This window comes from Nicotiana tabacum, chromosome 12, assembly GCF_000715075.1.
Source record: "Nicotiana tabacum cultivar K326 chromosome 12, ASM71507v2, whole genome shotgun sequence".
Lineage (NCBI taxonomy): Eukaryota > Viridiplantae > Streptophyta > Magnoliopsida > Solanales > Solanaceae > Nicotiana > Nicotiana tabacum.
This window is the reverse complement of record NC_134091.1, coordinates 29,528,321-29,600,409: the sequence shown is the minus strand read 5'-3', so window position 1 is coordinate 29,600,409 and position 72,089 is coordinate 29,528,321. Positions and strand designations below refer to the sequence as shown.

Here is a 72,089-nt window from a genome sequence, read left to right as displayed (position 1 = left end):
AATCCTTCGAATATCTGAGTTATTCTCGGATCTAGTGAAAAAGTGTAGACAAGAATCTTAATGAAAAGGTAATGTTTGTATACTAGCAAGGAGATCGGATTCTGTTTCTCAAGTCAAAGTGTATTTTTACAAATGGATATCGCATGTCCTCTATAACTATATCTTTTTCTATCTATAGGGAATATGTTCCTAGAAACCCTAATAGTACAAATGCGTACAATATCCACTGGAATATTCTCCATTAAGTCCTATCTTAACACTAGCCGTTATAACTCTGTTAAACATGCTCGACTTCGTCCTCGATGACGTCTCCTTGACTTCAGTATGGCTGACTCGTCGATCATGGTCTTTGCTGATAATCAGATTACTTCGGCGTGGTGTCCCAAGAATGCTTTACTGATATCATTTTGACTAAAGATGGATTTTGGCTCATACAAACTCAATTCTTAAGGGGTAATAAGACGAACGACAAAATAGAATATAGATAGATAGATAGATTTATATGACAGATATGATTTTTTTAAGGTATTAAAGGTGGAATTTGAACAAAAACAATTCAATGGCTTCTTGAATCTCTGAAATGACAACTATTTCGGACCAATCCTTTTTTTCTTTTTGGATAGAGTGGCAAATAAATAGGACTAGAGGGAATAACACTTTCCAAAAATAGCTTTTTCTCATTTGCTGAATTACACACGAACTCAAGATTCTCCTCGTGAATTTGAATCATTTGCTGAACTTAAAAGAAATACTCCCTCCGGTCCACAATAGTTGATTTTTTATCTTTTTTGTGGTACAAAATATTTGATTTTTTCAAATTTTAAGAATGAATTAATTACTTTTTTCCTACATTGTCCTTTGAGTAAATAGTGTTGGAGTATGTGTTAGGAGTGTTTATGTGAATAGATAGTAAAGGTTAATATGATTAATTTCATTACTAATTAATGTTAAAAGGTAAATTTCTTAATCTATATGAAAACAGCCAAAAAAATTACTTATTATGAACCGGAGAAGTACCTTTGGGAAGTAAATTAACAAGTATTCTGAAATTCCCACACTTTTAGTCATGATTTCATGATCGTCAGCTGTGCTTGTGGCATACTTCAGCTTGGCGACTCTTACACGCTAAAAATATGTGTAATTGTACCAAACCAGTTTTGACGAGTAAGCCAAGTGATAAACAAATTGTTGAATCCTTTAAAGTTTGCTTTCTTTTACTTTTAATTTCAAGAAGAAGTGTTGATTCAAACATATGCATATTAATATCTTACATGCTTCTGCTTCTGCCAAACTACAAGAAGAGGTCAATAGTCTCTCTATATCACCATGTAATCAATCATTCATCACTATATCATTTAGCACGAAAAATGTGATTTTTTTCTATGCCTATATGGGGCAGTGCTTGCTGTTATTGCTTCTTTTTTATCTTTCCCTGAGCCAAGAGTCTAACGAAAACAAGCTCTCTAACCTCACAAGGTAGGGATAAGATCTACGTTCATTCTACCATCCACAATCCCACCTTATGAAATTACACTGGGTTTGTTATTCTTGTTGTTGTTATTGACTATATGTGGCAGTGGAAGCGTAGTATTTACAAGAAAAAAGCATTTTCATTTTTGAAAAGAAGGTTAACTTCACTAGTTATCAAGTATAGGATCAAAGACATTAAGTGCGTTTTTTCCTTAATCAATACTTGGAGTGCAGCTTAAAAATATTGAAGATTCTTGTTGTTTTAATGAAGTATAGTTAAAGCTTACTAATAGGAAGATAAAATTCTTCAACAGGTGGTGATGGATAATGGTATTCTCCAAGTGACATTGTTAGTACCAGATGGCATTGTAACCGGAATCAAATACAATGGCGTTGACAATTTGCTTGAGATTCTAAATGATGATGAAACAAACAGAGGGTAAATCCATCTGCCATTTCTTTAGTCAAATGCTCCTGATTTCTTTCTCTTTAAGAAAAACATATATAAGTTCTCTTTTTCATCATGAAAATGGATTAACAAAGTTTCTATTGAAAAAGGAATTGAATGTAACACTTGGTAAATGTTTCGTCTAGATACTGGGATGTTGTCTGGAGTTCAGGTGGGACTAAAGGAACTACAGGAATATTTGAAAGGTAATATATACCCTACCCCAAGCCACTGACCTTAGGGTTCTCAAAAAGTACTTTAAACAAAAACTGTTCGTAAAACCAAAATTGTTTTGAGCAATAAGATTGTTTCACCAATACACTGTAGGCTCATATGCACAACCTATAAGGTCATATTGGAAAGAGATGATCAAATAGAGCTTTCCTTCTCAAGGGCATGGGATGTGTCACTTCAGGACAAGCTTATTCCCCTGAAAATAGACAAAAGGTTTTGTTTTGCTTTTTCCTTCCCTTTGTTAAATATTTATAGGCAAAGGTCCAAATATGCCCTTGTACTATATGAAATTGAGCACATTTGCCCTTCCTTAATACTTTAGCTCAAATATACTCTTACCGTCACATAGTTAGTCCATATATGCCCTTAGAGTTACACAGTTGGCTTATATATGCCCTTTTCGAAACGGAATTTACTCAAACTAATTAGCTCTTTCGTTAATTGTATTAAAGTGTATTACAAACACTATTTTCTTTTTATTAGTATTTGTTTTTCTTCACCTTTCTCTTTTCTTTCTTCTTTTTTCTTTTCTTTTTTTTTCCTTTTTCTTTCTCCCTTATCCGTTTCCTCCACTACCGATGTTTTCTCCATTTTCGTCACCAATTTCACTTGACAAAACTCATGAATTTCAATTACTAAGAAAATTCTCCCATAAGATAATCAAGTTCCAATTTCACTAGCCCTCTAAATAAACGAAATTAAATTGTTCCAAAAATTATGGTTTAAACTTTAAAATAATAAAAGTATCTCAACCTTTGACAATATTCAAAAGACCAAAATATTTAAATTGTTTCTAGAAAGATAATTTAATGATTAAAAGCCTATAGTTCAAGTTGTAGTGTTATAAATTTGAGTTGTTAGTATTTTTTCATCTTTTTTCAGCTGGACATTTTCTATTTTTTTATTAACTATGTAAATTAGGGGTGTACATGGAACGGGTTGGTTCAGTTTTTATCAAAACCAAACCAAACCAATTATATCAGTTTGGATTGTTCGATTTTGTTGGATTTTTTGGGTTTTTTGTTACATAAATATTATTTCAATCTTACTTTGTTAAATTTTTTAGAACTAAATATATGTTCAGTAAAAATTAAAAAATTGACAAACATATGATCTATAAAATTATTCTTATGGGAGAATTTTCTTAGTAATTGGAATTCATGAGTTTTGTCAAGTGAAATTGGTGACGAAAATGGAGAAGACATCAGTAATGGAGGAAATCGGATAAGGGAGAAAGAAAAAGGAAAAATAAAAGAGAAGAAAAGAAAAAAAGAAGAAAGAAAAGAGAAAGGTAAAGAAAAAAAAGTACTAATAAAAAGGAAATAGTGATTGTAATACACTTTAATACAATTAACGAAATAGCTAATTAGTTTGGGCGGATTCCGTTTGGAAAAGGGCATATATGGGCCAATTGTGTAACTCTAAGGGCATATATGGACCAACTATGTGACGGTAAGGGCATATTTGAGCTAAAGTATTAACGAAGGGCAAATGTGCTCAATTTCGTATAGTACAAGGGACTATACTTGATGACTAACCAGAAGTATGATGTTCAGGTTTATAATGCTTAAAGGCTCCTCGGGTTTCTATTCTTATGCAATTTATGAACATTTAGAGGGATGGCCTGGTTTCAACCTTGATGAGACTAGGATCGCATTCAAGCTCAGAAAAGACAAGTAATACTCACTTTATCTTCATCCAATCTGTTAGTTTTTTCTTACTGGCATATCTTTTTAAGTTCTCATATTTACATAATGAAACGTATAATATTTGTGATTAAATGTTTGTATATATCAAAGACACGATGTCATCTCTTATGTATGAAGGATGTTTTATTGTCTAATTAATCTTGAACATCGACCAAGTTTCATTACATGGCAATGGCAGATAACAGGCAGAGATACATGCCCTTACCTGATGACAGGTTACCAGATAGAGGACAACCACTTGCTTATCCTGAAGCAGTCCTGCTTGTCAATCCCGTGGAGCCTGAGTTCAAAGGCGAGGTACCTACTTTCTTCTACCATTTGCTGATGTATAATATAATTAAGTACTCCCCATTAAATGTGTGTTCTTTCTAACAGCTTAAAATTTTATATATGATAGTTACACACATCTCTCCATCTCTATTTATCCATTTACATAATGTGTCAGTAATGTTACTTCTGTTAACTGGTTGCTGAAGAGGCAATACTGTTCTATTTATCAAATTCTTCTTGTGGTTCATTATTAGGGTCTTAGTGAGTACTTTTTTGGGTAATTCTTGATTGATTAATGCTACCAGGTCGATGACAAGTATCAATACTCATGTGAGGACAAAGATCTCAAAGTTCATGGATGGATTTGTATGGATCCACCACTGGGGTTCTGGATAATTATTCCTAGTGACGAATTTCGATCTGGGGGACCCCTTAAACAAAACCTCACTTCTCATGTTGGTCCAACTGCTCTTTCTGTGAGTAATCACTCCTCTTCAATTGTTTCTTTGGACCTGAGACACTAAATAAGCAAACATAACCAAGCATTTCAATTTGGACCAGACTCTAGTCACAAAACACAGCTTGGTTTTCTCTTCTTTTCACGATTATCTCCTATGATGTATTCTGCAGGTGTTTCTCAGTGCCCACTATGCAGGAGAGGATTTGGTTCCAAAGTTTGGAGACGGGGAGCCATGGAAGAAAGTCTTTGGACCAGTTTTTATATATCTTAATTATGTCAATGAAGGGGAGGATCCCCTTACTCTCTGGGAGGATGCCAAAGAACAGGTATAATTAAGGAAAGAGTTTAAGTTCTTTGCGCTGATAATGTTAGAAATATCAAGTCATATAGAAGGCAATTACACGTAACTCTATTTAACAAGCACTCATTGGTAACTCATAATAAATGGTAAATATAACAGGCTAAATTACATAATTGTGTAAAAATTTCTCACTAGCCTGCCTAAAGCATTGAATGCAAAAAACAGATGCTGATAGAAGTTGAAAGCTGGCCTTACAGTTTTCCAGCAAGTGAGGATTTTCCATCATCATCTCAACGTGGTAATATTAGTGGAAGATTGTTAGTCCAAGACAGGTATTACTTGCTTATTTTTTACTATTACCACTTTTTTCTTTTTTCTTTTGGAGGTAGGTGGTGGACTTGGAAGAACAATTATTCTACGGTCATTGGCTCTACTTATATTATTTTTTCAAGCTTAGGTACTTCAAAGATTATAAGATATCTGCTTCTGGTGCATACGTTGGCTTGGCTCCACCAGGAGAAGCCGGTTCATGGCAAAGAGAATGCAAGGTGATTCAAGGGAACATAAAAGCTCAATCACTCGAAAACTACTTATGTTTTTTCATTTTAAGAATTTGAATACTTGTTGATGTTGATCAGGATTATCAATTCTGGACAAAAGCAGATGAGGAAGGCTATTATGTAATCAGTGATATACGAGCAGGCGACTATAACTTGTATGCATTTGTCCCTGGATTCATTGGAGATTACAAAAGTGACATTAAAGTCACAATTACCTCGGGTACTAAATTCTCTATTTGGCTAATACACCATTATTTTCAAGCTTTTCAAGATCGTTACGAGCTAAAAATAACATGTTATAAATCAGGTTGCAGCATTGAGATAGATGATCTTGTCTTTGAACCCCCAAGAAATGGACCTACACTTTGGGAAATTGGCATTCCTGATCGTTCTGCTCGAGAGTTTTATATTCCTGATCCTGATCCAAAATATATCAACAAACTCTTTGTTAATCATCCTGATAAGTTAAGCTTTCTCCTTCTTCATCGATAGTTTAATTTTTATCTTTTTATTTTGCTGCTCATTATCATCATCTTCCTCAGGTTTAGACAGTACGGGCTATGGGAGAGATACACTGGCTTGTATCCAAATGGTGATATAGTTTTTACAGTTGGAGAGAGTGACTATAAAAAAGATTGGTTCTTTGCTCAAGTCACTAGGTAAAGAAAGTACTAAATCAGTACTATATTTGCATCTGGATTTATTTGTAGACTTTAGGGAAGATCTTATAATTGATATCTTCATTAAATTTGAATGTGAGTTTTCTTCCTTTTTTCGGACTTTTGGGTATGTTAGGAAAAGGGATGAGAAGACATATATAGGAACAACATGGCAAATAAAGTTCAAACTTGACAGTGTTAAACAAAAGGAAATCTATACACTAAGAGTGGCACTTGCATCTGCAGCTCAAGCTGAATTACAGGTATAGCACAGTTTTTCCATCATTTTTAGATATTTTCGAGTCAACGATAAAGGAAATCATAAAATGTAACTTGCAGGTTCGCGTTAATGATTCAAGCACGAATACTCCTCTATTCTCAAGTGGAGTGATAGGGAAGGATAACGCGATAGCAAGGCATGGAATTCATGGTCTCCATTGGCTGTTCAATGTGAATTTGCAGGGTAATATACTTGTTGAAGGGGAAAATACCATATATTTGACCCAAGCAAATTCAACTAGTCCTTTTCAAGGGATCATGTATGATTATATCCGTTTAGAAGGACCTCCTTACCATGACTAAGGCAAATTGTTCGAGAAATCTTTGTATTTTTTTTTTTGTACAACTCTTTTGATAGAGTTTAAGTTATATACAAACAAATTCTCTATGCATGCATTGTCGTCTCAAATGCTGGCAAATAGTATTTTATTGCACTTTGAATGGAATAAACCATAGTCTATCCTTCTCTTTTTTAAAATTTTGTGACACAGTTCTGATAGAATTTAATGTTCCACCAAACTATATAGAGAACCAGATTCTCTATTAGTTTTCATAGAACACACGTACACTGCAGTAGGTAAATGACACAAAAAATTCCCCCTTTTTGATGATGACAAACTTATAATTGAAGTTTTCCCTAAGAGTCAGAATTGAAGTTTCCTGTATTCCCATCGAATCTGTTCCCTAGCGCCAGAATGGTAGTTTCCTGTATTCCCCCTGAATCTGTTCCCCAGCTTGTTCCCCCTCAATTATTTTTCGCCCTTTTGGCATCATAAAAAGATCAGTAGCAAGCAAGAAGCAAAAAGAAGTCTAACTTGATTAACTCATGCCACATGTGTACGCACAATCATGACTAAAAATAGAGCAAAAGAGCAAGACATACACAGTAAAAGGATGAAACTTACATTAATTTTTGGAAATTAAGCAGGGAGCAATTCCATTGTTACCAAAACATCCACAAAATAAAAACAACAAAAGGTACCAGTCATAAACATCATTAAGAATAAAAACAGAGGACGAACACTAGGAACTTGACACTGGGAATAGGACGGCTATTAAGGAGCACTTGAAGGGGGAGCATTGGAGGCATAGAAAGAGGGAAAGGGTTTTAAGAAGGATGTCCATACGAGCATTTGCAGACCCTTGCTCGGTTAGCAACCTTTCCTTCAGATCCTCAATCTGTTTCCTGAGAGCAGCATTTTCCTTTGTCAGGCGGGCAACCTCTGTAGTTTGGGAACTACTGGAACCAGCTGCCTCCTGGGTCTGACTAAGTTGACCTTCGAGAATGGCATTTCGAGCCTTCTGTTTCCTTATTTCTTCAGTGGCACTGTTTTGAGCATTGATCAACTGAAAAATGGTCTAATTGTTGCCTACCCCTCCACTCATATCAATGCACTCACACTCTTCAAGGGTGGTTTTGGAGAAATATTGCTTGTGAGTTCCTACTTTAGCCAGTCCCAATGGAACCTTGAAGAATTCAAACACTTTAGTGAGGAGAAACCCGTAAGGCAACCCATGATTACCTTCCTTGAACTATGCTACTTTCTTCATGTGTTCTATCATAAGACCAGGCAGGTTCATGGTGGTGTAGCTATCCAGTGATTCCATGAAAACCAAGTCTACTCGTGATGTAATGGAGCGTCTTTCAGCACGTGGGAGCAGAACTTTGTTCACCATTTCGGACATCAGTTGGTACACTGGAGGGAGGGCCTTCTTGTGTACCCGTTCCCCCTTGTTGTACTGCCTTATCCTTCACAATGGCGTTTCTGAAATTTGTAGAGCAGACCCCCTCAATGGATGACATCCCATCAGTGGGCACGCCCAAAATGGCTCCCAGTACACTAGTGTCCATCACAAAATCAACACTGTTCACTGTCAGACAAATGTTATCGTCCTTAACTGTGAAGAAGTCAGCATAAAAGCTACGCACTTCTACCTCATATACCTTGGGATTGTTAGTTGTGAACAGATGTGTCCATTGTTGGAATTCACATATCTCCACCAATTGGCACATTCCTGACATATCCAGAATATCGAGGGCAAATGTACGGCCCCCACAGTACATTTTGGATTCTCAGTTTTTCCCTTCCAGCATCCTGGGTTGCATCAACCTTGGCCCTTTTGGAGGTACCGAGTTCTTCACTAGCACTAGCCTTCCTTTTCACTGATTTTCTTGTACTTTTTCTTTTCTCACCAGATTTCTCAGACACTTGTTCAACCAACTCTTCACCAAATTTCTCAGCTACTTTCTCATAAGATTTTTCACCCTCAACCTTGCTCAAGTCAATTTCACTCACAGATGACTCTCTGTTGGACTTTGGAACGGTAAGTTTCTTTGAGGACTTACGAACCAAGGAACCAGGTTCATCTTCTACCTCATCATCAACAACAACGACTAGTGCAGGAGGCACTACCTTCTCATTTACAACCTTTCTATCTTTCACCAATATCCTCTTCTTCTTTTCCTTTTTGCTTTTCCTTAAAACTGACTCAAATTCTTCCTTTTTCTGCAACCTAGTGATAAGTCTCTTAGAAGTTGACTCTTGGGGAGTTGCCTGACTACTCCTAGACTTGATGAAGCTCGCAAGAGCCACATTGTCATAGGTATCTTCACTCCCTTCATTTTCCTCCTCAGACAGAGATCGCATCTCGGGAGGAACAATGGCCAATAGCTCAGCATAGAAATGAGGAGAGGGAGCGGGATCAGTACTGACCTGGGGTTCTTCAGAAAAATAGGGAGTTTCATCCCAAGTAGGAGCATAGTTCTCCTATGTGGAGGGATCAAGTCCCTCAGGAAGTTCCCCAGTAGTACTATCTGCTGCCAGATTTTTGACAGGCACCAGTTCCTTTCCCTCTGCCAGTAGACTATCACCTTCCCCCTTAGACCCATTTGTTTCAGACATGCCTTCATACTCATCAACTACACAGCCCTCAATAGCAATTGACAACATATTCTCTATGGCCTCTTGTTCTTGTAAACCCAAAGTAAACTCAGAAGACATAAGAAGAGCATTACCTATAGACTCGGCGACATTCAAATCAAAACATGGGGTAGTCTTTGCCGATTCATCACTGTTACAACCCACTCCTTGCATCTCATAATATTTTTCCACTGGTCGACTAGAAATTTCCTGATTGTCTTTTTTCGCCACTGTATCTGCTTCTACCATTTTTTTCGACGAGACAGAAGCAGAAGTTGCTGCCACAAATTTCTTAGGAGTCGAGGTTTTGCGACTCCTATGAGAGCCAATGCTCGACTAAGTTGGAGAGGAACTAGTATATGATTGTGACTCTAGCTTAGGGTTTGGACTAGATGGTGTAGGGATTATAGGTTCTAGCACTGGGGTTTCAATGGGTGATAACACTGTGGGGATGATGCTTGGAACAGTCTGAGTCTCCATATTTTCAGACATGATGGAGGATAGTGAGAGTATTATGGAAGAAGAGAGTGTTCGATTTGAAGGAAAAAGAGAATTTTTGGCTTTGATGTGAACAGTTATGATAGTGACCGTGAGAGAGGTTATTTAAGAAGGGTGAGGGATCGGTTAGGAACGGGTATCAAGTTGGGTAGACGGGTCATTTCATAACGGGTAGGACGCTTGAGTTCCAAAAAGAGAGAGAAATGAAGGATTGATATTTTAATGACATGGCACCATTTCAGTCGTTAAAAAGATGTGGATGAGAGTACATAGAAACTACTAACCTGTGTCAAAGGAACCAGGTTCCCTGACTGAAATGCGATATCATTGGCTACTTGTTTGCTCTGTAATCGTCATGTGTGTCTACCTGCAATGGTATAGAGATGAAAACTTTGCCAGAAAACACTTTCTAACTATTTTACCTGTACATTTCTTTCATAGCCAATCATCGAGGGACCAGGTCCCTAGCTAGATTTCATCAACCCTAGTGCCAAACGATTCTTTTCAAAGTGCTCTATGCTCAGAGCTTTGGTGAAGATATCTGCAATTTGATCTTTTGTGCTGCAAGACTTCATGCAAATAAGCCCTTTCTCAACATTGTCTCTGAGGAAGTGATGTCACACATCAATATGCTTTGTTCTCTTATGTTAAATTGGATTTTTTCCATGTTGAGAGCACTAGTGTTGTCACATAGTAAGGGCACACAATCAGAAAACACACCAAAGTCTTCTAGATGTTGCTTGATCCACAGTAATTGAGCATAGCAAGAGGCAGCTACCACATACTCAGCTTCAGCAGTTGAAAGGGCCACTGAGTTTTATTTTCTTGTGCCCTATGAGATTAGACACGAGCCCAGAAAATGTGCCATACCAGAAGTGCTTTTCCTATCTACCAGATAACCAGCATAGTCAACATCAGCATACCCTATTAAGTCAAAGTTATCTCATGAGAGATAGTAGAGAACCAAGTCCTTCGTTCCTTTGAGACACCTCAGAATTCTCTTTGCAGCCTTCAGATGAGACTCCTTTGGATTGGATGGAGACCTGACACAAAGTCCCACACTGAAGACAATGTCTGGTCTACTTGTTGTGAGATTCAGAAGTGACCCAATAATGCCTCTATGCATAGTCTCGTTTACAGGAGAATCAGGTTCATCCATATCCAGGCAAGTGGCAGTGGCAATAGGTGTATCAATAATCTTTGAACTCTCAATCTCAAATCTCTTCGGAAGCTCTTTGATGTACTTTTGCTGACTTATCATTGTACCCCTAGGAGTTTGCTTGACTTGTAGATCCAAGAAGAAATTCAATTCCCCCATCATGCTCATTTCAAACTCACTTCCCATGAGTCTTGCAAATTCCTCACACAAAGAGTCATTTGCTGCTCCGAAGATAATGTCATCAACATAGACTTGCACTATGAGCAGGTTCCTCCTCTATTTCTTCAAAAATAGAGTGTTGTCAATTTTTCCTCTTGTAAAGCCATTTTCTAGAAGAAACTTGGAAAGCCTTTCATACCATGCGCGAGGAGCCTGCTTCAGTCCATATAATGCCTTGTCAAGTTTAAACACGTGCTCAGGATGCTCATGGCACTCGAAACCAGGCGGTTGCTTGACGAAAACTTCTTATTTCAGAAAGCCATTCAGAAATGCACTTTTGACATCCATTTTAAATAATTTGAATTCCATATGAGATGCAAAGGCAATAAGGATTCTGATGGCCTTCATTCGAGCAACTGGAGCAAAAATTTCATCATAATCAATTCCTTCTTCTTGATTGTACCCATGAACTACTAACATTGTCTTATTTCTTGTGGTGTTTCCAAACTCATCAAGTTTGTTTCTAAATACCCACCTGGTTCCTATGACAGTTCTGTCAGCAAGTCGAGGAACCAGGTGCCATACACTGTTCCTCTCAAATTGATGAAGCTCATCTTGCATAATCGTAATTCAGTCAGCATCTTTCAATTCTTCTTTGATTTTTTTTGGGCTCAATTTGAGAGAGAAATGCAGAGAAGGCAAGTGAGTTTCTAGACTTTGATCTAGTTTGAATTCCTGAGTCAATGGGGTGATCACATTTTGAAGAGGGTGTGAGCTTTTGTGCTTCCAATTGGACACCTGAATCTCATTATGAAATGTTCTAGATTCTTCTGCATATGATCCATATGTCCTGCTCCTCACCTCAGCAATTGGAGTTCCATGTACAACATCCACAACTTTGTTTTCTACTTCAATTATTGTGATTGAGGGACCAGGTTCCTCTATGTCAGCTGGAGATTCAGCTGTGCCATTGTCATTTGATTCCTTGACCTGACTCATCATATCAGCCTTTCCATTTGCACATGCATCACACACCTTGTGATCTTTGAAGCTTGACTTAGACAATCCATGAACCATGTCCTTCCTGACCAAATTGTTCAGCAATGTAAAACTTGCATGGCCCAACCTTCTATACCATAGTTTAGCGTCATCATCCACAACACTCACACATGTGAGATCCCCATTATGTAGTGACTCAAAATCAGCGACATAGATGTTCTTGTATCTTTTTGCCATCAGGATCACATCGCCAGTCATAAGATTTGTGACTGTGCAGATTTTTTATACAAATTCCACCTTGTTGCCTTTGTCGCAAATCTGAGAGACACTCAGCAAGCTGTACTTCAGGCCATTCACGTAATACACATTTTCGATTGAGTGAGTGGGAGACTTTCCAATTCTTCCTACTCCAAGAATGTATCCCTTTTTGCCATTTCCAAAGGATACACTCCCTCCTTGTAGGGCTTTGAGTGAAATAAAATCATTAGTGCTTCCAATCATATGCTTTGAGCAGTCAATATCCATGTACCATCTTTGGATGCTTTCTTTCACTGCTCTTTGCACAAGAGAATCAAAGATTAGACTTAGGAACCCAAACAAGTTTGGGTCCCTTGTAATGAGGAAATGGGTGAATCAGGGTTCTTTTTGTCCAAGTAGGAAATACACGTTTGTTATATGAGGGAGCATGCTTTTTAACAGTAATTACCTTTTTAGCAAAAACTTTATTTTTCTGTTGAGACTGAAACTTAGCCTTATAGGTTTCCTTAAAGTGCCCAGTGTTACCACAGTGAGTGCAAAGCCAGCTGTCAGGTACAGTAACGTACTTGCTATGAGGGTTGTAGGGAGTTTTTTCCCTTTGAAACTTGATTCCCTGCCTGTTTCCCCCATTGTTCGTGTACATGGCAGTGATAGCTTCAGAGGACCAGGTCCACTTGAGTGATTTTTCAAGATCACTCTTGACTTTACCTAGTTCTTCCTGAATTTGTTTATTTTTCTCGAGTTCAATACACAAGCTAGATTTCACTGATTTTATCTCATCTTTAAGCCTAATATGTGTATCATCAGCAACTTCCTTTCCTTTTTGAAGAATCTCATACCTACCTTCTCCTTTTAGTTCCTCGATTGTATCCTTCAGATCTACAACTACTACTAATAGGTCATCTCTCTCATGCTCTATGTTAACAACCTTTTCAGTTAGAGCTTCTTTCTCTTTTTTAACACACTCAATAGTCTCTTTTAGATCAACCACAACAACCACTAGATCATCTCTCTCATGTTCTATATCTCCTAGTTCTACAGTTAATGCATTTTTATCACTTATAAGACTTTGATAAGTATAAATTAAAACATTTGCCAAAGACATGAGTTTTTTAGGAGAATAAGACTTCAAATTTCCTTGAACATCTAGAAAGTTTACCTCACCATCATCGTCGTCATCTTCATCATTATCAAACTGTGCCATTAAGGCAAAGATACAGTCATACTCAGCTGCTTCACTTTCTAGTGCCATCATGGAGTTGTCACCTTGATCATCTGGAAGAGTCTTCCCATGCAGCAAGAGCTTGTTTCACAACATTGTCAGTGGTATTTTTCCTCTTAAAACATTTGTTAGGAACCGAGTTCCTCTTAACTGCTTTGTCTGTGTTGTGTTTGTATTAATCTTGCTTGAGGACAGGACAATCCTTGATGAAATGTCCTGGCTTACCACACTTATGACATAGGTCATAACCTTTTGGCTTGCTGGAGCTACTCCCTTTTGGAATGCCCATTTTCTGGAATCTTTTTGTCAGGTAAGCCATATCAGCATCCTCGCCACCTGAATCATTGTTCTCCGTTAGGTTCTTCTTCATTTTGGGCTCTCTTCTCTCATTGTCCTTCTTCTTCTTCATTTCATAAGTTTTTAGATTACCAATGAGTTCATCAATGGTCAACTTCTGCAAATCCTTTTCCTCTGTGATGGCGTTTACCTTGCTTTCCCAGGAACCAGGTAATACACTAAGTATTTTCCTGACAAGTTTGTTCCTGGGAATGATTTCTCCCAGTGAGTGAAGCTCATTGATGATAGAGGTGAAGCGAGTGCGCATGTACTGAATGGACTCATCGTCCTTCATTTTGAAGAGCTCATACTCATTTGTCAACGTGTCGATCTTCGACTGCTTGACTTGAGTTGTCCCTTCGTGTGCTATTTGAAGAGCTTTCCAGATCTCCTTAGCACTCTAACAAGCTGAGATGCGGTTGTATTCATCTAGTCCGACACCATATACAAGAATCTATTTTGCCCTGAAATTCTTCTCAATAGCCTTTCTGTCAGCATTATTGTACTATTTTCTCGTTTTTGGGACTATAGATGTTCCCTCATCAACAGTTTTCACGGGAACAAAAGATCCGTCACAGATTACATCCCATAACTCTGAGTCCTCAGCCATGATGAAATCATGCATTCTTGTTTTCCACCAACCATAGTATTGGTCGTTAAATCTAGGTGGTCTATAGGTAGATTGACCTTCTTCAAAGTTTGGTGGAGCAGCCATGGGGATCCTTTCTAGGTGTTAGCCTGATAGAAAGAATATGCTTTGTTACCAATTGATAGAATTTAAGGGTCCACCAAACTATATAGAGAACCAGGTTCTCAATTAGTTCCCACAGAACACACGCACACTGCAGTAGGTAAATGACACAAAATATTTTATATGAAAAACTCCCAGCTCACGGGATTAAAAACCACGACCTACCCTTGTAGGATTTCTACTTCACTACTGAGTAAACTTTAGATTACAACCTATTGTAACCTAGAAATTAACCTCTTAATCCCTCACTAAAAACTCTATTACAAAGACTTACAACTCGACTAACTCTAGCCAAGACACAAACACAAGGGTTTATGATTTACAAAGGTTTCCTACGCAATGCTTCTAACTAAGCTAAGTAGGAACTACAAGTAAAGAACTTTAACAAAGGTGTAACACAACTAGGGACATGTAATGACTCAATACATGAAACTGGTCCTTCGTTATGTTGTTCTTTGTTCTTGATGCCCTTGAGAATCACTTGCAAGATTGGCACAGACTTGAGAGAAAATGCTTGATCGATTCTTGAATGTGCAAGTATTTTGTTTTACCTTTGCTTGATATAAATAACTCATTTGTGACATCACTTGAATGATGTAAGCAAGTTAGGTAAAGGGCATTTCCCATAAAGTTGAATGTTGCACTATTTTTGTACCGTTGCATGTGCAGGCAGCAACTTTACAGATATGGGGAGTTGACTTGTACAGTCACCAAGGGAACTGGTGGCCATATGTTCCCTCTGTTGTTCCTTTGACTCTGAAGAGTTGAATCACGTCCCCGAACTGAGACTTGTTGTTCTTTAAGTGCTTGAGGATGTGTAACAGGTTCCTTATCTGGTTCTTATCATTAAGTTTGTTAGATCATCAAAACATAACAAGAATACATATAACCTATCAAGTTCGAAGTCAAATTTCTTCAAGGATTTTTTTTTTTGGATGAAAAATATTTAAAATAGTGTGACTTCATATACTTCAGTTTACTTTCATTACCCATCCTAAATTATATATACTATTAGTAATTAACTTTCAAGGGATATAAAATTTACATGCACCCAATGTTTATACCAACTTATTAAATACATATCACATGTATTCACAAATATTCATATAAGTAAACTATAGCTAATTGGTACACATTTTCACCTTATTTTATAATTTAACCACGGTAAATTAGCATGGCATGGCGTAAACAAATTCAAATTTGTTGAAACAAAAGAGGCATGGCTGGATATTGACCAGGTCAGGCCACTAGAAGAAGAGGGTCCTCGGGTTAGCTTAGCAGACCAAACCAAATTAAGCTCGTCCAGACTTTCTTTTTTATTTTATTTTCTTCTACAGTATAATAACAACATACCTATCTTTTTTTTTCTATGGTATTTTTTAAATAAGGAAAAGGGTTATTTTATTTTTCGTTCTCATGGTCAAAAATCTAGAATAAAAACTGTGTGCTCTCATTAACAAACTCAGTTAGAGTACTCAATTATGACAGTTAACAAACAAATCATTATGAATAAAATAAATTTAATATTATTTACTGTTAAGTTTGTATTATTTTTTATATGAATAATTATCGAATATATCTTGATTACTTATGAAAATTTAATATTTAATTCTATTATAACCCAACAAAAACTAAAAAAAGATGATAGTTCAAACAAAACCCTACAGAAATTTAGTCAAAAAATGTAGGAAACTAACATATGAAATATTAATATAGAAAATTTATCAACTTAAGTATTTGTTATATGAATAATTACCAAAATATCTTATTAGTTATGAAAATTAAATATTTAATTCTCTGTTAGCCCCAAAAATATCTGGAAAAAAAAAGATCATAGTTCAAACAAAACCCTTCCGAATTTTAGGTAAAAATGTAAGAAAATATGAATAGTTATTAAATATATCATGATTAGTTATGAAAACTAATTATTTAATTCTCTTATAACCAAAAACTAGTTGGAAAAAGATGATAGTTCAAACAAAACCCTACCGAATTTTAGGTAAAAATGTAAGAAAATATGAATAGTTATTAAATATATCATGATTAGTTATGAAAACTAATTATTTAATTCTCTTATAACCAAAAACTAGTTGGAAAAAGATGATAGTTCAAACAAAACCCTACCGAATTGTAGTAAAAAATGTAAAAAACTAACATATAAAATAATAATATAGAAAATGTATCAACCTAAGTAATAATATAGAAAATTTATCGATTAAATATTAATATAAAAAATAGCGCAATATATTTAAAGAAAAATACTTTAAATAATATTTTAATACTTTAATTAATATTATTCAATTTATAGACATCGTCATGGAGCTCCCCCTTGTGCATCCCGGACCTGCATCTCGAGAGCTACTGTTGCTCCAGGGAAACTATAGGTCTTAACACATCTGGGATGGGCAGTGCCTGTCCCAGAACTTCCACCCCAGACATATAGACAATATGTGGGAGTTCATTAGGGACCACCCACTGCATCCCCGCACAGCTAGATGCCTTCAGCGGATGAGTTTTTACGGCATTATGGAGATCGCCCGGTTGCAGTTCGATTGGGCCCTGATCACGGCTATGATAGAGCGATGGCGACCGGAGACGCACACGTTTCATCTACACATCGGTGAGGCTACTATCACGCTAAAGGACGTGGAGGTTCTTTACGGGTTGCCTATTGATGGTATACATGTAGCTTACCTGTATGCTCTTAGGGACTATACGGGAGAGGACTATCTTCATATATTGTAGAGGCTCGCCGGTTTCCAGTCTGCGGAGCCGACTACTTTGAGTGGTGCCAGTCGATTGCAGCTGACGCCCGTTAGGCAGCATCTGGTGGCGCTGCACGCGGAGATTACCGATGACTCACCGCCAGAGGCTATCGACCGATAGACGAGGTTGTTGCTGCTGATGATGTTTGGTGGTATTCTGTTCCCGAACACTTCGTGAAACCTAGTCAGCTTGCAATTTCTACATCATCTGGAGTGGCTAAATGATTTACCTGGTTACAACTGGGGTGGAGCTGTTATAGCTTACCTTTATAGGCAGTTGTGTCGGTCGTCCATGGGCACCGTACGAGATATTGTCGGTTTTATACCGCTGCTGCAGGTGAAAATATAGTCAATTCTTTTTATGATTATCACAGAGATAGTAAAAAATGACTTGCATTTTACGTCCACAATCTATATTAGGTTTGGACCTGGGAGGAGTTCCTACAGTTCCAGCCACCTCTGCCACCGCTAGCTCCAGATGCACCACCTCTACCGTTTCTTCCACTAGCTAGGAGGTGGGTAGATTGGCGAGGCCACGCCCGCGAGGTCGAGGCTCGACATCATCTCCCTTATTACAGGGATTTGTTGGATTTACTTGAAGGAGCTCAGGTACATATATACGTAAGTTTACTTGGCCTGGCTTGATATGTCTTCCATTTATTCACGATTCTTATGTTTAATAAATAGTTAATATGGAGGCCATACAACGACATGCTCATAGTTGGATTGCCAGATTATTGCTCCTGCAGCCGAGCTAAGTGGATGTCTTCAGTCCCTCTTATATGTCTCAATATAGTCGAGCATCATGTCACCGAGCGAGTCCTTCGATAATTTGGTCGACGCCAGCTTGTACCTATTCAGCCCATTGGCAGTCCACACATTACCAGTGGGATGATCGCTGCAAGGTCGACCAGACATACTTGGCTTGGCTAGAGGCCCAGATAGAGGATTGGGACCAGAGGTATGGCCTTATTCTGTCATACCCTCCACCTGACTGTTTGGACGGGGAGCATGAGTACATGGGTTGGTATCGCAGTGTTACCCGACTTCTCATCGGGAATCCCGTTCAACGCGCTGGTGGTCGGTACGTTCCATATGCCGGGAGGCATGAGGCGCTGGTATGTCATTTGTTATACTTACTTATAGTGTTACATTACTTTAACTTCCTTCATTAATTATTATTTTATATGTTATGCTAGTTATTGGCTTACACTAGTTCTACTAGTTGGGACTGCAAATGCTACATCATACAGGTGAGGGAGCGGCAGTTGTGTACAAGCTTGGCCATCGGGTTACTGATCTTGCTGCTGACACATTAAGATGTGCCCAAGAGGATGTACGCTTAGGATATGAGGCTGCTTATGTGACGCCCGAGGAGTACCATCATGGGCCACAAGTGGCCTTTGAACGTAGTAGACGTGGCAGGCGTGGCCAGAGAGGAATGAGCCCTCTGGAAATTGGCTTCTTGGTCTTCCTGCCTAATCAAGTCCATTCGCCTCCTGAATTTACACTGTTGATGATCTGTTGCAGCCATCCACACTAAATCATGTAAGCTCTTGTTCGTATGAGCCATCTGGAAATTGGCCTTCAAGTGCCTAACATAGTAACGGTGGTAGGCATACGATTCCTGCCATTCACACAAATTCTGTACATAACTTAAAATACCACCATGCCGATCAGATATTACACAAATACCTGAACGTTGTCTGACAACATGCTCCTTCAAGTGATTCAAAAATAATGTCTAAGTCTCTTGGATTTCATTGGCACAAATAGCAAATGCGAGGGAAAATATGCTTCCATTAGCATCTACTGCAACGGCGATCAACAACTTAATATCATACTTTCCCGTCTATGGATATCACCGGCCGACAATGCACAAAACCATCAATGGTTGGTTTAAATGCCCAGAACATATATTTGAATATGACTTCTTGTATTCCCGGACTCCGCTCAAGCTTCCATTCAACAACAGTCCTGGGGTTAAAGTGTTGTAACGCAGCCATGTATCTTGATATAGCGACAAAGTATCTATCCCAGTTACCATAAACAATCTCAAACGCACGTTTACGCCCGAGAAATGCCTTTCTTTTGGTAATGGTATATCTATATACCTGGTGGACAGATTTTATACACTCTTTAATCTTGTACCTTATGAACGATTCAATGTGTGGAATCAAGACAAGATAAATCAAGTCAACATTCAAGTTAAAATAATTCCCATTAAATGTGTTTGTATCACAAGTGTGGGTGCCAATGTATTTCTCCACAATCCACATATTTGTTTTCAATTTTCTCGCACGCAGCATGCATGTACAACCTTGAAACCATCTACGACAAATAACCTTGTATACTTCCGGAGATGACTCATGAACCTCGATCTCATGATACTCTTTTATGTTGTACATTCGCACCTCCCTGCTAAGGCGCGCTTTAACAGCAAAAAGCATATTCTTTGACAGAACCATTGGTCTAGATTCATCCCATATTGCTGTCTGAATGTTATCAAGATCCCTTGTGAGGGCATCCACATCCGGCATACTGGGCAACTGATCAAGGTAGGGAATCGCCCTTTAATGAAAGGGCACATGGGACTCGTACACTCTGGGTCTAACGGGAGGTGGAGTCTACATATATGGAGCATGCTCATTGGTGGCATCATGCTCCCTTGGCAAATCAGGTTGCTTATTCTCATTCTCATTCTCATCATCATCACCCTCGTCAGGGAAGGATGTGTCATCTCCAGACTAATCACCATTGTTGTCATAATCACTATCATCTTTCTGACTCTGTGCATCTGCCAGATCATGATTAAATATATCGTCTTCGTGCAATTGGGTAAGGACAGGACCTTCAAGCTGCTCGTTTTCACTACACAATCAATAAAATAATGAGTTTCTGAAATTCATCCCAACATTATATATAAACTTTATCTCTTAACTTACAAATCATAATCTATTGATATCCCATGATGCACATTATCGAGTTGTTGATGACTCCCGGATGGACCACCATGATCCAGAATACCAAAATCGGGTATATTCCAACTGTCTGTTGGTTCATAACTTGTAAAATTCATATTTGGTCGGTACCCCCTTTGGAATATATGAATATTAATACAAATATTATACATAAAAAAATAGTAATACAAAGGAAAAATGAAATTTACCACTCGGCGAGTGGATTATGTAAACTTGGAGAGAAATTATGTCCTCGCTCCTCATTCGCCCGTGAAGATAAGTTTAGATCTGACCAAACTCTTTCAAACGGAACCTGTTCGAATAAAACTGCTCCAAAAACACCACCTGATGATTGAAGGTTATCCCTATTTTGCGGAACCTCAAAATTGCGAACGTCTTCAGACTTGACGTACATTTCCAATATTTTTATCACAAGAAGTTCCCAGTGTTCATCCGGAGTCCTCAAAAAATCTGTCAGAGTTTTATCGTCTTCGATGTTAAACTCAGCATAACAAGCAACCCCCTACGGAGTAACAAAATATGGATATCTTTTGGTTACTTTAATATTAACCGAACGTTTCCTCACACTCATTTTCTTTACATAACAACGAAATCAATCTATCGTACTCTATTGTAAGTGGCAACTTAACAATACACTGTGGAGAATAACTATAGCGTACTGAGTTATTCTCCACGACAACCTCACCCCCTCCAATATAATGCAACCCTAATTTTTTGCTTTTCGGATATTATGACAATGCAAAAAAAGTTAAGTAAATAAATATTTTGAAATGAGTAAAAAAAAATAAAAAGGATGCAGAATACTGATCTATCCTGAATGGGTTTTTAACGAAACAATGAAACTCCTTAAATAAGCAAAAAATCAATGTGGGGTAGCGCATTCATTATACGTGTTATATATGTAGCGCTATAAATGCATGCGCTATACCCACCAATTAAGTAAAATTCAAATATATAAATTATTGGTGGACAAACGTGTCGTTAAGATATAGCGCATTCAACCCATGCGTTATATATAAATTGAACATCAGTTAATTTTTTTTATCTATTTTTATGGTTTGACTCCAAAAAAGTCACACTTTGATTTCGGACTCATATTGCGGGATATGAGCCCGCGATCTGAAAACTCGAGGGAAAAAGAAAAATAAAAAAATATTTTTCAGGAAAATATTTATTAAATTTAATAATGAAATACTCCATATCTCTCTGCCCTATACCGTTCAGATTTCATGTTTCTTTTGTTTTTGTTTTTCTCGTGTTGCTGCTTTCGAGGAGTGTTGGGACAAGAGAGAATTGTTGATATTCTTACTCTTTGGTTCCTGTCTTCAAAGAGAACGGTACTGGCTGCGCCGAGAATGCTGTCAAAGTGACAAAAGTTGATGGGACAAAAGTTATTCGCTTTTCATTCAAATCTAGATAATATTTGGTTGAAGACTTGAAGTTAAGAAGATGAGCAATTAAAAGCTGGACATTAGACATTAATTTTATTTAGATAATAAAAAAAATTAGAATATTGCGAGTAAAAATCATATTAGTTGAAGTATTCCATAAATAAAAATTTCAGTCACAAATTCTTTACTTCATATTGAAATTAAAATAATGAATATAATTGTAAAACAACACTAATTTACAAAAAATATTTTAATATTTGTAAAACTATTTGCAAATAATGTATGTCTAAGCGCTTTAAAATGGATATATCTTTTTTCTCAAAGATGGTAAATTACTACTAACGTTGGGAAAATATTTGCCATTGCGAAGCTAATATGCAAGTTTGACTGAACTCAGTAATTTTGGTTTAAATTTTATATTTATCTAAAAAAATCCATTAAAAATATATAAATTATTGATTTAGAATTCATTAACTTAAAAAGATTAGAATCATAGCCCATTAGATTTAAATTCCGACTATGTCTCAATGTTTGAAGTTTGAAAAACTGAAATTGCAAATTATGTTTTTAAGTTTTTACCTAAAGTGATTGTTTAAGCAGTGCTCGCAAAAAAATTTAACTTTTTATGTTCAAGATTTTCAGACCAGTCTTTCAAACTCCTTTACCTCAGTATTTACGTAATATTTGGATGAAGTTGAAATTTGAAGCTCACGTTAAAAAAGTGCATTTGGAAGGCCCTGGATTAGGACTTTCCTTTCCTTCCATCAACGCTAGAGCTGTCAATATGGGTCGGACCGGATTAGTCCAGTCTAGCCAACGTAAACTTTAGTAATTGACGGGCTGGGTTGGATTAGTCAACCATTTTAATGGGCCTTATAATGATTAGTCCACCCTAGCCTTATGTGGGTCGTGAGCCCCCACGGGTCGGCCCATCATTTTTAAAATATAATTTTATATTTTTTCTTTAAGTTGTGACCTAAAAAATAATAATTATTTAAAAGTTAAAAAATATCTTATTAGAAAATTTTGCAAAACTTAACATCTTTTTATACTGTTCCAATATATCACAATAAATACTAAAAAGGTAAAAGACAAAACTATATTTCATTCACAAAACGTCAAAATTCAAAATAAACTATTCAAGAGAACACCCATGACGCTTATGGGATATCCAGCACATCATCTTCATCAAACACATTTGAATTCGCTTGTGACAAAGTTGTCTTAATGTCACAACCCAATTTCACTTATAGGTCGTGATGGCGTCGGACACCGCTGTCAGACAAGCCAACAATAAATACTAAATAAATTCTCATTTTAATATTTTTGAAGTCATAGTTGTTCCCCTCAATTACATAGCACAAGATGACATTTACCAAATACGTACTAATATCTTTAAAATTTTCCAATACAGTGCAACCCATAATCATCTCAAAATCCGGTGTCACAAGTACATGAGTATTTACTAGGGATTTAAAATAAAATACAGCATCTGTCTAGAATATAAATTAGACAGGAAAATATAATAACTCTGAAGGAGACTCTGTTAGCTGCGGATCGTAATGTAGAATGCAGCTCACCTATGTCCCCACAATTATTAACCACACCTATATATATATATATATATATATATATATATATATATATATATATATATATATATATATATATATATATGTGTGTGTGTGTGTGTGTGTGTGTGTGTGTGTGTGTGTGTGTGTGTGTGTGTGTGTGTGTGTGTGTGTGTGTGTGTGTAAGTGCAGTATGAGTATGAAAACAACGTGTACCCAGTAAGTATCAAGCCTAATCTCGAAAAGGTAGAGACGAGATGGCCGACTATGACACTCACTATGGGTCAATAATATTAAATAATCATGAAAGTAGAAATATTTATATCAACGTGATTCACATAATTAACAATAATTTTATTGAACCAGCAGAAGTAATTAAATTCCTTCAATTCCATTAATTCTCAATATATCAATCAAATTCTTTCAAATGAAACAATTTCTAATCTATTAATTAAATCCTTCAATTTCAATAAAAAAAATTCCATTTTTATCAAATAACCTTACATGCTGCAATTCAATTGTCAATAAATTTTCAATTTATCAAATAGCTTTACAAGCTGCAATTCAATTTCAATATATTTCCAATTTATCAAATAGCTTTATAAGTTGTAATAAACTGTCCAAGTATCGTGTAATTATTATTATTATTATTAAGCACGATTTCTGCCGAGGTCGTACGGCCCGATCCAGAGTTTTGTGTACACTACCGAGGGACGTGCGGCACGATCCATAGATGCATCTATCCTGTCGAGGCGTTCGGCCCGCTCCACAAGAAAGGATGACATTTTCTTATGTACCTCCGGAAGGAGAGTATATTCATTATAAGATAAATTCGGGAGGATGAACAATTTCTTTAAATAATTAATTAATTTAAACAGAAAATTAAGCATATGAGATTTTCATCTTTATTATATTTCCTAACAATTCACATATTATATATCAAATAATTCAATTAAATAAAGAATACAATTTACACAAGTAATTCATGCTTTGTGTCATAAACTACCCGGACTTTAGCATTAATAGTAGCTACGCACGGACTCTCGTCACCTCGTGCGTATGTAGCCCCCACAATTAGCAACCATTATTAATTTAATCACCTATGGGGTAATTTCCCCCTCACAAGATTAGACAAGAGACTTACCTCGCTCCGAAGTTCCATAGCCGACTCCCAAGCCTTTCAAATAACTCGACCGATGCCCAATGCTCCAAAACTCACTTTCGCTTTATTAACATTCACAAGCTTTTAATCCTCCCCCGATATCATAACATTAAGTAAGATGCTCATACGCCACCAACAAATTGATATCTACAATTACAATCCCAATTACAATAAATATATGATTCAAACATATTTATTAATATCCATTTATGGCTCTCAAGTTGGCTACAAGCCTCCAGCTCAAATCATCTAATAGGTTCACTTACTAGCACATTCAACTCCACTCTTATCATTCAATACCCATTTGAAGTCCTCAATGATACTACATTAATTCTCTAACACCGTCAAATTACTATTCATCGTCTTCCTTAACCAACATTTCCAAAACATTCAATTTGGTGATTACTTAGTTGAATACTTCAAACTAAGCTAGAAAATGATTCTATAGATTCATTGCATCCTTTAATTTCATTTCTAAGAACACTATTTATCTTTCCCTCATTTTCTCAAGAACATTATTCATGCCATGAACTAGAGTTTATGAAATCAATTATCCAACCATAACAACTTGAAACAAATATTAGAATTACTCTCACCGACTCATAAGAAATGAGCTTGAAACATTAGTATTACCTTCTTGAAGCTTTTCCTTGAAATTCTAATATTTGAAAATTTTGGTGTTCTTGAACAACTTGCAAGATTTCTAGAGATTTCAAATATTGAAGGATGTTAATACTAGTGTTAATAGGATGTTATTAACTTAAAGTATCCAAAAAAAACTCACATTGTATTCTTAAGTAGCCCCAAGGTCGAATCCACCATGAAAGAACCAATCTCTAGCTCAAGAAAATCCCCAAAAATGGCTGCTGCCCGTGACTGCCTTATAAAGGCACAGGTGCTTCAGTGAGTTGTACCTTGCGCTGTGCAGGTTGTACCTCGTATTACAAGTTTTGCCCTGCTGGACACCTTTTACTAAAACGTCCATAAGTCCTTGTAGAAATATCCAAATGACGAACGGTTGAAAGCGTGAGAAACTAGACTCAAAGATCTTTCATTTGATAGGTTGTCCACCACCCCTTACATATATAGGCATGCTCGTCCAAAGTTAGGTTTTTGTGTGTACTCATTTGGAACTTTAGTCTATCATGTAATTTTTAACTTGATTAAGACTTAGGGCTCTCCTTAGACCCTACATCACTTATAATATGACTCGTTCACTTATTAACATACGAACCTACTGGAACCTTCAAATCCCGATTCCGGGGTCGTTTTCTCAAAATGTTGACTGAAGTCAAACTTGCCCTTTTAAAGCTAACTTAAGGAACCAAGTATTCCGATTTCAACCCAAACACTTCTAAATCCCGAACCAACCATCCTCGCAAGTCATAAAATATTAAAAACACATTCAGGGAGTTTTATTTAGGGGAACGGGGTTCTAAAAGTCGAAACGACCGGTTGGGTCGTTACACTTAACATCTTCACTTTCATCTACATCTACAATTCATATTCAATATTAATTAGTGGATTATTAAGAATAATTAAATTTTAAAAACTAATAATATTTAAATTCACATAAAAAAAATATTACCAGTATGAGTTTGGGAAAAGTCGTGCAGTCAATTTCGAGTAGTAACAAGTGTTTGGACATTTTCATGATGGATGCAACTTCTGTACTTTGTACGAGCACCCCCACCAATGTGAAATGTTGATTCCGATGCTACAATGATAATAGGAATACTATGTACATCATGCGCCATCACTAAAAAATAAGGATATTTTCTAGAATGGTCCTTCCAATACATGACAACATCCATCTCTTGAAACTTTTCAAGACCAAACTTTGGTTCCTCTAAGTAAAGATCCAATTCTGGCTTTCCATCACTACATGCAGTATACTTTTTATATTTTATATATTTTAAATAAATATTTTTATTAGGCCCACGGGCCGGACCAGCCCAGTCTCAGTCAAGCCTCATGAGCCACGGAATTACTCGGGTCGGGCTTAAAAGCCTCATTTTAAAATGGGCTCCAAAAATTCTAGCCCAACCCTACTGAATCACGGACTGGGCTGGCCCAACGGGCCAAGCCCATATTGACGGCTCTAATCAACGCTCCTCAAATTTTTATGATTTCGTGCTGAATTGTTTTTTTAATTCTCACCATCACAGGGGTTTAGGCTGACCCCAACATGCATATTAGAATCAAAAAAGGAAATATATGGAGGCGGGGGACATAAAACCTTACCTCTCCTTCTACAACAAGTAAGTTAGATATTCCTAACCGTAAAGTTAGCAAAAAATTACATGATGTAAGGTCATTCCCATATTGATCATCAAATAAATAAGTTGATCCTAGTGTCGGATTGACTAGGAATAAACAATTGAGCTTCCAAAAAAAGAGGGAGCACAACTCCCTATTACCGATGTGTAGAAATATAGCTTCAGGAAGTTCCATTCTTGTGCTTTTTCCTAATTCTAAAATTTGGAATTTGATTTTGATCCATTATGGAGCATCCTCTAGCCTTCTTAGGGAGGTCTTTCCATTCATCAAACAAGACAGTAGTACCATCAAATAAGTTGCTCACAGTTTTTGCTAGAACATCTGCCACAGTGTTTGCACCTCTAAAGCATTGTTGAATTTTGAAATGATGGGTTTGTAGACCTTGTTTAATCTACTCCACCCATTAAGCTAATTCCCATGGAATAACATTCCCGTCAGTTAGCATATTTACAACAAGCAATGAGTCCATTTCCAAAATAATATTACTGTGAGCTTGTTGATTGCACCAATTAACTGCAAATAAGGATGCTTGCACCTCAACTTGATTGTTAGTGTAGAAATGGAGTTTTTTAGCGAAAGCCATAATCAAATCTCCATTTCTATCCCTCACAATACCTCCAATACCAACAGTTTGGTTAGTTGGGTTACTGCTACCATCTATATTAACTTTTAATTAATTAAGTGGAGGTTTTTTCCAACTAGCTGGTACAATAGTTAACATAGGACCGGTACTCTCTAGAGCATTACATAAGGTATGCCAGTTCCATTTCAAGTCAATTGGAGCACCAATCTTCTTTAAATGGATTTTCAGATGAAAAAGAATTTCCTCACAAATTCTTTCCACATGAGGAAATCCTCTTCCAAATCTAGCTTCACATATAGCTTTCCAGATTTCGCAACATATATAAACCGAAGCAAAGTGACCCAGAGCTCTAATATAGAAATTAGAAGAATTGAAGTTGTTCCAAGTGAAAAATCTCATCTGTAAAGTAGGAGAGTCTGATGCAAATCACAAAGCTGTGGAGAAAAAATACCATATTTGTTTGGCCTTCTCACTAGTGTGAAAAACATGTTCAATTGTTTCTGCGTGAGGTTGTCTGCAACATGAGGATTCAAAAATAATTGGAAGCCTAAACCTGAGTATAATATCATCAAGTGGTATCTTTATCATCCAAATCATCCAAAGTGAGAAAGATATCTTGAAAGGGATATGTTTGATCCAAGTTTGTTTCCAGATTTGTTGTTGCGCCCTTCTTTGTCTGAGTAGTTCAAAGGCTGAGGAGACTGAAAATAAACCATTAGTAGAAGGTTTCCAGATAGCCTTATCCTTCTCCTGATATTCTCAATCTTCACATGTTTGATGTGTTGTAAAATAGTAACTGTAACTAGTTGACTAATAAGATCAAGGTTCTAATTTTCATTGACAATGCAATCCTCTACCAGAAGGGTACCAGGATTGTGAAATTGCAGTAAGGAGGCTAGGTAGTCCAGCCCACTCCAATTATCCCACCAAAAAGATAAATCTCTTATATGTATTCTCCACAAAATGTGAGAGTCAACTTTATCCTTAATATCCATAAGTTCTTTTCAGCTGCTAGAATCTCTAGGCTGCTTCTTTTTTGCCATAGGATGACTTCTCTGACAGTATTTGCTTAGCATAAACTTAGACCAAAGGTTGTCTTGTGATCTTAGCCTCCACCATCTCTTGGCTGCAAAGGCCTTGGTAATATCCACTAAACTCCTGAAACCTGCTTCTCCCTCACTAGTAAGAAAGCACAGTTTATTCCAAGCACTCCGGTGAAATTCTTTCTTGGTATCATTGTATCCCCAAAAGAAGTCCGCAAAATACTTTTATTATTGTTTGAGGATAGTCTTTTGAGGGGAGATAGCAGCCATTATGTGCAGTGATTGTGACTGAAGAATGTGTTTGATCAGGGTGGCCCTTCTTCCCACTGATAAAAGATTACTCTGCCATCCTTGGATTTTGTAGAGAATTTTAGTAGCCATGTTTGTGAAGAAACTGATCTTCTTTCTACTGCAATAGATAGGGCACCTCAAATATTTTAGTGAAAAGTGTTAGTGTTTGAAACCAGTCACTCTCTGAATTCTATATCTTCTGGATTAAGGAGTGTGCGTATGAGTGAGAAAAAACTCTTTTCTTTACTAATTTCTTGTCCTGAAACTTGTTCATACTGTTACAGCTTCTTCATTATCATATTCATTGACCTCTTATTCCCAGAGGAGAAGATGACTAAGTCATCTGCATAACATAGATGGTTAATTTGAGGGCCATTCTTGTTCATTGAGAATCCCACATATCCTTCCTTTTTGTGTAGACTGTTAAGGGATCTTGAGAGAACCTAAGCAACTATGATGAGTAGAGAAGGGGATAGTGGATCACCTTGTTTCAAACCTTTGGTGGAGTGAAAGAAACCTTGTCTAGTACCATTAATTAGTATAGAGTACCAGACATCAACCACTAACCTATAAATGATATCAATGAAATCCTCTGAGAAACCCATTTTTCTCATTGTAGCAAAGAGAAAATTTTAAGAAATCTTGTCATATGCTTTAGCCATATCCAATTTGATAACCACATTCCCTCCAATATTTTTCTTACCAATGTCCTTAACAATCTCCTGAGTTAAGAGGATATTCTCAGTTATGAGCCTTCCTTTCTTGAAACCTGTTTGGTTTTCTGAAATGATTTTAGGAAGCATAAAGGAGATTCTATTTGTGACAATCTTAGATACTATCTTGTTGGAGAAATTGCTGAGACTGATTGGTCTGAGTTGGGAAAAGAAACTAGGGGACTCCACTTTTGGAATAAGTACTAAGCAAGTGCTAGTGTAAATCTAGACATTCTTTGGCCTTCAAAAAAAGCCTGAACCATATTCACCACATCATGATATAATGTCCCAGCATGAGTGGTAGAAACACCCATTGAAACCGTCAAGACTTGCTGCACTGTTGGGGTTGAGTGAGAAAATAGCCTTCTTAACCTCTTCAGTAGTTGGTATAGTGGTTAGAAAAATATTATCCTCCTCAATGATGTGATTATCAATCTTGTTCAATATACTAAAATCTGACTCTTGCACTGGCTGGGTGAATAAGTTGCTGAAATATTGAATAGCAGCTTCAGATATTTACATATTACCCAGAATCCAGTTACCTTCCTTATTTTATATTCTATGAAAGTAAGACTTCTTCCTTCTTTATCTAATAGTAGTATGAAAGTACTTTGTGTTACTATCACCATCCAGTTACCATTTCACTCTAGCTTTTTGCTTAAGAATATTATTTTATATTTGTAACGATTCGACCGGTCGTTTTAAGAGTTGTAGCCATGTTCCCCCATTTACTGGTCATTTTATACTTTATAGCAATTATGTGACTTGCCGGGGTTGTCGGTTTGGGTCTGGGGATGTTTTGGAATGAATTTAGATACTTCGTCTCAAAGTTGGAAGCTTAAGTTGAAAAGGTTAACTGGATATTGACTTATGTGTAAATGACTCCGGAATAGAGTTTTGATGGTTATGTTAGCTCCGTTGGGTGATTTTTGACTTAGAAGCGTGTCTGGATTATGAATTGGAGGTCTATAGTTGAATAAGGCTTGAAATGGCGAAAGTTAGAAATTTGGAAGTTTGACTGAGAGTAAACTTTGTGGTTACCGGGCTTGGACTGGAGTTCTGGGAGTTGGAGTAGGTTTGTGGTATCATATGTGACTTGTGTGCAAAATTTGGTGTCAATCGGACGTGATTTAATAGGTTTTGGCGTCGTTTGGAGAAGTTGCAATTCCTTAGTTTCAATAGGCTTTAATTGGGTGTGATTCGTGTTTTTGATATTGTTTAAGGTGATTTGAGGGCTCGACTAAGTTTGTATCGTATTTTAGGACTTGTTGATATGTTTGGTTGAGGTCCCAAGAGGCCTCGGGTTGATTTCAGATGGTTCCGGATCGAAAACGGGACTTGGTGCAGGGTTGAAGTAGGGAGTCTGTTGGTGTAATCACACCTACGAAGCTTTGATCGCAGGTGCGAGCTGAGGAGCGCAGATGCGGCCAAGATTGGGGAGGACTATGGTCGCAGGTGCGAGGGGATTTCCGCACTTGCGTGGTCGCACGTGTGGCGTGATGGGCGCAGAAGCGAAGTGTGTGCAGGTGCGATGGGGAATTCCGCACTTGCGATTGCGTAGATGCGAGGGTAAGGACCACAGAAGCGGAGGCCCAACTCCAGTGGTTCACCGCAGAAGCGGGTGAATTGTTATTTCTGCAACGTCGCAGATGCGGTTAAGTTTCCGCAGAAGCGGAAGGCTGGACAGAACACTTAAATTCAAGGGTTCGCGATTTTGCTTTATTTTAAACATTTCAAGCTCGGGTTGGGCGCTTCTTGAGAGGATTTTCGAGGGGTTTCTTGAGGTAAGTCTCTTGTGCTCATTTTTAATCAATAATCTTGTTTCTGCATTGATTTTCCCACCTAGTTGGTGTGTATTTATGGTGTAAATTGGGAGTTTGAGGCTAAAGATTTGGAGAGTTTGATTTGGGGATTTGGATGACGATTTGGTGTCGGATTTTGATAAATTTGGTATGGTTGAACTCATGGATGAATGGGCTTTTGGGTTTTGTGACTGTTATCAGATTTTGAGACGTGGGCCCGGGGGCCGACTTTTGAGTCGACTTTTGACTTTTGATTAATAACTTAGTATTTTCTTATGAAATTGAATCCTTTAGCCCGTGTTGATTGTATCACATTGTTTGTGGCTAGATTTGACGCATTCGGAGGCCGTTTCACGAGGCAAAGGTGTGTTAGAGTAGAGATTTGCTCGGATTGAGGCAAGTAACACTTCTAAACTTGTCCCTGAGAGTTGGAAACCCAAATTATGTGTTATATGATTGGTATTGAGGTGACGCACATGCCAAGTGACAGGTGTGTAGGAATGCACCGTAAGAATTGTGACCTAGTCGATTCCATGGAACTGTATAGTGGATTTATCTTTTTGATATCCGTATTTTCATCATGTGATAAGTAATTGAGCTGCCAATCATGATAGAAATCATGTTTAGGCTATATGCTGGTACTGTTGGGACCCATAGTGGTCGATTCTTGTTGTCAACTTGTTGATTACATTGAAATTTCGTACTCAGTCATATTTATTCATTGCATATCATATCTCAGTCTCCTTTTGTTATTTATTGCAATATCATATCATCATTTTTGGGCTAGTTTCACGACATTGTGAGCCTGAGAGAGAGAGACTGGAGAGATTGATAACTGAGTGAGGCCGAGAGCCTAATTGAGATTGACAGTTATGGGATCGGGCTGCACGCTGCAGCATGTTTATTGATTTATGCCTGGATCTGGCTTATTTTAGCGCTTAGGCTGAAGGAGCCCCTCCAGAGTCTGTACACACCCACAGTGAGCGCAATTGATTATATTGAGGGATGGATCTTCCCTGGACATGGATCTTGTCCATACCATTTATATTCGAGGATAAATTTTTTGAGGACTGGATTGGCCTTATACGGTACTGAGTGACTGACTGTCAGTCGATGTGTATATATATATATGCGAGATGGAATATCCCTAGGCTGGATTGGCCATATATAGTACTGAGTGATTGAGTATTCTGAGAGTGTGAGTACACGAGGCTTTCAGCGTGGTGCATCACATACAACATGTGCATTGGCATGTAGATGTAGAGAGGGTCATACTCCTCATATCATTCAGAATTTGATCTATTTTACTTGAATTGAGTTTAACTGTTGAACTTGAAAGCATGCCTAAATTACTATACTGTTATTTCTATATTGAACTGCACCGGCTGAGTTCGTCACTACCTTTCAGTCCAAAGGTTAGATTTGTTACTTATTGAGTTGGTTGTACTCACGCTACACCCTACACCTCATATGTAGATCCAGGTGCTTCCGGTCACGGTGGTTACTGAGTTGTGGAGTTCAGATTTTCGGAAGCGTTCGCAAACCTTGACTCTCCCTCCTTATCTTCCATTTTATGTTTCGGTTTTTATTTCCTAAACGGTGTATTAGACTGTGTTTTTATGTAGATGCTCATGTACTAGGTGACACCCTGATTTTGGGAGAGATTTTGTATTGAATTATGATTTCTTACTCTGTTTTAAAAGGTTTTTCTTAATTTTAACTACTTCCATATCTTTCAAACCTTTAGATTGTTGGAAATGTCTGTGTAGTCGGCTTGCCTAGTACCATGATAGGCGCCATCACGACATGTTGGTTTTGGTTGCATAGAGTTTGTTCAGGTTAATTCTGTTAGTGTCACTATTGTCTTCCCCATAAGCTGCCTCCATAGCTTCCACTTTATCCTCCAGATCCTTTCTTTTATCAAACATGTTACCAATTGTGTTTCTAGACCAGTAATTGAGTGAACTAGCTAATCTCTTCAATTTTTGCTGCATTATCCACATAGGATTGTTAGTAACCTCTTCATCCCATGAGTCTTGCACAATTTTTTGAAAGTCATTTTGTTCTGTCCAAAAGTTCAGAAACTTAAAATATTTAATGGGGGGAGTGTCTTGAATTGAACAGGTCATACGAAGCTTATTATGATCAGATCCTGTTCTAGGAAGGTGTCTAACATTTACAAGAGGGAAAGTCGCAGACCATTCATTATTATAGAATACTCTGTCTAGTCTCTCTCTTATCCCTTTCCTCTTTCTTCTGTTATTAGTCCATGTAAAATCATTACCAGAATAACCAGCATCCATCATACTGCATTCACTCATACAGTTAATGAAGTCCAAACTTTTGCTCAATCTATGAGGTCTGCCTTCATCCTTTTCAGAGGAATTCATAATACAGTTAAAATCACCAAATATAGACAATGGTCCTTGAATTTGGTTATTTATCTGTTCTAGGCTTTCTCATAGCTTCTTCCTCCTTCTCGATGAAGATTTTGCATATACAATGGTCACCCAGTGAGCCTCAAGAGTGGTATTGTGTTTAATAGAAAGTGTAAGCTGCTGTTTGTAATTGCATACCTCAGTGCAAGTGTAATTAGAATCCCAGAAATACCATATTTTATCATATGTGCCATTTAGACACAAAAAGCTAACATGGCAAGTCAAGTGTTCCTCACATTTTTCAGGCGCGTGAAATGGTCCAAAAACCAAACTCCTCATCTTTCTTTCGGGAAAATGAATAGTTTTTGCCGGAAATACTTTCCGGAGAATGTTTCTTTTAATTTTTCATCATTCTATCTCCATCGATAATCACATCCTCCATTCACCCCCTTCTCCTATTCCTCCTGGCCTATTGTAGTCCGACGAATGTAGCGGAGAATTTTCTGGCGAGCTGAGAGGAGAAAAAATAAATAATGGCAAAAGAAATCTGCAACTTATAAAGGTTACTCACGGTTACAAACGTTTTTGGCCTTTAGAGGAAATTTTCAAGATCTGCAACTTACTAAGGTTACAACAATCTGAAAGTTTATTTTGGCCAAAATATTTCCTTTCGGATCTGAAAATTTTGGAATGCCGTTCTAGATTTGAAAGTTTTTTCTCATATCTAAAAATATTTTTTGCTTTCTCACATCAAATATGGGGAAGAAAACGAAGGAGGTGGAGAGTTTTGCGAAGACAAAGAGTGTGTGTGTGTGTGTGTGTTGGGGAGGGGGGGTCGTCGGGAAGATGACGGAAGGAGGGGGATCATCGGAGAAGATGACGAAGCGGTGGGGGCTGGTTCTTTTTTATTATTATTTTATTTTAATTTATTTAAGTTAAATCCATGTATCCTTGTCTTATTCGTCACTTTGGCGTGTGAATTACATGCATCTTTTATGTTTGACTGCCTATTAATTTTGTGTCTAAATGGCACATATGAGATATGGTTGAAGTGTTCAAATGGAACGGACTTAACATAGAGTGTGTAAGTAAAAAGTGCGGACAGCTTTAAGGGGCTAGCGATGTATTTGGCCTATTTTATTTTAAATAGACTTTCAAGAAGAAATTGAAGGACTACTGATTAATTGACTTTAGAAGTAAAAAACAACAGTTCGACGATCTTATTCATCCCTAAAGTTTTAATGAGCTTCGACGTGAATTTCACTTTTAAAAAAAGTAAGCATTGTAAGTGAAAAGTATTATATTTCACATTAAATACTTGTTAAATCAGTTTTTCAACTTTAAATTTCTTATGTCAAGATGAAATTAAATAATGGACAAATTCTAAGACAGACATTGATCCCCTCCGCTCCCCTTCGTGACAACTCTCATTAGGCCTCTCCAAACCTTTTCTTTGAAGTCAAAAGATGTTCAAGAAAGACGTTATTGTTATAAAATAAAGACTGTAAAGTAAAGACAAGTATAGAGAGAAACTGATATATTATTCAAACTTCAAACTTATGTATATAATGAACTGAAATCTCCTCTATTTATAGAAGAAAGCAAGTTGATGTGTAAGTTGCTACTGCAAGCTGATGTGTAAGCTGCTACTGCAAGTTGCTGTGTAAGCTGCTTGTAAGCTGATATAGATAATCATTTATCGGAGGTAATATTTATCCGTAACGGAGTACCGAAATGATAAGCTTTTTCAGGAAGCTTATTTCCAATAGAGTACTAAATAGATAAACATATTTACGGCGGAGTCCCATATGGATAAGCTTCTTCAGGAAGCTTATTTACAAGGGAGTACTAAATGGACATCCATAATAAAATATATTTATAACACTCCCCCTTGGATGTTCATTAAAAGATAATGTGCCCCATTTAAAACCTTACTAGGAAAAACCTCGTGAAAAAAGTTTCTAGTGAAGGAAAAAGAGTACACATATCTAGTAATATGCATTGCTAGTTGCCTCATTAAAAACCTTATAAGGAAAATCCTGTGGGATAAACCTTAGTAAGGAAAAAAGAGTACAACGCGTATTTTACTCCCCCTGATGAAAACTTTATTTCAAATATTGAGTCTCCGCATTCCAATCTTGTATACTATCTTCTCTAAAGTTGAAGTTGGTAAAGATTTAGTGAATAAATCTACTGGATTGTCACTTGAACGGATTTGCTGCACAGCGATATTACAATTCTTCTCGAGATCATGTGTGAAGAATAACTTTGGTAAAATATGTTTCGTTCTATCTCCTTTTATGAATCCTCCATTTAATTGGGTTATGCATGCAATATTGTCTTCGTATAATATTGTGGGTTTCTTATCACATTCTAACCCATATTTTTCTCGAATAAAATGAATCACCGATCTCAACTATACGCTTTTCCTACTTGCTTCATGAATAGCTATTATCTCAGTATGATTTGAAGAAGTAGCAGCAATAGATTGTTTTGTGAAGCGTCATGATATGATAACACCTTCACATGTAAAACACATACCCGATTTTAGAATAAACTTTATGGGGATCGGATAAATAACCCGCATCTGCACAACCAATATGATTTGCACCACCTTTGTTAGTATTAGCAAGATACATAAGTGCACCAATTGCACTGAGATAGAGTATTTCAGGATCAAGTAGTTCTTCATCCTCTTCTAGAGGTCGGAACGGATCCTTATTCACTTCATGTGATCGAACACCCATTTGGTGTACTTAGTGGGTGTGCTTTGTCCATGTAAAAATATTTAAAGACCCTTTCTATATAGGCAAATTGATGAATAAAGATCTTGTATGCTAAATATTCAATTTGCAAACTAAGACAAAATTTTATTTTTCCAAGATCTTTTATCTCAAATTCTTTCTTAAGATATTCAATTGCCTTTTGGAGCTCTGCTGGAGTTCCAGCAATATTTATGTCATTAATATAAATAGCAAGTATAACAAATTCTGATGATATTTTCTTTATAAAAATACATAGACAAATAACATTATTTATGTAACCTTCTTTCAGCAAATATTCACTGAGGCGATTATATCACATGCGCCCATATTGATTTAAACCGTACAAATATCTTTGTAATTTGATCGAGTACATTTCTCAAGACTTTGAATTATATACTTCAAGCATTTTAAATCCTTCAGGGATCTTCATATTGATCTAATCAAATGAGTCATATAGGTTATGACTTGCATTTAAATGGCATGACATCTTCAGTGTCTGGACTACAGGCCCGATCCTCACAATCTTTTATAATATCATGCACTATATTGTATTAAATATATCGTCGACGATCATTTTGTATCGGTTCCTAAGCGACATAACTTGTTGAGATCTCATCACTTTCTTTATTTTCAGGTACCTGAACTTCTTCTGGAGTTTCATGAAATGTTATGTCGTGGGCTCTTCTAGAGCTCATTTCCTCATTATGATCATTTTGATCATTTGCTCCTATCATTTTTCAAGGATTGTTACCTTTGGAACCGATCGGTTTACTACGTTTCATGCATGCAGTAAACTTTATCCTTCAGGGACTTTAGTTTTAATAGGAGCATTTGCAACTGAAATATGATATTTAATTTTGGATCAGCAAATGCTTCTGGCATTTGACTTGAATTATCTTCTAAGTGAGGATCATATTAATAATAATTCTATTCATATAGCATATTTTTCAGCTATTTATTCCATCCCCAAATGTTAGAAACACTAACACATATCCCCAATCTTCTTTGGAAAATCTATCTTTGTGCATTATGGTAGAGAAATTAACCATATACCACACATCAAAAGTTATTAGATAGTAAAAATATTTGGTTTCTGATTCTAAACCAATTGTGATGGGAGAACTTATCATATTTTGTTGGTCTGATGCATACAAGTGTTGCTGTATGCAATTTAGAAAATATTAGACCAACATATGAGGCTTTGTTCTCATAAGTAATAGTTTAGCCATTAATAGGATGTATTCAATGCTAAACTAGCTTGGATATAAACCAGCATCATCAAGATGAACTATCTTAATTTCATAATCTGAAAATTATGCTCTTAATTGAGAAAGGCAATTTCAAATGCCAAACTGCGGGTTGATAATAAACACACATGTAACCATCTCATATATGCATCTATAAGTGGTTCACATGATAGGTGAATGAGCCCATATTCACTTTTTATATATTCCATAATTCAGAAATTTTAGTCCCAACTTTAGCTAGTATAATCAATTTATTATGAGAACAAGTAACACAAGAGAATTCTTGAAGAATCTTCTAGTTCTTCAGTACATGCTTATCTGAATTCTCAAATAGCTCATTTAAAAATGGTAAATGAAAACTTCAAGTTTATCATGGCATGTGCTATCTCTAAGTAAACTTCTGGTTTACTATGGCATAAACTTTTGCATCAGTAAACTTCTGATTTACTGTGGCTACTTTTGTATCAGTAAATTTCTGATTTACAGTAGCAACTTTTGCCTCAGTAAAACTTCTAGTTTACTGTGACTGCTTTTGCATTAGTAAGCTTTTGGTTTACTGTGATACATGATATAGTACAAATTAAAGAATAAGGCGGGTCACTTCTCACATACATATTATTTTACCCCCTATGATTGTGGAAACATGAAGATTTTCAATCTTTCAGTCATTTGTAGTCTCAATATGATAGTCATTTATTAGTAAACTTTAGGTTTACTACAACATATATTTTTACCATAATCATATAATATGAATGACATATTTATATATAAGCTCTTCGAGAGCCTTCATTTATTATCCACAATCTAATATTTATCCGACACTACTTGTGTCATGTATCTTCTAGATAAATAGTTAGATCTTCAGGAGCTTTTGATAAATTTTGTACTATCAAATATTGTTCAGACACTTCTGGTGTCATGAAAGAAAATCATAATCAAATGAATAATATAAAGATAATTCTAAATTTATAAATAATGAAAATTAAGAATTTTAATATTTTTTTATTACTACATAATATTTTCCTGCTTCGGGAGAAAATTTTAATTATTTACTACTTCAAGAGAAATTTGAAATATGAAATATTGAGAATATATTCTCTCAATCGTATTACCTCTTCTGGAGGTGAATCGTAATATATTTACATCAAGAGCGCGTTCATATTTAATATTGTCACATTCACTTCAGGAAATGGATTAATAATATCAAAAGTTTTCTTCTTTTAGGAGATAGAGCATAATTATCTGAACGTGCATAATCACATCAAATTGTGATGCTTCGAACCTTTTTTAAGATATTTGCTACTTCAGAAATAAATCGAGGTTTGAATATAATATAGAGAATTTTCTCTAACTTATCTTCATTGTAACCATAACAAGCCTAAATTATTACTTCTGGTGGTCATAAGCATATAACACTTTTGGTGGTTAACAAAATTTAGTTACAATGAGATATATGAAATATAGCCGCTTCTGGTGGCCGTGCTCTGCTGGAGTTCAAGTGAACCATGAAGTTAAGTCATAACGAGACTTAGAAAATATTACCACTGTTGGTAATTATATATTTCTCATAAACTCTGTTGGAGTTTAGATGGATCTGACATTGTTATTCACTTTGTAATCTTTTATGGAGATGACAACATGATGAAAATAAGTATATAAAAAAAATAGTTGTTATATGCTAATACGTATACAAAGCACGTAACATAGCAAGTTGATTCAATATCCATTGTCTTCTTAGCCTTCAAATTTGTATTTCAAATCACAATATACCTGCAAGTCCTGCATAACTAGTTGCTTAGAATTAACACGTGATGGACATAGATAACAAGCATAATTTTTCAAGCTCATGAAGGAAATCAAATTAAAATTATAAATTAATAAGCCTTATCTTTGAGAAATGACATCAGAAGGATTTCATCTCTTCATAGAGTTAGAAATTAACAAAACTAATGTGTTGTTCACCATTCAAAGGATGTAATTTTCCTCAAAATGCTCTGAATGAACTCGGTTTGACCACACACAAGGGTAGTATGTTACCTCACAGTCAAGTAGTGATGATGAAATTAGAGACTCGTACTGATAACGTGTTATAAAATAAAGACTGTAAAATAAAGACAAGTATAGAGAGAAACTGATATATTATTCAAACTTCAAACTTATGTACATAATGAACTGAAATCTCCTCTATTTATAGAAGAAAGCAAGCTGCTTTGTAAGCTGTTGTGTAAGTTGCTACTGTACCATATATAGATAATCTTCTACTGGGGGTAATGTTTATAATCTTCTACCGGAGGTAATATTTATCCATAACGGAGTACCGAAAGGATAAGCTTTTTCAGGAAGCTTATTTCCAATAGAGTACTAAATAGATAAACATATTTACGGCGGAGTTCCATATGGATAAGATTCTTCAGGAATCTTATTTACAAGGGAGTACTAAATGGACATCCATAATAAAATATATTTATAACAGTTATCACAATTTGGCGTCAACTTTTCCTTTAAGAATGGGAAGCTAATGTTTTACACAATTTTTTCTCAAAAATGTTTCTCCAAAAATCTTTTAAAATAATCCAATTGGTAAAAATACCCAACCCTTCACTCTAAAATCTTGTGGTCTCACGTAACAAGAACTCATATAATGGTGTTAGAACTCATAGCCCACAATACAACAGGGATGTCGTGTTTAAGTTCTGGAAATGAAAAAAAAAAAGCTTTTGTAGGGAGTATTTTACTTCTTTGGTGGGCCACAAATTTGGATTAATCGAACCATTAAAATTCAGTACCGAGGTTGAACAAAAAACTCATAACCATTAAAATTCTTAAAATAATCGATGGAAAATATATATTTTTTTGTATTTATATATATTTATACAAAATAGAGAAATTTTATATACTTTTTCGACTACTGAATATAAATATTTTTTGTTGCGGACTAAAAATAAACTACCTGCGAAAGGGACTTCATACTCCACTATAAAACCACCTAACCACATTGATTTTGTAATGCAACTTAGCTGAACTTATTCGATCCTCTGTTCACAATCATATGCGCAATTATTTAGCCCATACCGCTGCCGATTTTCTCTTTTCTCTTTTTTTTTTTTTTTTTTTAATTTTCATTTGGCTTGTTTATAATGCAACTTTTGCATCATGTGACTGTCTAGTTTGTCAAGATGCAGTTGGCCATTTTCCCTTCTATTAAAAAAGAGTCACTTTGGCGTAAAGGCATTCAAACGTGAACAAGTTAAGGAAAGAAAGCGAATCCTTCATTGGGAATTGTGGACTATGTATATCTTCTGTCATTTGTTTCTCCACCTGAAAAAATTCTAAGTTTCTATACACATTGAACAGAAGTATCCAAAAGGTAGGACTTCATCCCTCCAAAATCCAAATCATAAATGGTGGAAAACTTATATACTTCTGCAAATTTTCTTCAATTTTAGAGAACCTATATTCTAACTGCTGCAGGTTCTGTTTTGCAATATGATTGTGCCAAACCATTCCCAGATGTCAACTCAAGTTCTTCAGCTTCTTCAGCAACAGGACCAAGTACTGTATAGTCTTATTTACAATATGGTGCATATTTTTCATGCATAATATTTAGTTTGGTTGCAGGGTTATAAACATCATTTTTAACTTAAACAAATATATAAAAGAATAAATTTTATGAGAATGGGCGGAAAAGGATATTCGAAGAGCTTTAAAAAAGCTTATAAGCAAGTCAAATTAGTTTATAAACACTTTTTAACTAGTTAACATCAAAGGTGCTTATACGTCACAATCAGCCAAAGTCAACGGATGATTCCAACTTTAGTCTGTTCAAAATTTCGACTATTTTATCCTTAATACTTTTGAAATCCCCAAAAATTATTCTCAAAACGAAACACCTTTAACTCTCTCCATTTCATGGAAAAAAAATACTTTTTTTTACCATATACATTAACTATTTATTATCATTTCCAACACTTCTGTCATTTACTTATAACATCGGCTTCAACCCCTAAAAGTTTTGTAATACTTATGTTTATCAGCTACTTTAATTCAATCCGCTAAGCCAAGCATGCTCTAAAATATGGTCTTTAGAAAAACATTGGTGACAATAATCTTTGTTAAGGAATAAGCTTTTAGCTATCTACTTGGTCAACACTTACCAACCATATATCTGTTTCAATGCAACATGAAAAACTCGTAATCTTTATTTTCCTCACACCAAGTAGAACAATTTTGATCTATTTTATCTAGTGCAGGTGATAATAGATAATGGCGTATTCCAACTAAGATTGACAAATCCAGGAGGAAAAATAATTGGTATTCAATATAATGGGATTGACAATTTGCTGGAGCTCAACAACCCAATCTTGAATGGAGGGTAAACCGCACAAATTCTTTTTTCTTTTTTTTTTTCCTTTTCTAGAATCTGTTTGGCAATGACGGAAGTTAAGTTTCACGGAAATGCTTTCTGGGAAATGTTTTAAAGTGTTTGGATAGTGAGTAAAAATATTTTCCGAAGAAAATATATACAGAGTATTAAAGATTGATAATTATATTAGCAAATAGGAGAGTGTTTCGATGAAACTTTTGAATAACAAAGACTAATAATAATGTGTAAATGTTAGTCGGAGCAAGTAATATGAAGTTAAAAGTTTAGATAATTGTCGGTTCGAACTACAAAAGAATCCTACTAAATCAATTCCTGCTCCGAAGACAACTACAATTTTGAAGGGAGCCTTCGAGCAACGTAAAGTTATCTCCCTATGATATGTAGGTCAGGGTTTGAGCAGTGTAATCAGCCAATGATGCTTACATTAGGGTAGACTGCCTATATCACACCGTGTTAAAAAAGAAAAAGAAAAAGGAAGGTTCATAAGAGAAAGAAAGTATTATCCCTTTTAAAGATTGCAATAACATTAATATAATATTTAACATGGTAATAAAGCAAACCTGACTACTTACATAGAGAACTCCTAATTAGAAATTGGAACTTGGTTTTTGATATATCACACGTTGATTAATAACGTCTCCTAAATAGAAATTCTTTCCAAATTAGGCCTTAATATTAAAGGCATTGCACAGATAATCATCTGCTTGTCATTTCTTCTATCTCCTTCTATAGTATTGAGTTCATATAGCAGGTAGTCAACTCATTATTTTAGCTATTTTACAATGGAAATGCAGATTCTGGGACATAAACTGGAGTGAACCTGGAACTGCTGGAACAAGAGGAAAATTTGATGAGTAATATTTCCCCTTAAACCACAAACCTGATCTGACAATGCATATAATTTATCATAATTTCCACATCAATGTTCCTCAATTAACTGTTTTTCAGGATTGAAGGTAATAGTTTTAAAGTAATAGTTGAAACTGAAGAACAGATAGAGCTCTCATTTATTAGGACATGGGATCCTTCACTTCAGGGCGAGCATTCCCCGTTAACCATAGACAAAAGGTTTTTTCTTTTTCGATAACTTTTTCATACACATGCATATATTTCATGGACGTCCTTCGTGAGTTAGAGGTAAGGTCTGCGTACACATTTCCCCAGACCCCACGTGTGGGATTTCACTGGGTTTGTTGTTATTGTTGTTGTTTTGTTGCATATATGTCATGGTACAAGTGGTGGTGATTTCTGTAGTAGCACTGAGATACGATAATTTTCAGGTTCATAGTACTTCGGGATTCGCCTGGTTTTTACTCTTATGCTATTTATGAACACAAAGAGGATATGCCAGCATTCAACCTCAATGAAACCAGGATAGCTTTCATGCTCAGTATAGAAAAGTACTGTTCTCATCACTCCTAGATATTTGATCCAGCTGCATAGATGATTTTTTTCCTTATGTCTATATTTCCAACAAGGACTAAGCTTGTATAAAAACTTCGTTTTCAACCAACGATTCGAAACTTTATGTATGAGAGACTGACTTCTGAAAGCTTAATAATTTGTTTTCTTGCAAGAGAAAAGATGTTTCTTAAGTACAATGTGCTTAGTTTCTTGTACAAATCTGCTGAATTTAGAATGAAGAAATTTACTTTGTTTCCAACTTTTAGGTTTCGATACATGGTTATGGCAGATGATAGGCAAAGACTAATGCCTCACCCTAAAGATCGCGTACCTCCAAGAGGAAAGGAATTGGCGTATCCAGAAGCTGTCCTACTTGTCGATCCTGTGGAGCCAGAATTTAAAGGAGAAGTATATATATAACACTCTCTGTCAGCATGCAGAAGTGCTTCTACGTTGATATGTATAATCACTTAGTAAAGCCTCAACAGTAACACGAATGTTGTCCTTCCAATGAATAGGTTGATGACAAGTATCAATATTCGTGTGAGAACAAAGATAACAAAGTCCATGGTTTCATTTGTTTAGACCCTCCAGTCGGATTTTGGCAAATAACTCCGAGCAATGAGTTCAGAACGGGTGGACCTATCAAACAGGATCTTACTTCCCATGTTAATCCGACCACCTTGGCTGTATGTAGCTAATAACCTTTCAGCATTACAAACATTTGAATTAGTGTTAAGTTTTATTGATCAAAATGGTTATTTAGATGTTCGTGAGCACTCATTATGGAGGGCAGGATTTCGTGATTAAATTTGGATCAGGTGAACCGTGGAAGAAAGTTTTTGGTCCTGTTTTTATATATCTCAATTCTGTAGCGCACAAACACGATACACTTTCCCTTTGGAATGATGCTAAAGAACGGGTATACCTCAAAGGGTTCTTGCACTCAAAGCCTATTTTTGCACATATCTGATGTCCCTCAACATACATGATCTTCTGGTTAATTCATTGTCCTATTCTATGTGTGTGAATTTAGATGCACAATGAAGTCGGCTGTTGGCCTTACAGTTTCCCAAGTTCAGAAGATTTTCCAAAAGCTGACCAAAGGGGCGCCATCCGTGGTAGATTAGTAGTCTGTGACAGGTAGAGATTCAAAATTTTCGCTCTCTGGCTATGTAGACAATATATGCTCAATTCAATAAAAAAAAGAAGAAGAAATAAATAAATTAATTAGTACTTTGCTAATTTCATATCAAATTCAAGTTGTGTTGAATTTTGTATTGGCAAAGGTACATAAGCAAGGAGTATTTATCTGCAAAGGGTGCTTTTGTGGGGCTAGCTCCACCTGGAGATGCTGGATCATTTCAAAGAGAATGCAAGGTAAGAAGCCAGGAACACTAAAATGAAGATATTAAAGTAAAAATAGGAATAAAACACTAAACTGAATGCTTCTAAAAAAAACACTAGAGCAGAGTAAGTTACGCTGTATTTTACTCCTCAGGGCTACCAATTCTGGACAAACTCAAATGATGAAGGCCATTTTTCAATAAAAAATGTTCGTCCCGGGGAGTATAACCTCTATGCTTGGGTACCTGGATTTATTGGAGATTATAGATATGAAAAATCCATAGCAGTTTCTGCAGGTTCCAATCATTTCACATTCCATAAAATGCTTTATTCACTTCCAATGTTCAAATGATTCACTATACCATATTTCTTATGGTTTCAGCTTCTGAGGTTGATGTTGGTGAACTTGTGTATGAGCCTCCAAGAAGCGGTCCTACATTGTGGGAAATCGGTATTCCTGATCGCTCTGCTGCAGAATTCTACATTCCTGACCCTAATCCACAGTATATTAACAAACTTTACGTAAATCAACCAGCACACAGGTTAAATAGAACCATTACTTCCTGATAAGATTTTTCTGATATATTTTTATGTATATGCCTATAAAGACTTTTTCCTTGTTGGGGTTCTACCAATTCACTAGTTAAAGCTAACAGTCCTTTTCTACTTCCAGGTTTAGGCAGTATGGATTATGGGAGAGATATGCAGATTTATATCCAGATCAAGATTTGGTATATACAGTTGGAAGTAGTGACTATAGAAAAGATTGGTTCTATGCTCAAGTGACCAGGTACACATGAATGGACCAAACTCTTTCCATGGAATTGTATGCTTTTTTATAATTGAAACAGGAATTTAGGATAAATACGTATAAGATGATTAGTTAATACAGTAATGCTGGAGCTCTTAGTTTCAACATTCACTTTTTTTTTTTTTGAGTTGAGCAGAAAAGTGGGCGATAAGGCATTTGAACCTACAACCTGGCAAATTAAATTCAGTTTAGACAGCGTTGATCAGACTGGAAATTACACACTGCGAATTGCACTCTCATCTTCAACTCAATCGATATTGGAGGTATTCTGTCATGAAATATGGTCTTTCTTTGTCTCATTTCTCGATCAAGAACTCGTAATTTCCCTGTTTTTCAAATGATCTTAACCAAGGAACATGAAATTTGATGTTGACTGACTTATGTCTTAGGTAAGGGTGAATGATTCAGAAGCAAATCCACCCCATTTCTCAAGTGGATTGATTGGAAGTGACAATGCAGTTGCCAGACATGGAATCCACGGGCTATATTGGTTGTTCAATGTAGAGGTCGCAGCAGGACAACTCCTTCAAGGAGAGAATATCATATATCTCAAGCAAGCATGGAGTGTCAGTGCTTTGCATGGGATTATGTATGACTATATTCGTTTGGAAGCTCCTCCTCTTTCCGCCACGCACTATCTAGAGCACGTTCTGTGGTTTAACTAAACTCATTTCTTTTGTTTTAAACTATATATGCTTGCATATGTAAAAGAAAATAAAATGTATATATATAAAAGATTCACGTTCATTGAATCCTCCAACTATATATGCTGGAGATGCTGCCTTTGGCTTTCTATATTCCCTTTTTCTACTTGTATGTTCAGAGGAACTCAACCTTATTAAGTTGGTAATTTCTTGGTCTATGCATACAACTAGCTATGCATACTTCAACTTTGAGCCAGTTAGTGAACAATTCTCGAGAATGACTATATGATGCTAAATTACAACTCAAATTTGTATGGCTGCCGAGAAACCTAGCTACTATGGTGTGTGAGGAACCTAGATAGTTGTTTAGATTGAAAATGTATTGCTTAAACCATCAACTTCATCCAATTCAATTGATTCAAGATGGAAAGCTAGCAGTTTGCAGTTAAAAAATAGAAAGAGAACCCATAGCTCAAATAACAAAAGAGGGTAATCAAGTCTTCTCTATGAGAATGAGAGGAATCCAAGGTTCCTTACTTTTAGTGAATTTTTTTCCCAAGATAAAATACCCTAGTCTGATGAATTTTCTCCTGGAATAATTAAAAAAGAAGAAGTCTGGATTTAAAAAAAAAGTTCAATTGTTCATGCCCACAGAAAATTTACCAGTATATGGTACACCAATCCCTAGCTCCATTTTCCAACATAGGGTCACCACTCCATAGTTGATGTTATTTTAGATATAATGTCTCTATTCCCTAGTCTCCTTTTCCAACATAGGGTTTCCACTCCCTAGTTGATATTATTTTAGATATAGGGTCTCCACTCCCTAGTCTCCTTTTCCAACATAGGGTCTCCACTCCCTAGTTGATGTTATTTTAGACATAGGGTCTCCACTCCCTAGTCTCTTTTCCAACATAGGGTCTCCACTCCCTAGTTGATGATTATTTTAGACATAGGGACTCCACTCCATAGTTGATGTTATTTTAGACATAGGGTCTCCACTCCCTAGTCTAATTTCCCAACGTAGGGTCTCCACTCCCTAGTCTAATTTCCCAACGTAGGGTCTCTACTCCCTAGTTTATGTTATTTTAGACATAGGGTCCCCAATCCCTAGTCTCATCTCCAACATTAGGGTCTTCAATCCCTAGTTGATCTGATCTTAAATGCAGGGTACACTATTCCTTGATATCTTTGCTAAATATAGGGTATACCATTCTCTCATCGCATTTTCCCAACATAAGGTACACCAATCCTTAGTTGATGCACAATTTAGACAATTAGGATACACCATTCCCAAAGAATCATGTTTTTCCAAGGTACACCAATCTCGACCTTTTATTGCTTTCAATAATGAAGTAGTGTAGAGTTTTATTACAAATAACTCACGGAATTTTTCTAATGAAAACTGGGACAAAAATTTCGTTCGCTTGTTTGTTTTGGTGTCTGAGCAGGATTTACCTCGAGGCACAAGGTTCGAGATGATCAAAAGAAGAAGTCTCAATCCAGAATAAAGAAAAGAAAAGAAGTAAATCCGAAATACATAAGGAGATGAAAAAGATGTGGATCGCCCAAGACATGCCTGAAGTCACGAGCATTGCAATTCCCGTTTTGATCAGAAGAAGCCGGAGAAGAATGAACTAGCACATGCAACTAGCAAGCATCAAGGTTGAAATCAAAAGTCTGCATGATTCTCCATTCAAGACTCAAGATCAAGCTTGAGAAGACTTATAGATCGGAATGTTGTAACTCATAGCTGATAAACTTGTTTAGTTTCTTTTGATTTTGATGTAATAATAAGTCCACGGACCAGAGCCTCGACGGAACAACACTCGACTCTCGAACTCATCATTCCATCGTTCTCCTTGAACTACACGCGACCTGATTCCCCTATGACCCGGGATATGTAGGCTGTCCAAAACCAAGACTCGGTTGCACCCTTTCCTTTGTTTATTTTCCCTTTTGAATAAAGATTTGGTCAAAAATTAGTCACATGGCTCACCTTGTCTTTACTTGAAAGCTCTTCATGTTTCCAAGAAAAGTGGGGCAGTTGTGAGCACCTAATTTTTTACTATATTTGAATTTTTCATCACTTTTTAGTATGTAAATATTTGCTAAGTTTAATCTTGATATTTTAGCCTTTATTTCACTTTTTAGTAGGTTTATTTAATAAATTAAAACTACCAAAAGAATTACACTTTTAGATATTTGATGTATTTTATTTGCAAAAGAAAAGAAAATTTACAAAAAATATGTTTTCCCTCTAATTTGTAACACTAGTAATGTTATAACTTTTCTTAGTAGTTTATTATATTTTTCTAGTTTAAATATTAGTGTAATATTTTAATTTTAGATTATCTTTTAAAGAAAAGACAAATAAAAAAAAAAGAAATGCAAAAATGCCACCTAGCCAAAACTTACATGCCACTTTCTGGGCAATTTCCCATTAATTCACAGCTCTCACGCCACTCTCACAAAAATAAGATTCCTTCACCTGTGCATTTTCCTTTCTTCCCCAAGTCACACACAAAAATACATACTTCACTCACATTAAAAAAGGACGGACATTAGAGAGCCTTAGGTAGAAAAGCTGCGCATCAGCTAAAGGAAGCAGCCATCCCTTTTTTCTCCAACACTAAAAATACCATTTTCATCACCAAAAAACTTCATGTTTAGCCATGGAAGTAACCTGAAAACGCAGCCATGAATACCAGCTCTTTAAACCACCAAAAATAGCCCCTGTTCCACACCAAAACTCCAGCAAATAACCTCAAAACTCCACCTAAAACAGCCTCTAAAACACCATTAAAACACCATTTTCAATCGAGTTTGAGGTCGCCGGCGAAGTCGCGTTCGAGGTCTGTTCGAGTTCCCAACGTCGCCAAGATTCTTTGGTCGAAGGCGAGGTTCCGCTCGAGAACTCCATACGCTGGTCCGATAGGCAGCAGCTTGTTTCATTTTGTTTTTTAGGGAGAAACATCTTAAGGTTCTATTCTCTCACCTTTGTTCTGCTGGTTATTTTACTTCTATTTGTGTTAATAACTTGGGTTTGAGATTGAATTGATTTCTTATACTGTTTGTTGGGTTTCATTTGGTTGTTAATTTTCCTTGCTGATTAGTTACTTGATTAGCAGAGTAATAGAATGTGTTCTTCTGTAGTATAGCATCCTGGCCCTGTTTATTTGTTAAGTGTTGCAATTGAAGACTAAGTAGGCCATTTGGTTTAACTGAATGTAAGAGCCAGGACATTAGCTAACTATTTGACATTTGATATTGGGCTGTGGGTTTGGGCTCGATTTTAAGAGATGCAGATTTTATTTTATTTTTTTGAAGTTGGCTATCAACTCCATAGCAATAAATTCATAAGTTAGATATTGTAATGCCAAGAGTTTATAAATTAATAGATATCCATAATTCAGCATTACAATAATCTCAAATTAGCTTTAGAAAAATAATTCATGAACAATCGTAGCTTGCTTTAGGCGCGATTAATAATAAATCATCGTGACTATGAGTACGGTTCCCGTGGCATATTCATGATACATAATTCCAAACTCAAGTGCGCGTTTCACGCGACTTGACCACAACTTCAAATCATTAAAATAAATATGTTGTGAATCACGAGTACGTTTCATGTGGCGTGATTTGCAATATGTACAAAAACAACGAGTGCGCGACATCGCGACTTGTTCAAATAAATTTCATAAATACTAAAATGGGTAAAATAAAAGCGGTATAAAGGCAGTAACGCATAAAAGGTTTTAATATGTAATAATCCAGATAATTAAGCCAAGTGTAATTATAAAGCGGCCGTGCTAAAACTACGGAACTCGGGAGTGCCTCACACCTTTTTCCGGGTTAACAAAATTCCTTACCCGGTCTTCTGTGTTCGCGGGCCATAAATAGCGTCAATTTCCTCGATTTGGGATTTTAAAATAAACCGGTGACTTGGGACACCAAAATAATTATTTCAAGTGGCGACTCTAATTAAATAAATAATCTCATTTCGAATAATGTCACTTTAATTGGAAAAACTCTCTATCCCTCGGAAAAAAAGAGGTGTGACAGACTCAATTTCATCGAAGTTTACTGACCGAATTAGGCTTCTCCTTTCGTTTCTTCTCAATGTTTTGGAATCAATACCGTATTAGGATTGTCCTTTCCGTTTCTTCTCTTTGTTTTGGAATCCTGAGAAACTAGTATATATATATATATATATATATATATATACTAGTTTCTCCTTGCACGTGTATGCCGAATCATGAAGTCAACAATTTTGTATTGACTAAATAATTATACTTGAAAAATAAAGTACATGTGAAGATTAATATGAACTCTCGGATTGTGACTTGTCTGTTGAGGGTCAAAGTGATTGAATATCGTTTGAATCTACAAAAATGAACAATCAAAATATAATTAGATAAAAAATTTTTTTACTTATTTTTAATTTTATGAGGTTCAAAATGTAATAAAGCGTGTTTCACCTAATAGCTCCTTATAGCCTATATTCCTGGCGTATGTTCCTTTTATTCATTATGGTTGCTATGTCATTGTCACACCTCCTTTTTCCCGGGGGATAGGGGATAAGGGAGTTTTTTCAAATTAAGTGACATTAATCGAAATGGGATTATTTATTTATCAGAGTCGCCACTTGGAATAATTTATGGTGTCCCAAGTCACCGGTTTATTTTAAAATCCCAAATCGAAAAAATTGACTCTTATTGATGGTCCGCGAACATAGAAGATCGGGTAAGGAATTCTGTTAACCCGGGAGAAGGTGTGAGGCACTCCCGAGTTCCGTGGTTTTAGCACGGTCGCTCAACTATTAATAATTGGCCTAATTATCTGATTTATTACATGTTTAAAACCTATTGTGCATTTTTAACTTTTAAACCGCTTTTAGTATTTATGAAATTATTTATGGAACAAGTCACGATGTCGTACACTTGTCATTTTGGTACACATTGCAAACCGCGTCACATGAAATGCACCCACGATTTACGACATGTTTATTTTTATTATTATTTGAAGTTATGGTTGAGTCACATGAAATGCACACCCGAATTGGAATTTACGTATCATGACTATGGCACAGAAACCGTACCTATAGTCACGATGATTTATTAATCGCGCCTAAAGCAAGCTACGATGTTTGTGATTCTGTTATCCTAAAATTTGAGATTTGCATGTTAGATTCAAATATTATGGTAACATACATGTGGGAATCAACTAGTTCTTTTTAATTTAAACAAAGTTCTATTAGGGAGAAATTGGAAGCAGTTATTTTACCAATATCGATTCCATGTCTGTCCAGTTATAACCCATGCGAATTAAAGAGCGAAATGAAATATGGGTTTAGAACGAAAACAATCCAAATTGCAATTTCCATTACTAGCTTAGTGTTTCTCATAAGAGTTAATCTCTTGATCAATTTAAATTAACAAATAACAGAAAGGAGCTGAACAACTGACTATCCCAATTAAAGTTTCCATACACTAGGATCAGTGATGGGTTCAATAAGTGAACTGGGCCGAATCTAAATCGGCTAAAAAAGAACACACGCTGGATTTTAAGATCAATTTTAAAGGAAGTTCCTTTTACAAACTTAATCAAATGCTTGCAATATTATTACTAGTCCAACTACAACAAAATTATATTCAGTATATATCATAAAGATTATTCATTTCCATAGAGGCTACTGAGATATACAACATACTCCAAAGACAAACTTCATCAAGCAATTAACATCAACTTGCAAACTACATGGTTAACAAACAAAATCATCTGACGAAGTACTGAAATGAAAACATATATGCAGATTTCATAGCACTTTGAACATCCAGTAGTAATCATTTTATTAAAAAAAAAAAAAAACTGCAAACATATCCTTGACAGCAAAAATACAACTCAAAATTAGCCAAATGAAGCTGAAATGGAAGGCTAAAACTTGAAGTGTTCAACAGAGTACTCAAAAGCAGTGAAAACAACGACTTCCTCCAGTATAACAGCTATGAAAGACCAGGAGATAAACACAGCAAAACGAGTAGAAACTAAGAGCAACCTGACTCTTTTTTCTTTTGGGGTTTTCTGCCTTAAAACTTTTGGATCCCTTTTTGTTCAGATTTTCTCTTTTAATTCCAAAACTTCAGCTATTTCGTGTTTTTTTTATAGCAGAGTTCGGTGGTGAGAAATTCGAGAGTGAAAGTGTGGGAGTGAGGTCTGTAGATGAGAATGGGGGAAGTGGGAGTGTAAGAGATAGGGGTGGCCGTTGAGAGAGTGAAGAAGGAGACTCTGATCTCTTTTTCTATGGGAATCAAGAAAGGGGGGGAGTGCGCCCATTCTTTGTTGTGGTTAGCGAGAGAGAGGGAAAATTAGGGTCTATTTTAGAGATGAAGAGGGATATTGGGCCGGCGGGTAGCGGGCTTGGGAGAATGGAAGGAAACTGGGCCACTTGAAGCACCTGGCCCAAAGCTGTAATGAGACCCCATAACCTTTTCTTTTCTTTCTTTGTATTTTGCAAGACTAATCAATTTATTTAACACTCCTAATTCCATTTAATTTATAAAATTAACCTAATGACCTATTTTTCTACAATTAATTAATTCAATTAGCTAACAAATGCATGTAGACTAATGTATTTTTTGGTATTTTAGTATTTTACAAATGCAATTAATTATGCAATTAAAATCTAAAAAATGTAAAAATTAAAAATATTTTTGTATTTTCTTTAGGATTTAAAATGCAACTTAAGAATGCATCAAACATGAATACGTACAAAGCAAACTAAGTAAAAATATAGAAAAATAATTTAAAACTATTTTTTGGATTTTTTAGGAGTAATTTTATATTAGGGCAAAAATTAGGTGCTCACAGTCATGACGAGGACATAGAGTTAAAATTATTGATATTTGTAGCTCGGTAACATTAAATTGACATATATTTTTAACCAACATAAATGATAAAATTGTGACAACATGCTATTTATTTATTCTAAACTTACATTATTTACAATACTATTATAATGGTTATTGTGGAGTATTACTTATTATTTATTATGAAATACTTTTACGTTTTTCTTCCTTGAGGTTGAAGGCTTATTTAGTTATTCCTAGTTGACGTTCCTCGATCTTTCCTTTCGCACGTTTATTAATTGAATTCGTCTACATTTATTATCTAATGCAACTCTTCATAATTTTACGATAATTAATAGCAACGAGGAAGCTGTCTAATGTAAGCTAGGTTGTTGTATTGTTTAAAGAAATTTATTAATTTTCTTAAGGGTATTATAGTCTCTTAGTTTTATAGGGTCATTTAGGTCTTTTAACTTTCACTTTAGGCCTTCACACTTATAATATAGTATGATATGATGATATGATATGATGATTTATATAATTAAATTAATTATAAGTTAAATACACATAAATTTTGTGATAACATTGTTGAGTGTCATTTCCATTCTTTTGTTGGTTTTTGTTTTTGGCGAGTTTTTGGTTTTGATGTTAGAACTGTTATTTGATAATTGATAATTGATAAATACTCTAAATCGAAAGTTTTCAATTGTGATTTTTGTTATAATGTCTCATATATGAAGAGGAAGGCAAAAAAAAAAAAAGGAAACATACTAGAACTATTCCAGAGCAGGTTGAAGAGGATGCACTAGTTGTGGAGACAGAGCTCCTTAATATGACACAGGAGCAGCTCAAGAATATTCCAACTAAGAAGAAAAAGAAATTCAAGTCCAAGATAACCCCCGAAGACTTATCTGATGTGGAATGGCTCGAAGGTTACTCAGGGGACAGAACCTTTCCTACCCTTAACCTTAGGCCGATAAAAATAAGGGGGGAGAAGAACGAGTGCAAACTTAACACTGCAATCCCCATGAGGTCCATACACTTACACCAGGGAAATCACCAACACAAGAGGCAATGAGGTCGAAAGGTCAAAGGGAACAACACATGAGACGTCAAGCTGAGGACACAAACATGATATCAGAAATGCAAGGTGGTGACTCACAAGTGCTGGATGAGATAGAGGAAGGAATAAAATCAGATGATAAAAACTTGCGAAGGCCACATAGGACCCTGCTTTTGAGGATAATACAGAAATAATGTCAAGTGTTCAGGATAGAATAACAAAATTCAACAACCTCTCACCAAGAGGTACTCAGGGTCAAGATGGAGCTAAGGGTTGGCCATCACCAAGATCAATCAAAAATAACAAAACAGGAACAAAAGCTTCCACCCCTAATGTTTCTCATGATTAACAAAATTTCATGGAACATAAGGGGCATGAAGTCCCAACAAGCCTTTGAGAGTCTTAAATCTCTAAAAACACAATACAAATTTCCCTTTATTGCCTTACAAGAACCTATGGTCAGGTCTTCAAAAATAGAAAGATACAGATATCGGTTGGGTATGCAACATTGCTACCACAATTGTAACAATAAAATATGGATCTTTTGGGCATCAGATGTGGGACTGACTGTACTGGAGGACACAGAACAACAAGTTACTTGCCAAATTTTAGTTCCAATGTCAACAACACCGTACATATATCATTTGTATATTCCAAGTGTACAACATTGGAAAGAAAGCAGCTATAAGAAGAGCTAAGAGCATGTCATAGTAAAATTCAAGGACTGTGGGGTATGGTAGGTAATTTTAATATAATTCTTGATGTTAAGGAGAAATCAGGTGGAAGGCCGTACAGAATTGATAAAAGCTTTGACTTTATGGAATGTATTGATGATTGTGGCCTCAAAGATGTAGGTATCTATGGTGCAAGGTTTACCCGGAGCGACAATAGAGGGCCAACTAAAACAATATGAAAAATATTGGATAGATTACTTATTAATTAAAATTGGCTAGACGTGTACAACGAGACCTCTGTTCTACACCTAGCTAGAGTCTGCTCCGATCATACTCCCTTTTTGATCACCATGAAGTCTACAGAAAATAGTGGGTCAAGATATTTCAATTTTTTAGACTTCTGGGTAGAACACGAAGATTTTATACATGTGGTGAAAGAAGTATGGCAGGAACCAATTGATGGAAATTCTATGTGGATTCTACATCAAAAATTGAAGAAAGCCTGCCAGAGATTAAGTTGGTGGTCCAAGGAAGCATTTGGGGACATATACGAAGAGCCAAAGGGGTTGAAAACGCGAATTGCAGATCTAGAAAATGCTCCAGTAGTGGACAACTCAGCAAGTAAAAGAGCATAGTTGAATAAGACGAAGGCAGAGTATGTGCAATTTCTTAAACTTTAAGAAGCAATTCTCAGGCAAAAAACAAAGGCCAATTGGCTAAAAGACAGGGACATGAAGACAACATATTTTCATAGTATTATAAAAGGCAAAAGGAAGAAATTGAATATTCAAAGAATCCAAGATGATAGTGGAAATTGGAGAGAAGGAGGTTAAGACATTGCTTCAGCAGCAATTGATCACTTCCAGAGAATATTTTGTCATAATGAAGCCTCAGAGGATATGTCGGCGCTAGCCTGTATAGAACCAAGAGTGTCTATAGAGGATAACGAAATTCTTATAGCAATCCCAACAATGGATGAGGTGAAAGATGTTGTATTTTCCATTAGCCCAGAGAGTGCACCTGGACCCGATGGGCTGAGTGTACTTTTCTACCAAACTTGCTGGTCTGTGATCTCAGAGGACGTGTATAATGTTGTCGTGGATTTCTTTCAGGGGGCAACCATGCCCAAGTTCTTTACACATACATGCCTTGTACTACTACCAAAAGTGGACTTTCCCCAACGCTTTTCTGACCTACGGCCAATTAGCCTTTGTAATTTATCGAGTAAGATTATTGCAAAACTTTTGAACTCAAGACTGGGACAAATTTTACAAAAATTATCTCCAATAACCAGTCAGGATTCATAAGGGACAGATCAATCGCAGAGAATATTCTACTGGCATAAGAAATCATAAAAGAAATAAATAAACCTTAGAAGGGTGGCAATGCGGTCCTTAAGCTTGATATGGCCAAGGCCTATAATAAAGTCGCCTGACCATACTTAAGTGACCTGATGAGAAAGATGGGTTTTGCGGCTGGTTGGGTAGATTTGATACAGAGACATATTTCAAGCAATTGGTACTCCATGATAATTAATGGGCAGATATATGACTTCTTCAATTCAGAGAACGGGTTGAGGCAAGGTGACCCCATATCACCATCACTATTTGTTATGAGTGCAAGCTACTCTCAGTCATGCTGAATGATTTACAAGAAAGAAGAAGTTATACATGGTTCCATATGGCTAGATCGGGCCCGCAAGTCAACCACCTAGCTTTTGCAGACGATATTATCCTTTTTGCTAGTGGTCGCAGGAAAACATTGAAGTGGATAATGGACACTCTATCTAGATATGAAGAAATATCAGGACAACAAATAAACAAAAGCAAAAGTTGCTTTATGGTAGCTGCTGGAGCACCGAGAAGAACAATCAGCAGGATATCTAATGTCACGAGAATGCAGCGTAAGGAGTTTCCTGTCAAATACCTGGGATGCCCACTTTTCATAGGAAGACAGAAAATTTCACACTATTCAGACTTAATTAGCAAAGTGACGAATAGAACAAGAGCGTGGCAAACAAAATTTTTGTCTACTGGTGGTAAAGCCATTCTCATCAGGCATGTACTACAAGCAATACCTATTCATTTCCTGTCCACTATGAATCCGCCGAAAGAAGTGTTCTCTCAAATAGAGAGAATATTAGCCAATTTCTTCTTGAGGGGCTCCGACGGGAAAAATAGGCATCATTGGGTGTCTTGGAAGGCTTTGTGTTATCAATATAACGAAGGCGGAGTTCAGTTCAGGAGGCTTTAAGATGTCAGCAATGCATTCACAACCAAGTCATGGTGGAACCTAAGAACAGGCACATCGCTATGGAAAGAGTTTATTTTGGCAAAATACTGCAAAAGGAACCACCCCTAGTCACTAGGTGGAGAACATGACAATCACAACAATGGAAAGCGCTATGTGATAGTAAGTACTATAACGATCCGATTTGTCATTTTGAGAATTAGTGTTTCGATCGATGGCTTAAGGTCTCGAGTAGCTTTGAAATATGTATTATGACTTGCAAGCGTGGTCAAGTTTGGTTTTCGGATGATTCGGGATTTAATTGAAAGTACAATTCTTGTTTTGGAAGTTTAAGTTGAAATAATTGACCGAATGGTGAATTATGTGTAAACGATCCCGGAATGGAATTTTGATGGTTCTAATAGCTCCGTATGATGATTTATGAGTTAGGAGTGTGTCCGAATATTTATTTTGAGGTCCGTAGCTAATTAGGCTTGAAATGGCGAAAATAGGAAATTTAAGTTTGGAAGTTTGACCGGGGAGTTGACTTTATGATATCAGGATCGAAATCCGATTCTGGAAATTGGGATAGGTCCGTTATGTCATTTATGACTTGTGTGCACACTTTGAGGTCAATCGTACTTGATTTGATAGGTTTCGGCGTTGAATGTAGAAGTTAAAAATTCTTAGTTTCATTAGGCTTGAATTGGGGTATGATTAGTGGTTTTTGCATTGTTTGATGTGATTTGAGGTTTCGACTAAGTTCGTATCGTTTTTAAAACTTGTTGGTATGACTGAATGGGTTCCGAGGGGCGCGGGGTGTGTTTTGGATCACTGGTTGAGAAACTAGTTAAGTTAAGGATTTAGAGTTTGACCTGGTCAATATCGGGTCAAGATGACCTCTTTTCGGTGTTTTGAGTGCGTGAGCAGGTTTGTAGCGTGTTTTATGATTGAAACGCATATAGGGTTTGTGTTTGGGAGGTTCCGGATGAGTTTTGGGAGGTAAAACGAAAATTCTTCCGTTGCTGATTTTCTAGTGTAAAATAATTACGAAAATGTCATTTTTATCCCTTAAATTTTCAGATTTCATTTAAATATTTAAAACACCATATCTCCCTCATTTTTAAGGCCAAATTGGGTGATTAAAAATCCTAACTTGATTGAAATTTCACAAGAAATCCATTGGAGGCATCAAAAGAGAATTTTGGGATTGTTTGGCACACGAAACGAAGCAGAACATCATAAGCATGTAATGATCCAAAGGTCCATTTTTAGTTTTAGAGATCGAAAATCGATTTCGAGACTTCCGGGAGTTTAATAATGAATTATAGGAATGATCTGGAAAGTTTGATCTAATTTCATCAAGTCGCGATTGGGGTTTTAGCGCGAAACATGAGTTAATTATTTAACGAGCGAAATTGGTATGGCATTGAGCAAATGAGCTCCGCATTGAATTTCGATTGAAGGACTAGTTTTGTATTATTATTTGTGACTCATAGGAACAAGAATCGTCGAATTCCGAGTTCGTATGATGGAGTTAGAGCCTTTTTAGTGAAAATAAATATTGTTGGTTCAACAGGTTATGGTGCGCACCTTTAGCGAGCAGATTCGGCACTTTTAGCAAAGGAAATTGGGCTTTTAGCGACCAGAATAGTGTTTTTATTTGGCAGTTCTATTTTGTTACAGCTCATTTCAACACTCTTTGACGAAAGAACACGGCTTGGGACGATTTTTGAGCAGGAAATCACGAGAAATCTTGAGGTAAGTCACTTGTGATCATTTCTACTCCATAATATTGAATTATCATCGAATAATCCGACTAGATTACATAATTTTGAGGTGTAAATCGGGGATTTGGACATAGGGATTTGAAAATAAGATTTGAGGATTTGGAGGTCAAGTTGATGTTGGAATTTGGTAAAATTGGTATGGTTAGATTCGTGGTTGAATGGGCTTTCGGATTTTATAACTTTTGTCAGGTTCCGAGTAGTGGGCCCCACAGGCGATTTTTGGGTGAAATTTTGGATTTTGATGGGAAATCTGTATTTTCATATGGAATTAATTCCTATAATTTGCATTGACTGAATCGAATTAATTGTGGCTAGATATGAGGCTTTCAGAGATCAATTCACGAGGCAAGGGCATTACAGAGTAAGAAATTGGCTATCAACTCCATAGCAATAAATTCATAAGTTAGATATTGTAATGCCAAGAGTTTATAAATTAATAGATATCCATAATTCCATAAACTCTTGGCATTACAATAATCTCAAATTAGCTTTAGGAAAATAATTCATGAACAATTGTAGCTTGCTTTAGGCGCGATTAATAATAAATTATCGTGACTATGAGTACGGTTGCAGTGACATAGTCATGATACATAATTCCAAACTCAAGTGCGCGTTTCACGCGACTTGACCACAACTTCAAATCATTAAAATAAACATGTTGTGAATCACGGGTACGTTTCACGTGACGTGATTTGCAATATGTACAAAAACAACGAGTGCGCGACATCGCGACTTGTTCAAATAAATTTCATAAATACTACAATGGCTAAAATAAAAGCGGTATAAAGGCAGTAATGCATAAAAGGTTTTAATATGTAATAATTCAGATAATTAAGCCAAGTGTAATTGTAAAGCGGCCGTGCTAAAACTACGGAACTCGGGAGTGCCTCACACCTTTTCCCGGGTTAACAAAATTCCTTACCCGGTCTTCTGTATTCGCGGACCATAAATAGAGTCAATTTCCTCGATTTGAAATTTTAAAATAAACCGATGACTTGGGACATCAAAATAATTATTCCAAGTGGCGACTCTAATTAAATAAATAATCTTATTTCGAATAATGTCACTTTAATTGGAAAAACTCCCTATCCCTCGGAAAAAAGGAGGTGTGACAGACTCAATTTCATCGAAGTTTACTGACCGAATTAGGCTTCTCCTTTCGTTTCTTCCCAATGTTTTGGAATCAATACCGTATTAGGATTGTCCTTTCCGTTTCTTCTCTTTGTTTTGGAATCCTGAGAAAATAATATATATATATATATATATATATATATATATATATATATATATATATATATATATATATATATATATATCACCCTGGCGAAGCCGCTCAAACTGTCTGCGCAGCTCCTCTATGCGGGATCGAGGCACGAACTTCTCCAAAACCGACCACGGAGAACTGTTGCCAAGTAAGGGGTGCTGCGCCAATAGGCCTACGCCTCTCGTAAGTTTCCCACCATCTGAGTGCAGTCCCAGAAAACTGAAAGGTAGTGAATGAGACCCCACAAGTCTCCAGAATACCAGCAGTACGGAGTATCCTCTGACACATGTCCAAAAAGTCCTAAGCATCCTCTCTCTCTGTGCCACTGAAAGGTGGTGGTTGGAGTCTCCAAAACCTCTCCAACCTACGTTGATCATCCCCAGGCATAGCAGGAACCACATAATCCTGAGCAACTGCAACCGGCTGGGCTGGTGGTGCCTCCGGTGTCTGAAGTCCCTGAATAACCTGCTCGGGTGTGCGAGCGACGTGAGTCTGAGTGCCTCCCCTGGCCTGAGAAGTGGCTGCGGTCGTCGAAATAGAGACCGCCTGAGCAAGGCCAGTACACGCTGTCAGAATCTGAGCTAGGGCCTCCTGAAGGCCTGAAATCACAATAGGCATAGGTGGTGCCTGAGCTGGTGCATCAACAACTGGAACTTGGTCCTGATCTGGGACAACCGATGGACCTGCAGGTACTTCTCCAGCTGCTATACGGGCTGCACCTCTGCCCCTACCACGGCCTCTACCGTGGCCTCGGCCTCTCGCAACCCTGGCTGGTGGTACTGGTGGCTGGCCCTCCTGACCAGTAGCATGAGTCCTCACCATCTGTGAGAGAATGAAACAACAGATGTTTAGTTACTAGAATCAACAGATTCGCACGACAAGAATTCAAGAATGTGGATTTTCCTAAAGGTTCTACAGCCTCTCGAAGATAAGTACAGACATCTCCGTAACGATCCGCAAGACTCTACTAAACCCGCTCATGACTCGTGAGACCTATGTAACCTAGGCTCTGATACAAATCTGTCACGATCCAAACTAACCCCTATCGTGATGGCGCCTATCGTGGAACTAGGCAAGCCGACTCATTTTCAAAACAAACCGATATTTTCATTTCAAAGATAATTTCGATGTTATTTAACATAAAAACCTTCGTAAAAGAGTTCCAATCAAAATAAAAGTGCGGAAGGAAAAGCCCGACATCGGGGTATCATTAGTCATGAGCATCTACTACAATATGTCTAACAATGTCAAGGCTAACTCAGCCTGGAAAATTATAGCTAAATACAACTAGAGTAAGATAAGAGGGAGAAGAGCAGGGGTTGCGATCGCCAAACAACTACCTTGCTATCTCCGAGAAAATCTGCAACCAGAACAAATCAACAACCGCTACCGTGTTCAGCTACACCTGGATCTGCACACAAGGTGCATGGAGTAACGTGAGTACGCCAACTCAGTAAGTAACAACAATAAATAAAGACTGAGCAGTAGTGACGAGCAATAAAGAATATGACGTTCATATCATGAAATCTCAGTAAAATACCTCAATGCTTTTAAAATAAGGATTTGAATCAAAATATCTCGTTTAAACCCAGTTCTAGTAAAAATCATTTAAGGATATTTTTCAACAGCTTTCAAACAGAGGAAAAATGCAAAGGTGAGCAAAAATGATGAAATCATAAACAGCCCCTCGGGCAAAACATCACTCATATATAGCCCCGCGGGCAAACCTCACAGTCACTCTTGCCACTCGGGCATACCTCACAATCACTCTTGCCACTCGGGCATACCTCACAATCACTCATGCCTCCCAGTCACTCAGCACTCGGTACTCGGCACTCGCACTCAGTAGGTACATGCGCTCACTGGGTGTGTGTACAAACTCCAGAGGGGCTCCTTCAGCCCAAGAGCTATATCAAGCCAAATCATGCATAAATCACTCAGGCCCTCGGCCTATATCAAACATGCTGCGGCGTACAGCCCGATCCCATAAATATATAACATGCTGCAGCGTGCAGCCTGATCCCATAGATATCTTCACAAATCAGGCCCTCGGCCTCACTCAGTCATAAATCTCTCAAGCCACTCAGGCATTTCAGTAAAAACAGGGTGCTTAGTCCAAAATAGTACTGGCACAAGGCCCAAACATGGCATTCAACCCAATTAACAGAAACTCTTTCTAAAAATACATAAGTATCATATAATTTCCATAAAATATGAAACTTTACAATTGCTACGGGATGGACCAAGTTACAAATTCTCAATAGTGCACCCCCACACACCCGTCACCTAGCATGTACGTCACTTCAAAATAGTAGAATGATTCAAAATCCGGGGTTTCATACCCTCATGACTAGATTTACAATCGTTACTTACCTCAAACCGGTCAAATCTCTACCCCGCAATGCTCTTGCCTCTGGACTCGGCCTCCAAATGCTCCAAATCTATTCACAATCACTACAATACCATCAATATACGCTAATGGAATGAATTTCACAAGAAAAGCTTCAAAATTAGACCAAAACCCGAAATTGGCTCAAACCCGGCCCCCAGGCCCACGTCTCGAAATCGGACAAAATTTACAAAACTAGAAAGCTCATTTACTCACGAGTCTAACCATACCAAATTAATCAAAATCCGACATCGTTTGGTTCTTCAAATCCTTAAATTACTCTCCAAAAATTCCAAGCCCCAACCCCTCATTTTCACTAATTACATGATTAAACAACGGGAAAATCACCATATATACGAGTATTAGGGCTCAAGTAACTTACCTCAACGAAACCCCCTTGACTCCCTCTTCAAATCTCTCCCAAAAGCTCCAAAACCGAATAGAAATGGTGAAGAATGCACCAAAATTCGCGAAGTGTGCAATATGTATCCTCTGCCCAGGCTTCTCGCACCTGCGGCCATTTACTCGCACCCGCGCGACCGCACCTGTAGTCCAAGGAGCCGCACCTGCGCAACTCACTTACGCGTCCAGACTCCGCATCCGCGGCAAACCCGTCGCACCTGCAAAGGCGCACCTGCGCGTTTCCTCCGCTTCTGCGAAGCCTGCCCAGCATTTCCCCTTCCGCATCTGAGCCCCAGGTTTCACACCTGCGGGCTCGCAGATGCGACCTCAAACTCGCACCTGCGCATCCTGCCTATCCTAGCGTTGCCCGCACCAGTGCACTCCCCACGCGCACCAGCGGCCTCGCACCTGCAACTTTTCCTTCCGCAGGTGCGGAAATAGCAGAAGCAGCAGCTCCAACTGCAAATTTCAACTTCGACAAATCCATTAACTACTCGAAATCACCCCGAGTCCCTCGAGACCTCAACCAAAAATACCAAACAAGTCATATATCAACATACAAACTTAGTCGAACCTTCGAATCACTCAAAACAACAGCCAAACACCAAATTACCCTCGGATTCAAGCCTAAGAACTTCTAAATTTCCAAATTCGGCAACTGATGCCGAAACCAACCAAACCACGTCTGAATGACCTCAAATTTTGCACACACGTCAAAAATGACACTACAAACCTATTCCAACTTCCGAAATTCCATTCCGACCCCGATATCAAATTTTTCACTGCCGACCAAAATCGCCAAATTTCCAACTTCGCCAATTCAAGCCTAATTCTACCACGAACCTCCAAATTTCATTTCGGACGTTCTTCTAAGTCCAAAATCACGTAACGGAGCTAACAAAACCATCAGAATTCAAATCCGAGATCATTTACACATAGGTCAATATCCGGTTGACTTTTCCAACTTAAGTTTCTACTTAAGAGACTAAGTGTCTCAATTCATTCTGAAACCACTCCTGTCCCGAATCAACTAACCCGATATAACATAATATTGTTAAATAACACAAAAAGAAGTAGAAATGGGGAAAATAGGGCTATAACTCTCGAAACGACCGGCCGGGTCATTACACATTCTCCCCTTTTGGCCTCTTTCTCACACCACTACTCGTGGTTGGAATCATTCCAATCTTGTAACTGTTGCTATCTTTTATCATACAGCATGTACGACTCTGACTTTGTAAGTGCGCCTATGCGACTTTTCTCTCCTTTTTCCTCCAACTTTTAGCCAATCCCTAGGCCTCATTTTGTGAACATATACAGAGCTGAATAAGATGTGCCTCTGGGCATCTATAAGTACAATGAGGTTCTTCGCTCGGTACTTTGTTGAACTTACGAATATTGCTATATCTTGTTTCATAGATTCGTTTATCCATCTGTATGACTTTACTGCACCAAGGTAGGTCATACTATACCGTAACTCATACTTCGATTTATCGTTACTGAGGTCTGCTACCAAACTCTAGGTTACTCTCGTTGCTCATCCTATATGTATAAATCTAAGTCCTTTAATGCTTCCTCATTATTGTTCATCTTAAGAATGATGGCATAATCTCATCTCATACTTTGTGACTTTTGTTCATCCATTGTTGGTTCACCTCAATATTGATCTACAATCTACCACTGGTAACTTGAAATATCTTACGTAATCACTAGGGCTCACGTTGCATCGTGGAACATTTGAAGTGATTTTCCTGATCCACCTGGGGGCGATACGATACTATACTTCCATAATCATATTTCATAGCATCCCAATGTGATTTACCTTACGTGGGTATTTTAATCATGTACAATTCATGAAATCATTACTCAATCGAAGGCCCAAACGTCATCCTTTATCTATCACAATTACACCCTTGTTCTACTACCAGACAGCATTCCATCTCTTCTAAATGCTATTAGTCTTAGATTCCTTTGAGTTCATTTAGGCTACACTGAACTTTCTAGAACTTAGAGAAACCATTAGCTCTCTTGTTTACATGGGCTTAATCTCGAGGACTTATCCATTCTTGTCACCTTCTCACTCGCCCTTTCTTATCCTTACTCCTGTCATAAAACCTTATCACTTTACTATACTTTAGCTTGCGACCTATACATATCTATTTATACTATATGCAACCTTCCTTCAACTTGCTTGTACCTTAGATTTCCTTATGTCGTTCTGGAACATCAAGCATGACATCACATCATCTCCAACTCTTCTTTATTCTTTTAACTAGACCTCTTGATACATAGAAACCATAGGCCGGAAAATATGCCACTGACGACGCTGCTACCATTCCTGGATACTGAATCTCAGCGCTTCTATCTGAATTATGGATTATTCACAATTTTCTGTACCTGAGTATCTCGTACGTTGTTCACCTTTACCTTACTTACCTTAAAATATCGCTTCACCTCTTCTACTCCTTTCATAACCTTCCTTCCACATAGGTATAATTCACCTCCACAACTTGAAGCTCTATTATAATACTTGCACCTCTGGTGCATACACAATTCGGTGGGAGCTTCATACTGACTTCTTATGAGGCTGGTACTCTTCTAACTGGCTTTATCATAGAGCTGTTGTATAATATGGTTGTTGTACTATCTCTCTTGTACCTCTGATATTAAGAGTGATTCTGCAATGTTCTCAATCATGATGTCTATAAATTTCTGGGTCCAATAATTAGACTCCTAATTTACTTAGTTGATGTAACTCTTTAGTTTTCTCTTCCTTCTGATCGGCCTTTATGTAGGCTTAAGCTATCCCCCGCTCTGGTATTAGCTATTACTTTAGCCCTTCATGGACGCTATGGAACGTCCATGATATAGTCTTTTAACAATTCAATCCTTCGTATGTAACCTGAACTCAATTCTTTCATTTAACTTATACCAGAGTCTTTTACGGCCATATGATTGTTAACATATATGCTGCATGGATAATACTCCGAAATTTTAAGTGCGTTCATAACATAACTAACTCTGGATCATTGATTGAATACTTCCTTTCGTTCCATCTCAGATTTCTTTAAACGTAAGCAATTACTTTTCCTGGTCTTTCTGCCCCCTTGTTGTGTGCATACTTAGCTTATCTTAGTTCCCATACATATCGGAATTTTCGTGCAACTCATATGATCTCGAATATTACTTTTGGTTTCATTTCTCACTCATTAGCCACGATAGGTTCCACTTTCTTATGGAGTGCATACAATGTTGTTGTGAGATTGTTGTTACAAGAGCATTTCCTCTTTAGGTCACTGTGCTTAGGTTGAAGCCTTCTTCCTTATTTCCTCAGCAAGTCTTTCGTTGTAGTACTTAGGGAAGACTCTCTGACTCTTGTAAACCTGTGAGCTTATTACATCGTATACCTATTAAAATTTTTGATGTTCGTACTCACCTATAATTATCCTTAGTTACTTACCTCCGCACTCATGTGCTCGTACGGTTGCTTCTGAACTGATGTTTTGACTGTCTTCCCAGTGAGACTCTCTTTTATTTCCGTAACATTCATATGGTACCTTTAACCACTCCAACTCCTATCTGAATATATCCCAAGTATTACAATGTCATATCCGCGAGACAAAATTCCCCATATTGGGGTTCACTATGTTTATCTTGCACGATCTGTTGATTCATCTGTATCCTCTTGTCTAGCCATAATTAGGCTCTTCCTGAATAAACTACTAACTACTCGTTGGCCAATTCTCATATCAATATTCCACGTAATCTTTCTTGGGTTATTTTCTTTGTCTTAACTTACGTCACGCACTGGTTCCTTATTTACCAATAACATCTCGGGCAGGAACCTTTATTTCCCCTCCTTGACGTCGTGTTCACATAATGTTCTGGAATCGTAGCATGTCTGTAGGATTTGAATAAGTGCAATCTCATCCCTTTTTTATTTTTGTCACATTCTTCCTTTACCATTCCATAATTACTAAAACCACTTAATTCTGACTTAATGTCACATCACTCCATATTCCCCCCTTTAGGGGAGTACTAAGATTTATTGCTACGATGATCTATATATAGATGTTTTACCTCTTCATCTTTGGCGTCTTTTCATATCATCGATAACCCTTACTCGCCTTGCGGTAATCCTTCTGTACCAAGGATAACAAATTTCCTTACTCGCGAGGGTGACACTTAGTGTAACTGGCACATACAGTTCCTTAAGCTTATCTTTGCTCGCATTGCTTGCTTTAGGGAGCATCTTCCTGAATGACCATTCTCTGAATTTCTCATGAATCTTCTTCTGTTGTCCACTCTATTATCGCCAGAACGAAACCTAAAATTCTCATGATGCCGACTATTATCCAATCACTCAGTCCCTACTTCATGTTTAGTTTATCTTGTTCACCAGCCCATACTGATTTTTATTATTTTGGGGTCTAACTTTTCCTTCTGGTAGTCGCGTTGGAGTCACGAACTTATATATACTAGTTCCCGTGGTATAGTCATGATACATAACTCCAAACTCAAGTGCGCGTTTCACGCGACTTGACCACAACTTCAAATCATTAAAATAAACATGTTGTGAATCACGGGTACGTTTCACGTGGCGTGATTTGCAATATGTACAAAAACAACGACATCGCGAGTTGTTCAAATAAATTCCATAAATACTAAAATGGCTAAAATAAAAGCGGTATAAAGGCAATAACGCATAAAAGGTTTTAATATGTAATAATTCAGATAATTAAGCCAAGTATAATTGAAAAGCGGTCGTGCTAAAACTACGAAACTCGGAAGTGCCTCACACCTTCTCTCGGGTTAACAAAATTCCTTACCCAGTCTTCTGTGTTCGCGGACATTAAATAGAGTCAATGTCCTCGATTTGGGATTTTAAAATAAACCGGTGACTTGGGACACTAAAATAATTATTCCAAGTGGCGACTCTAATTAAATAAATAATCTCATTTCGAATAATGTCACTTTAATTGAAAAAACTCCCTATCGCTCGAGAAAAAAGGAGGTGTGACAGACTCAATTTCATCGAAGTTTACTGACCGAATTAGGTTTCTCCTTTCGTTTCTTCCCAATGTCTTGGAATCAATACCGTATTAGGATTGTCCTTTCCGTTTCTTCTCTTTGTTTTGGAATCCTGAGAAACTAGTATATATATATATATATATATATATATATATATATATATATATATATATATATACTAGTTTCTCAGCACGTGCGTTGCACGTGTATGCCGAATCATGAAGTCAACAATTTTGTATTGACTAAATAATTATACTTGAAAAATAAAGTACATGTGAAGATTAATATGAACTATTGTATCGTGACTTGTTTGTTGAGGGTCAAAGTGATTGGATATCGTTTGAATCTACAAAAATGAACAATCAAAATATAATTAGATAAAAAAATATTACTTATTTTTAATTTTATGAGGTTCAAAATGTAATAAAGCGTGTTTTTACCTAATAGCTCCTTATAGCCTATATTCCCGGCGTATGTTCCTTTTATTCATTATGGTTACTATGTCATGACGAGGACATAGAGTTAAAATTATTGATGTTTGTAGCTAGATAACATTAAATTGACATATAATTTTAACCAACATAAATGATAAAATTGTGACAACATGCTATTTTTTTTATTCTAAACTCACATTATTTACAATACTATTATAATAGTTATTGTGAAGTATTACTTATTATTATATGAAATGCTTTTACGTTTTTCTTCCTTGAGGTTGAAGGCTTATTTAGTTATTCCTAGTTGACGTTCCTCGATCTTTCCTTTCGCACGTTTATTAATTGAATTCGTCTACATTTATTATCTAATGCAACTCTTCATAATTTTACGATAATTAATAGCAACGAGGAAGCTGTCTAATGTAAGCTAGGTTGTTGTATTGTTTAAAGAAATTTATTAATTTTCTTAAGGGTATTATAGTCTCTTAGTTTTATAGGGTCATTTAGGTCTTTTAACTTTCACTTTAGGCCTTCACACTTATAATATATATATATATATATATATATATATATATATATATATATATATATATATATATATATTCCTCGAATCTTCTCCTTCCAATGTACATTATTTTTTCCATTCTTTTGTTGGTTTTTGTTTTTGGCGAGTTTTTGGTTTTGATGTTAGAACTGTTATTTGAAATTGATAATTGATAAATACTCTAAATCGAAAGTTTTCAATTGTGATTTTTGTTATAATGTCTCATATATGAAGAGGAAGGCAAAACAAATAAGGAAACATACTAGAACTATTCCAGAGCAGGTTGAAGAGCATGCACTAGCTGTGGAGACAGAGCTCCTTAATATGACACAGGAGCAGGTCAAGAATATTCCAACTAAGAAGAAAAAAAAATTCAAGTCCAAGATAACCCCCGAAGACTTATCTAATGTGGAACGGTTCGAAGGTTACTTAGGGGACAGAACCTTTCCTACCCTTAACCTTAGCCCGATAAAAATAAGTGGGGAGAAGAACGAGTGCAAACTCAACACTGCAATTCCCATTGAGGTCCATACGCTTACACTAGGGAAATCACCAACACAAGAGGCAATAAGGTCGAAAGGTCAAACGGAACAACACATGAGACGTCAAGTTGAGGACACATACATGATACCAGAAACGCAAGGTGGTGACTCACAAGTGCTGGATGAGATAGAGGAAGGAATAAAATCATATGATGAAAACTTGCGAAGGCCACATAGGGCCCTTGCTTTTGAGGATAATACAGAAATAATGTCGTCAAGTGTTCAGGATAGAATAACAAAATTCAACAACCTCTCACCAAGAGGTACTCAGGGTCAAGATGGAGCTAAAGGTGGGCCATCACCAAGATCAATCAAAAACAACAAAACAGGAACAAAAACTTCCACCCCTAATGTTTCTCATGATTAACAAAATTTCATGGAACATAAGGGGCATGAAGTCCTAACAAGCCTTTGAGAGGCTTAAATATCTAAAAACACAATAAAAATTACCCTTTATTGCCTTACAAGAACCTATGGTCAGGTCTTCAAAAATAGAAAGATACAGATATCGGTTGGGTATGCAACATTGCTACCACAATTGTAATAATAAAATATGGATCTTTTGGGAATCAAATGTGGGACTAACTGTACTGAAGGACACAGAATAACAAGTTACTTGCCAAATTTTAGTTCCAATGTCAACGACGCCCGTACATATATCAGTTGTATATGCCAAGTGTATAACATTGGAAAGAAAGCAGCTATAGGAAGAGCTAAGAGCATGTCATAGTAAAATTCAAGGATCGTGGGGGTGTGATAGATGATTTTAATGTAATTCTTAATGTTAAGGAAAAATCAGGTGGAAGGCCGTACAGAATTGATAAAAACTTTGACTTTATGGAATGTATTGATGATTATGGCCTCAAAGATGCAGGTATCTATGGTGCAAGGTTTACCCGGAGCGACAATAGAGGGCCAACTAAAACAATATGGAAAATATTGGATAGATTACTTATTAATTAAAATTGGCTAGACGTGTACAATGAGACCTCAGTTCTACACCTAGCTAGAGTCTGCTCAGATCATACTCCATTTTTGATCACCATGAAGTCTTCAGAAAATAACGGGTCAAGATATTTCAAATTTTTAGACTTCTAGGTAGAACACGAAGATTTTATACATGTGGTAAAAGAAGTATGGTAGGAACCAATTGATGGAAATTCTATGTGGATTCTACATCAAAAATTAAATAAAGCCTGCCAGAGATTAAGCAGGTTGTCCAGGGAAGCATTTGGGGACATATACGAAGAGCCAAAGAGGTTGAAAACACGAATTGCAGATCTAGAAAATGCTCCAGTAGTGGACAACTCAGCAAGTAAAAGAGCTTAGTTGAATAAGGCGAAGGCTGAGTATGTGCAATTTCTTAAACTTCAAGAAGCAATTCTCAGGCAAAAAACAAAGGCCAAATGGCTAAAAGACGGGGACAGGAACACAACATATTTTCATAGTGTTATAAAAGGCAAAAGGAAGAAATTGAATATTCAAATAATCTAAGATGATAGTGGAAATTGGAGAGAAGGAGGTCAGGACATTGCTTCAGCAACAATTCATCACTTCCAGAGAATATTTTGTCATAATGAAGCCTCAGAGGATATGTCGCCGCTAGACTGTATAGAACCAAAAGTGTCTATAGAGGATAACAAAATTCTTATAGCAATCCCAACAATGGATGAGGTGAAAGATGTTGTATTTTCCATTAGCCCAGAGAGTGCAACTGGACCTGATGGGCTGAGTGCACTTTTCTACCAAACTTGTTGGTCTGTGATCTTAGAGGACGTGTATAATGTTGTCGTGGATTTCTTTCAGGGGGCAACCATGCCCAGGTTCTTTACACATACATGTCTTGTACTACTACCAAAAGTGGACTTTCCCCAACGCTTTTCTGACCTACGGCCAATTAGCCTTTGTAATGTATCGAGTAAGATTATTGCAAAACTTTTGAACTCAAGACTGGGACAGATTTTACAAAAATTATCTCCAATAACAAGTCAGGATTCATAAGGGACAAATCAATCGCAGAGAATATTCTACTGGCATAAGAAATCATAAAAGAAATAAATAAACCTTAGAAGGGTGGTAATGTGGTCCTAAAGCTTGATATGGCCAAGGCCTATGATAAAGTCGCCTGGCCATACTTAAGTGACCTGATGAGAAAGATGGATTTTGCGGCTAGTTGGGTAGATTTGATACAGAGACATATTTCAAGCAATTGGTACTCCATGATAATTAATGGGCAGAGATATGACTTCTTCAATTCAGAGAACGGGTTGAGGCAAGGTGTCTCCATATCGCCATCACTATTTGTTCTGAGTGCAAGCTACTCTCAGTCATGCTGAATGATTTACAAGAAAGAAGAAGTTATACATGGTTCCATATGGCTAGATCGGGCCCGCAAGTCAACCACCTAGCTTTTGCAGACGATATTATCCTTTTTGCTAGTGGTTGCAGGAAAACATTGAAGCGGTTAATGGACACTCTATCTAGATACGAAGAAATATCAGGACAACAAATAAACAAAAGCAAAAGTTGCTTTATGGTAGCTGCTGGAGCATCGAGAAGAACAATCGGCAGGATAGCTAATGTCACGAGAATGCAGCGTAAGGAGTTTCCTGTCAAATACC

At 36.8% G+C, this 72,089-nt stretch overlaps 3 protein-coding genes across 9 annotated transcripts; 2 read left to right on the top strand and 1 right to left on the bottom strand.

Annotated features, from left to right (window-relative positions):
• The first annotated feature begins 1,187 nt into the window (after positions 1-1,187).
• Positions 1,188-6,780, top strand: LOC107822331 (uncharacterized). 5 transcript variants are annotated; one of them, XM_075226278.1, is made up of 15 exons: positions 1,188-1,303; positions 1,785-1,909; positions 2,065-2,124; positions 2,246-2,365; positions 3,709-3,828; positions 4,077-4,158; positions 4,437-4,607; positions 4,762-4,917; positions 5,118-5,224; positions 5,350-5,440; positions 5,531-5,672; positions 5,760-5,916; positions 5,995-6,111; positions 6,248-6,374; positions 6,451-6,780. In XM_075226278.1, the coding sequence occupies exons 1-15, from the start codon at positions 1,253-1,255 to the stop codon at positions 6,691-6,693; spliced, it is 1,869 nt and encodes a 622-aa protein (XP_075082379.1). In that variant the 5' UTR covers positions 1,188-1,252; the 3' UTR covers positions 6,694-6,780. The 5 variants fall into 5 exon arrangements, with proteins under 5 accessions (XP_075082379.1, XP_075082378.1, XP_075082381.1 ...); XM_075226277.1 differs by having other exon boundaries at positions 1,242-1,328; XM_075226279.1 differs by having other exon boundaries at positions 1,294-1,476.
• A 26,294-nt stretch (positions 6,781-33,074) lies between these two features.
• LOC107778219 (uncharacterized) lies at positions 33,075-33,907 on the bottom strand. Its single transcript, XM_075227226.1, has 2 exons — positions 33,852-33,907; positions 33,075-33,582 (listed from the first exon to the last, which is right to left on the bottom strand). The coding sequence occupies exons 1-2, from the start codon at positions 33,905-33,907 to the stop codon at positions 33,075-33,077; spliced, it is 564 nt and encodes a 187-aa protein (XP_075083327.1).
• Positions 33,908-40,899: 6,992 nt separating this feature from the next.
• On the top strand, positions 40,900-46,363 carry LOC107778218 (uncharacterized). Of its 3 annotated transcripts, XM_016598430.2 has the most exons (16): positions 40,900-41,032; positions 41,137-41,217; positions 41,916-42,037; positions 42,844-42,903; positions 42,998-43,117; positions 43,330-43,449; positions 43,720-43,861; positions 43,972-44,142; positions 44,220-44,375; positions 44,490-44,596; positions 44,743-44,833; positions 44,955-45,096; positions 45,183-45,342; positions 45,474-45,590; positions 45,748-45,874; positions 46,001-46,363. In XM_016598430.2, exons 2-16 carry the CDS (start codon positions 41,152-41,154, stop codon positions 46,274-46,276), a joined length of 1,977 nt encoding a protein of 658 aa, XP_016453916.1. In that variant the 5' UTR covers positions 40,900-41,032; positions 41,137-41,151; the 3' UTR covers positions 46,277-46,363. The 3 variants fall into 3 exon arrangements, with proteins under 3 accessions (XP_016453916.1, XP_075082376.1, XP_075082377.1); XM_075226275.1 differs by lacking the exon at positions 43,330-43,449; XM_075226276.1 differs by lacking the exon at positions 44,220-44,375.
• The last annotated feature ends 25,726 nt before the right edge of the window (positions 46,364-72,089 follow it).

Excerpts from the sequence above, each read along its gene's own strand:
- LOC107822331 (XM_075226277.1), top strand. The coding sequence starts at position 1,272 with ATGCTTCTGCTTCTGCCAAACTACAAGAAGAGGTCAATAGTCTCTCTA. Across the intron at positions 4,918-5,117 it reads GGGAGGATGCCAAAGAACAG|ATGCTGATAGAAGTTGAAAG; the intron begins GTATAATTAAGG and ends TGCAAAAAACAG. Across the intron at positions 5,673-5,759 it reads TAAAGTCACAATTACCTCGG|GTTGCAGCATTGAGATAGAT; the intron begins GTACTAAATTCT and ends GTTATAAATCAG.
- LOC107778219 (XM_075227226.1), bottom strand. The coding sequence starts at position 33,907 with ATGGCACATATGATAAAATATGGTATTTCTGGGATTCTAATTACACTT. Across the intron at positions 33,583-33,851 it reads CTAATTACACTTGCACTGAG|TATGATGGATGCTGGTTATT; the intron begins GTATGCAATTAC and ends GAGTGAATGCAG.
- LOC107778218 (XM_016598430.2), top strand. The coding sequence starts at position 41,152 with ATGATTGTGCCAAACCATTCCCAGATGTCAACTCAAGTTCTTCAGCTT. Across the intron at positions 44,143-44,219 it reads TTAATCCGACCACCTTGGCT|ATGTTCGTGAGCACTCATTA; the intron begins GTATGTAGCTAA and ends ATGGTTATTTAG. Across the intron at positions 45,591-45,747 it reads TTCTATGCTCAAGTGACCAG|AAAAGTGGGCGATAAGGCAT; the intron begins GTACACATGAAT and ends TGAGTTGAGCAG.